This window comes from Ruditapes philippinarum, unplaced genomic scaffold (genome assembly GCF_026571515.1).
Source record: "Ruditapes philippinarum isolate M1 unplaced genomic scaffold, ASM2657151v2 ctg2350_1_1_1_1, whole genome shotgun sequence".
NCBI classification, from domain to species: Eukaryota; Metazoa; Mollusca; class Bivalvia; order Venerida; family Veneridae; genus Ruditapes; species Ruditapes philippinarum.
The window spans coordinates 73,387-145,475 of NW_026853497.1; the positions used below are offsets into that span (position 1 = coordinate 73,387).

The 72,089-nt window shown below is 32.2% G+C and overlaps 5 protein-coding genes and 1 long non-coding RNA gene across 14 annotated transcripts in view; 3 read left to right on the top strand and 3 right to left on the bottom strand.

Moving 5' to 3' along the window:
• Nucleotides 1–618: 618 nt before the first annotated feature.
• On the bottom strand, nt 619–6,184 carry LOC132737060 (uncharacterized). Its single transcript, XR_009626675.1, has 5 exons — nt 6,011–6,184; nt 3,221–3,323; nt 2,872–2,930; nt 2,232–2,373; nt 619–1,098 (listed from the first exon to the last, which is right to left on the bottom strand). It is a non-coding gene; the product is annotated as an uncharacterized LOC132737060 (long non-coding RNA).
• A 25-nt stretch (nt 6,185–6,209) lies between these two features.
• LOC132737059 (E3 ubiquitin-protein ligase MSL2-like) lies at nt 6,210–7,855 on the top strand. Its single transcript, XM_060724291.1, has one exon. It carries the CDS (start codon nt 6,311–6,313, stop codon nt 7,508–7,510), a length of 1,200 nt encoding a protein of 399 aa, XP_060580274.1. The 5' UTR covers nt 6,210–6,310; the 3' UTR covers nt 7,511–7,855.
• A 4,845-nt stretch (nt 7,856–12,700) lies between these two features.
• On the top strand, nt 12,701–58,547 carry LOC132737061 (ankyrin repeat domain-containing protein 42-like). Of its 2 annotated transcripts, XM_060724292.1 has the most exons (15): nt 12,701–12,818; nt 14,723–14,877; nt 17,200–17,307; nt 19,738–19,857; nt 20,676–20,702; nt 23,173–23,308; nt 23,918–24,118; nt 24,361–24,486; nt 25,164–25,343; nt 51,279–51,404; nt 52,058–52,207; nt 54,581–54,691; nt 55,356–55,482; nt 56,663–56,801; nt 57,581–58,547. In XM_060724292.1, exons 1-15 carry the CDS (start codon nt 12,812–12,814, stop codon nt 57,749–57,751), a joined length of 1,884 nt encoding a protein of 627 aa, XP_060580275.1. In that variant the 5' UTR covers nt 12,701–12,811; the 3' UTR covers nt 57,752–58,547. The 2 variants fall into 2 exon arrangements, with proteins under 2 accessions (XP_060580275.1, XP_060580276.1); XM_060724293.1 differs by lacking the exon at nt 20,676–20,702.
• Nucleotides 25,551–49,904, bottom strand: LOC132737062 (caspase-3-like). 8 transcript variants are annotated; one of them, XM_060724299.1, is made up of 4 exons: nt 49,302–49,655; nt 29,743–30,290; nt 29,056–29,115; nt 25,551–26,474 (listed from the first exon to the last, which is right to left on the bottom strand). In XM_060724299.1, the coding sequence occupies exons 2-4, from the start codon at nt 30,275–30,277 to the stop codon at nt 25,885–25,887; spliced, it is 1,185 nt and encodes a 394-aa protein (XP_060580282.1). In that variant the 5' UTR covers nt 30,278–30,290; nt 49,302–49,655; the 3' UTR covers nt 25,551–25,884. The 8 variants fall into 8 exon arrangements, with proteins under 8 accessions (XP_060580282.1, XP_060580281.1, XP_060580280.1 ...); XM_060724298.1 differs by lacking the exon at nt 49,302–49,655 and adding an exon at nt 38,312–38,349; XM_060724297.1 differs by lacking the exon at nt 49,302–49,655 and adding an exon at nt 38,212–38,348.
• On the bottom strand, nt 35,407–38,194 carry LOC132737064 (caspase-6-like). Its single transcript, XM_060724302.1, has 3 exons — nt 37,584–38,194; nt 36,685–36,762; nt 35,407–36,206 (listed from the first exon to the last, which is right to left on the bottom strand). Exons 1-3 carry the CDS (start codon nt 38,131–38,133, stop codon nt 35,662–35,664), a joined length of 1,173 nt encoding a protein of 390 aa, XP_060580285.1. The 5' UTR covers nt 38,134–38,194; the 3' UTR covers nt 35,407–35,661.
• Nucleotides 58,548–61,939: 3,392 nt separating the features above from the next.
• LOC132737066 (adhesion G protein-coupled receptor E4-like) overlaps nt 61,940–72,089 on the top strand; it is a 12,685-nt gene continuing 2,535 nt past the window's right edge. The window contains exons 1-15 of the mRNA XM_060724305.1: nt 61,940–62,123; nt 62,580–62,807; nt 63,148–63,746; nt 64,480–64,599; nt 65,148–65,216; nt 65,709–65,805; nt 66,090–66,218; nt 67,125–67,232; nt 67,796–67,869; nt 68,027–68,076; nt 69,056–69,170; nt 69,649–69,752; nt 70,485–70,587; nt 71,174–71,400; nt 71,650–71,716. Coding sequence (XP_060580288.1) covers nt 61,940–62,123; nt 62,580–62,807; nt 63,148–63,746; nt 64,480–64,599; nt 65,148–65,216; nt 65,709–65,805; nt 66,090–66,218; nt 67,125–67,232; nt 67,796–67,869; nt 68,027–68,076; nt 69,056–69,170; nt 69,649–69,752; nt 70,485–70,587; nt 71,174–71,400; nt 71,650–71,716 — 2,274 coding nt within the window. The remainder of the gene's footprint in view (nt 62,124–62,579; nt 62,808–63,147; nt 63,747–64,479; nt 64,600–65,147; nt 65,217–65,708; nt 65,806–66,089; nt 66,219–67,124; nt 67,233–67,795; nt 67,870–68,026; nt 68,077–69,055; nt 69,171–69,648; nt 69,753–70,484; nt 70,588–71,173; nt 71,401–71,649; nt 71,717–72,089) is intronic.

Sequence of the window (72,089 nt, forward strand, 5' to 3'; positions counted from 1 at the left end):
GCGATTTCACGTTCGCCAGAAACCCTAAAATTTCGCAAAAATTCTCGGGTTTCCAACCCAAACATGCGAATGAATTGTTCCTTTATTATTTAATCAACATTAAATCTTTAAATATCGATCTTCAATTTGCCCCCTTTTGAAGATATTTGCTAAAATAATTGTCGGGTCGGACGAATCTCTTACACACTGTGTGAAGCTGTACACGATTTTCCTATTCATTCCGCTAAACGCTGCCTATATACATTTACGTTTTTTTTTTTACAAATATAATTTTTTTTGTCTTTAGAGTGGACTTATTTAACCAGAATATAATTTGATTTGGTATAAAAGTGAAAAAAAAAAAAAAACGATTTCCATGTGTTGATGCATTATAATGAAATAATTTCATAATAAATACTAACAACAAAACAATAATTATACTATGTAGTTCAGAGTTTCTTTTGAATAACTATAAACTTTGGAAGTCTCTTAAAGATTCAAAATATCAGCAATGCTATTGTGAGCATTAAATGACTAATCTGTAAACATATTAATTGCGACGCGCTTTTGGACTCCAACTTTTTCAGGGTTGGGAGTCCATGGACTCCATGTTTTAAAGTCCTAGTGAGAACCCTACAGCAAAATGTTCTAAAAGTTAATTAGGATTTTACTTGAAAACCTGACTTGCAATATGTTTTCAGATTATCAATTTATTGATGCTATAAACATTAAATAAAAACATATAATTCTATGAAAGTATTGGATTTAATTTGCAACCAGCACAGACTGATATCAACTGACACACAACTGTGCCAGCTAGTTTATAAGGGTATACACTCTTTGCAGCTCGGACAATAAGACCCTTCCAACCATGTTGGCAATTAAGTGTGTGGTTCGATCAACTGGCAACTTATATGATAAATTCAATATGAAAATACAATTATGTCATATTCTCCGTGTAAATGCATAACTACTTGAATGTTATTTATGTGTCTGATAATTTTGTGCCGTGGCACAAACGACTAGATTCTCTTTATCTTAATAGGACGCTTCAGGGTAAAAATGTCACTCCATTCAATCGACCCTTTCTTGTTTGTAGTTTGGTTTTCTTTGAATCACCTGTAAAAAATGACAAAAGTTTACTTTACTCTGCATTGAAAGCAACATTTATAACATTGTTTCTACCAAAATTGTGATCACCTAAATAAATACACAAATTTTAAACTTAAATTCGGGCACGAAGTGTTCAATTTTGGTTAAGGCTTTCTTCCAAAGCATGTAGTGCTTTGATATTTTTAGATTTTATGTACAGTTAAACCTGTAAGTAAAGACCACTCATGGGAATGGCAAAATGTGGTATTTATTTACTTGTCAGTTTTTATCACTTAAGGACGTTTTTGGAAGTTTTCATGTAGACATATAGGCAAAATTAAAACTGCTCAATAGAATTTCTTTAAACTTGGCAAGTAAGATGTTGTTAGAATATGATAACAGAAACATTTTTAGCGAAAAAAAAAATTTTGGTCACCGTTCTCGTTTTTGAGTCATCTGCCTTTGAATTGGACTTTTTTGTTAAATTCAAGGGCAGATAATTTACAATGAAGGGAATTTATACATTTTTTTTTCTTATTTTCATCAAGCTTACCTTCATTTTAGTTGATATGCAAAATTTCAAGAACAAATTTAGAGTAGATAGTTTTTTTTCCACTTCTTCTTTTAACCTGTGCATTTTTTCTTTAAAAAAATGACCTGTTTTTTAAGGATTTAAAGTACCTTTATTTTCATTGAAAAAAAGTTAATGGAAATGATGTAAAGAATTGCATATTATTATGTATTGTACTCAACAATAAAAAGAAAAGCATAATCCAGAAGTAAAAACAAGAATTCATTTGAGTATGTATAAAGTATCTGCCCTTGAAATGACCTCAAATAAGTAGAAAAGTCTGACAATTCCCTTGAGACGTTTTAGGAAAGCATTTTCAGGGAAGGTTCTGTTGAAATAATAAATTTGTGAAATGCTATTTAGTTTGGTCTTTTAAGTAAAATATGTCTCAAAATTTATTGTCACTGAATAGGGACATCACTGAGGTGGCAGGATGACTGACTAAATTGACTACACATGACATCTAATAATGTTTCTAAGTTCTGACATTCTGAATTTGGTCGGTAAGATATAATTCAACCTTTAAAATAAGTTTTCAGAAACGTGCAGAGTTTGTGCTATATGTACGAAGTTAATGAAAAATACATACTTAGTTGAATGTTACACGGCTTTGTTTTTGGATTTGTTAAGAAATTGTGTACAGTAGTCTTCAAGCCTCGCTGTAATCACTGTCTGGAAAAACTTGTAAAATTGCACATTGGAGTACCTCTGTGTTGCACTGCTCTACTACGCTTGAATGGAAGAGAAAAATATTGTTTAAACAATTTATTATGGGTAAAGGGTTTGATGCTGCTTCCAACAATAATTCAGTCATATCACGACGGCAGTAAATACTTGCCCTGCTACAAAGTTTACCAGGTATACTAGTAAATGTAAACAGGATTTTAATATAAGTTAATGTCACATATAATAATGCAATACATGGCACCAAAGTAAATATTAAAGGCCAGGAGGTCTTCTGCACAAAAAAGCATTTAGCCATCCCAACAGTAGAGACTTGTGAAGAATTCCATTGTTCAAATTGAATATTATATTAAAGTCATGAAAATGTGGACTTCTTCATGTTTCCAATGATTTTTTAAAAATATTTCTGACTGTATTGTTATTTAAAAACAATTATGGAATCCTATCAAGTAATATTCATTGATAGACATGACAATATGTATAATATTAATTTAGTATCAAATCTGAAGAATCCATTACATATATAAACATGTGTATACATGTACCTTGTTAGAACCTGAGCTCCTTAATTTCACTGAAGCATTCATACTATCCCTCTGTCCACCTGCAACACATGGGAGATAAATGCTATAATACTTCAATAGTAAGTAAATAATAAATATTTACATTAAAATAAGCAACTTTTTATTTCATATATGAATGAAACAGAGACACTGTTCCCTGGCTTTTAAATCAAGCTAAAAATGATTATGTCACTTAAAATATGGAATTTAAAATTGCATACACAACCCTAACCAAGTCCAGCACTGCTGCAAACATAGACTTGCAAAGGATAAAATTCCTCCAGTTATTCAAATAATCTTAAGTTCGAATACATTTAATATGAATACAAACTTTCAGATTTGTCCTCAGCTGTAGAGGTGTGAGAGGTTCTAGAGGTATGACCTTGTAGACATGGTGTTGGCTTACTTGATGGGTTTGATCTACATACATCTCTCTGAAAGCAGTACAAATTTATTTACAGATAATTTAAATTTGCATTCTGTAGGCCTACATATGATTGATAAATACAATTATTCACAAAAAGTAATAAAAATATGTGTGAAATGTAATCTATTATAGCTCATATGATCTATTAACTATATTGCCTTATGTGGCATCAGAAGGTAACAATCTGTAATGTCCCAAGCAAACATCTTATATGGCACCAGACAGTATTGAACAAGATATAACAATGGTCGTAGGACAGGGGGGACCGTGAGACAGGGCAAACCATACCAGGACGGACCATATGTTTGGAAATGGCGGACCATGACTCGAGATGAGGCGGACCGTGATTAATTTCAAATTTAATACTGCTATTTCATTTATTTATTTTTTTATCTTTTGATATCAATATTATCAAAAACAAAAAAAAATTTAAAAAAATAAATTAATATAATTTTATACTAGTACATGTATACAATGTATACTTAGAGTATTAACATTTACAGTACCCTTGCAATTATAAGTATAAAATAGGTAGCGTAAGATAGTGGGAATGGATTGAAAAAATCTTATAAGTAAAACATATTTTCCTTCTGCACTGAAGTTAATAAACTTGACAAAATTACTTTAATTGTAATATTTTTTTATATAATCCATTCATAACATTTAAGTTGTATAAAGGAAAAATGATTATTTATATTAGTTAATTCCTTACTAACTAAAGGACAACCAAAATAGTTTATGTACAATGTATATCAATTTGCTAAACAGACAGCATCTAAAGTTTATGATGTAAACTAACTTGTCAAAGGAATTAAAATTGAAGGAAGTCAACGTCAAAAAAGATAAAATATTCCATCAAGACACTTTCCACCAAAAAAAAATAAATTCTGGATAGGTGCGCAATTTTGTAATGTCACTCATCATCATTTTATGCTATTGTGTTGTATGTCAGATGTGAATAACAGCCCTTTTCTTTATGTGTTGTTAAATGAAGTTTTACCCTCTTATTATTTATATCTGCTGTCTGTCATATTTAAGAAACAATGACTTGTAATTATATCTCTGTAATTGGTCAATTATCACCTGCATAATGTCCAACTCGATGCGTTATTAATAATTTCATTAAACAAATTTATTATAAATTAATAAACTGCATTAATGTATGTACAGTGCACTCCAGATACAACGAGATCGTTGGGACTTCGGATGATTCCTTGTTATAACCGAGTCTCGTTATAACCGGGACAGAACAAATTGGGGAAATCCGACACTGTCCAGCATCATTAATTTCTACTTTCGTGTGCATCCTTTTAGAAAAGTATATAATGGGAGGTAACTCTTTGCAATCAGAAGTTTTTGTTTTATTTAAATATGCATGTATATAAATATATCTAGCTATCATCGAATTTCAACAAAACATGAAAACACAACCTACGTCTAACCGCGTGTGTTTTTTCATTAATATGTACATTTTAAAATTTGTTTCCAAAACGTTGCATTTCTCACGAACAGCGAATAACACTGCAAGACATTAACCGCTTCCTTTCTTGTGACAATTTAGCCCGGAGCGCAGACAAAACAAGGCTGACACATTTGATCGCTAATTGCTCGACCCATTATCTCGTCCCACATCAATAATTTCTTCCTTAATTGACCTTTATTATTGGTCATCATGGTTTTTCTCAAGGTGACAAACTGATGCAGACGAAGTGCAAATGAAGTGCAAATGAAGTGACCTCCTTAAAATTCTGAAAAATATGCATTGGACAGCGAAATTATGTACGTTGTAACCGATATCTCACTAAAACCGAAACGATCTCATTATAAACGAAAAAAAATGAAAGGAAAATAGATGGAAAAAGGCCGGGACACAGTAGAACGTACGTTGTAAGGGGTACCTTGTCCTTGTTAAAACTGTTCTCATTGTTAAGTGGAGTAGACTGTATATGTTTATAATGATATTAAAAGAAAAAAAAGAAAATGAATTGACACTATTTAGATATTTTTATAACATTTAATTCCGAACCGCCTCGTCTTGAGTCAGGGTCCGCCCTGTCCCAAAATATGGTCCACCCCATCCAAACATACGGTCTGCCCTGTCTCACGGTCCGCCCTGTCCATAATTCATAACATTAAAACAATATAACACAAATCCATTTTTTTCCATTTTCATCTTTTCTATATTTTGATATTAAATGAATAACAAGATTAAACAAATGTTTATGTCAAATCAATCATTCAATGCGACTAACACTTTTGTTTCACTCATACGCAAAAATCATTAGAGAGGGTATCATGTTGCCCTAAGCCGCTTTTTTTAGTAATATCGGAAAAATGGCGAATTTAGAATAGAGACATCTACGTTAAAAAATCGTTACATTCAATCAAATTTGAGTTCTACAAACCGTTCAAAAGGCTTTTTCTCCCGAAACCAAGTGCCTATGGTTTTAACTGCAAATTGCATATAAGGAACTAAGGCCGTAAGGGAAGTAACTCATACTATCTGAACCCCATCTGCGAATTATGATGAACGTTGATTGTCATAATTATGACAAGTAAGAGATTCAACAATATTATTTTATCACAAAAGACTGTCTATCATCTATGCGCAATTGGCGCAAAGATATAAACTGATAAAGATGTTAGCTTTAATCTTGTAAAAATAAACCTTTTAACATAACAAAATAACCATACCAAGACTTCTGAAACCCTTTGGTCACATATCCTCGATGATATCTAACACTGTATTCCCTTTCATACTCGTCTAGTTGAAAACATCGGCTGGCGGCCATTTTCCTGATGTTTTGCTGAAAATCGTTCTGTCAGACGGTTTACGGCAGATAAATTTGTATAGACAAGGGGCATGAAATCTGTATAGACTTTCGCTTTAACGTCAAACTATTTACGCATCTCTTAAAATACCAAAATTAATTTTGCAGTATTCTATATCAAATCATCGTTCTACTGCAAGGATCGGAGCATATATCATCAGATATGTATGCAGTGGACATGTATACAGCGACTTGCCGGTATGTCATGCAAGCTGATCCTGACAATCCCGCAACTTTAGGCGAATTGAGGCGTCTTCTGCCTTGTTTACGTCAAGCTTTAGGCTGCTATGTATGTTTCAACTTGTTAAGAGATCCAATGGGACCAAATCATAATGTTTGCAGACACTTGGTATGTTTGAACTGTCTCGGTGGTAAAATGAAACTGAAGCCAGCTTGCAGTTGGTGTAAGGACCACTGCCAATTTGTTCCAAATCCTCTACTGAAGATCCTGATAACTTGCTTCAAGAAGTTATGCGCTTACATGTACTCTTCACTACTCGGAGATGCGATCAAAATGAGTTGTGTGAATGGTGAAACTAATCATCTTCTTAAACTAGTGCAGGAAGGAATGGACTTTCAAGATGATTATGTGCCACCTCCACCTAGACTGTCTCCACACAGTAACCCTGCACAAGCTAATGGAGATGAAGTTAATGAAAACGTACCTACCTGTGTTAATTCTTCACCACCAGCAACTACAGCACAAGCGTCCTCAGAAGAAAACTTTAAAGATGAGTCTGTGGCTATTGAAAATAATGTTTCTGATGAAAGAAATATTGAGTTGAGTAACTTGCCAACCGTTCAGCTAAATGACATTAAATTTAATAACAATAGGAAAAGAAAAATTGCGAAAGATACTGATCACAACTATGATAATAAAGTGCATTCAGTGATTAGAAATAAAAACTCAAAGAAACCAGTTATATTCTTAAAAAGAGCAGCATTAAATAAAAACAAATGTAAAAGTAAAAAAGCTGTTCTGAAGACTGCATTGAATAAAGCTAGAAAAAGAAAACAAGCAGTTGTAAAACGTTTTAATACAAGATCAAAACATGAAGCACCATCAGATTTAGAGAGGATTGACAATTCTAGCACAACTTTTAAAAAAATGAAGGTTGAATTACAACCCCCAGAATTAAAGCCATTAAGTTCATGTAACTGCGGAAAGGCAGGAAATTATAATCAATTAACTTGTATCGGTCAGAGGTGCCCTTGCTACAGCATGAAACTACCTTGTGTTGGCTGTAAATGCCGCGGTTGTAGAAATCCCAAGAAAGGGCCCGACTACCAGGTTATGAACACAATTGGCAGTTCTGCAGTTCTACGATCTGGAACAAGAAACGCAACTGAATCTTACACGTGACATTCAGGTGTTAGTGACAGACATAATTTTAACTGCTATATGACATTTTTAATGTATACTTACCCTTGTGATTGTAATTATGAAGGTTTTTGTAAATTTAGGTATTTGTTTTTATGTTAAATGATAAAAGAAAAAAAATTATATTTTTAAAAGTGTTAATATTTTCTATTTTTAGCTTCGGATTCTTAAGATACAATTTCCTCTCTATAACGAAAGTTATGTGTGAAGTTTACAGTCATATTTAGAGAGTAGGTAAAAAAAAATTATTGCTATGAAATAATGTAAAATTATTGCAATGCACATCTTTATAAAAGGTTCTTCAAAGAAATCACTATTTTTGGTTTTAATAATATTATTAAAGGTCCTGTAACACAAATTTTTTATGTTTTTATATCATAAATATGATGCTCAAATTAAGATTTATCAGTTTTGTAACTTTCAAAAAGCATTATATAAAAAGATGTTACAGAATTTAACATTTCATGTAAATAAAGGGAGGTAATAAAAAGTTTAATTTCTATAAAGTCTAAGTCAAATTTTTCAATAAGCAATGAATGCATATATTTAAACGATTACATAATATTATAATAAGTACAAATATTTGCAGAACATATTTTACATATTCTTCGATGTTTGAAAATTGTTTTATAAGCATAATTATATACATATATATAATTTCATTTAATTGTGGTATACAACCTCAGTTACAACATACAGGATCTTTAAAGAATGTAGTTTTATTCTTTAATCCAATGACTTGCACTACCTACTTACATTATGTCACAGGAGCTCCTAGGAATCACTGTTTCCATTAATTGTCTCATTAAATGTAACCAATTATGGCAATATATAATACCATCAAATAGGATGGCTTTAAGCCAGTACTAAATGCAGCACATTCATTGTTTTTGTACTTTTAGCTCAACTCAATGAGGTAAAATATGGAGAGCTGTCCAACTCGCATTCATTTTATATTTTTAATGTTTTATTTACATGTATTTGTCTTGGCTGATGTACATGTAAGCTAGTTACCTTTCAGTATTGTTACTTTATAGCCTCATATGATATCTTAATATCACACTAAGGAACAGTAATTGTAATTATATTATAAAACAGTAATTGTAATGACATTTAGAATCAGTAATTGTAATAAATGACATAAAGAAATAGAAATAGTTTTATGTCTAATTAAGAAACAATAATTGTAATGTCACCTTTTACAAACAGTAATTGTAATGACTTTTTCCCCTGTTTTTAATATAATTGTAATATCACATTTAGGAACAGTAATTGTATAATGTAATGACATTAAGGAAGGTAATTTTGATGACATTAGACATTTAAAAACATTTATTCATTTATGTCATTTAGAAACAGTCATTGTAAAACTATTGTTTTTCTTTATTTGTATTGGACTTTTTAGAAAAAAAACTTAAATATCTTTCTGTAAACTTTTATTCTGTAGGATAGGTAAGTGTGCTGATTAAAGAGAATAGGTAAAAAGAAAACAAACAAAACCAATAATGGTAAAAAAAATAATAAATCAAAGTTAGTGCGAAACTAAGGCTTCATACAATGTAGATTTTTTTTCTTTTTTTGCAAAGAAAGCAGGAAGCAGAATTTGATTCTTAATCGAGCTTAAATAAATATGTTTAAACCTACTTTGAATTGAGTCTGTATCAAGCACAATAAACATTAATGTCTGAAAATTAGACCTGCTTGTTTTAATGGTCCATGTCTTAATTCATTAAAAAAAAGTTTTGCGCAAAGTATACAGTTCCTGTATGGAACTTTGCAGAAATGGATAATTTTGTAAAGATTATTCAGTAAAATTTCATTAAGAAAAATTTATAGTGGAATGAAACATGAGAAAATAAGATATTTGATGTTTGGATAAAATTGCTAATACAAATTTTCAGAATTTAATAAAATCTTGATTGAATAAACTGTTATGCCTGTATCAATCTTGCAGTTAAATACTTGTGTATGTTTTTGCTATTAGTTTAATTATTTTCTATCTAATTGTGTAGTTTAACAAATAGTTAAAAAAGGTACAAATACAATTAAACACGGAGCTACAGTTTTCTATTTACGTTAGTTTTTGTTTTTTTGGGTTTTTTTTAAAGAACCATGTACCTTTATATTTCATTTAAACAATCATATTGTCAGCTAGGTTAATAGTAATAATTTTTTTGTGTAATAAATTTAATGATATAGTCATAGAAAATTTTATTACAATTTAAAGATTTCATCACAGTCAGTATATGTTACATGTATGTGAAGCTATTATTAAGTTACACAGGGTTTCTTAATTAATCATACCGGTACATGTAAAGTATAGATCTCCTGCCATTGATCACCTCTCACTTGACCTGATGTCTGTTTTGTTTTGTTTTTTTAAATGAAAAATTTACAGGTACATTATTCTGTTGACTTTTTAGCTCACCTGTCACAAAGTGACAGGGTGAGCTTTTGTGATCGCTTTTCGTCCGGCGTCCGGCCGTCCGTCATCCGTCCGTAAACTTTTACTTTAAATGACATCTCCTCATAAACCACTGAGCCAATTTCATCCAAACTTCACAGGAATGTCCCTTTGGTGGTCACCTTTACAAATTGTTCAAAGAATTTAATTCCATGCAGAACTCTGGTTGCCATGGCAACCGAAAGAAAAAACTTTAAATATCTTCTTTTAAAAAACCATAAGAGCTAGAGCTTAGATATTTGGCATGAAACATCTTCTAGTGAGTGTCTACCAAGTTTGTTCAAATAAAAGCCCTGGGGTCAAAATTGGCCCTGCCCCGGGGGGTCATTGATTTTCCCTATATGCTTAAAGTAAAAACTTAAAAAAATTTCTTTTAAAGAACTCAAAGAGCTATGGCTAAGATATTTAGCATCAAACATGTTCTAATAGGTGTCTACCAAGTTTGTTCAAATAAAAGCCCTGGGGTCAAAATTGGCACCGCCCCGGGGGTCATTGATTTTCCTTATATGTGTATAGCAAAAACTTAAAAAATCTTCTTTGAAAAAACCCAAATAGCTAGAGTTAAGATATTAAGCATGAAACATCTTTTAGTGAGTGTCTACAAAGTTTGTTCAAATAAAAGACCTGGGGTCAAAATTGGCCATGCCCCGGGGGTCATTGATTTTCCTTATGTGTGTATAGCAAAAACTTAAAAAATCTTCTTTGAAAAAACCCAAATAGCTAGAGTTAAGATATTAAGCATGAAACATCTTCTAGTAAGTGTCTACAAAGTTTGTTCAAATAAAAGCCCTGGGGTCAAAACTGGCCCCGCCCCAGGGGTGTCATTGTTTTTAACTATATGTGTAAAACTTTAAAAAAATCTTCTTTTAAAAAGCCCAATGAGCTAGAGCTTTGATGTTTAGCATGAAACATTTTCTTATGGGTGTCTACCAAGTTTGTTCAAATAAAAGCCCCTGGGTTAAATTGGCCCTGCAACGTTGGGGGGGGGACGGGGGTTGGGGGGGGCCTATATACAGGTGAGCGACCTCAGGGCCATCATGGCCCTCTTGTTTGTGCTTATGTTTTCACTCATTTGAAGCTGTTGTAAATAAAGACATGAGAAAAGAAATGAAAAATTTGTTTTACCTATTTTCCTTCTTAACATCTACCCGCCAATGACCAGAATAGAGGAAAATTTATATAATCAACAAACCCTGCTAGGATCAAGATTGCTATGGCTATGAATAGTGTTGCTATGATACTCTTCTAATCTAGAGTAACTTTGAAGTATTTTTATTTTATCATGGTTTGCAGCAGTTGACCACTAACTATGTCACTTGAACTGGAAGAGAACTTAGTAAATGAAGTATAGATAATAAATTTATAGAGTAAGCCTATTTGGCTGGGTTAATGTTTTCCTCGATAATCAAAAGATGTCTTTTATGTTCACACTATTCTTGCATTTCAAAGTTATAATCAGCATGTCAGTATAACTGAGAAGGAAATTTTGGATTATGAAATGTCAAGCTTGAAAACAAGGCTGTATTTACAGATGTCATTGAGTTCAAAACCTCACAGTATACAGGCTATCAATATATACAGCACAGCTTAGTTTCTTCTAATAGCAGATTTCCAAAAAGGTATTTACAGATATAATACAAAAAGTCGGCATGCTGCAGCTGGCACTGAGACCCACGGGTCTTTGGAATATTGGTCCAGTATGCTAACCACTACACCACAGTGACTACCTTATATATTATATTAAGTTATTTTTAACTTTATTTTGACATCATCACTTTTATTACCATAGTTGCGAGCTATTATATGTATTAAATGTTACAACTTACTGTACATCGTATATAATTGCTATCAATATACATTTATTGCAGTGATACAAGGCCACTTTCAATAACCTTGCTGTTAGTTCAATAGTAAGTGACATGGTTAATTATTTAGTAATGTAACTTAGTTTGAATATAGAAATCAACTCCAGTTTCAATTTAAAAATGTAATTATTTTATTTATGGTTATTTAGTGTCCATCTGTTAACCAGGAGGTCTGAGGCTGACAAGCCCTGGTCTGGGAAGTTTTAAATTGAGTAAAAAAATGTTTTAGAGGTTAAAAAAATTAATGACAATGCTTCTATATAATTGTCACTTGTGAGCAGGAAGAATATTTACTAGCAGTGAACCACAGGAAAGAAATAGAAAGTGAAGGACAAAAAAGTCTTAAAGGGAAAGGTAAAGTACATGAGCATGCAGTATTTTTAGAAATTAAGTAACAAGTGGCAAGCTGAGAATAGTTGTTTATAAGTTTTTATTAGTTTGTAAATTGGTATTAAAGGTTAATATTATACTGTAGACATTGAAATATGATTTTTTTTCAAAACAGCTTATATTAAGTTTTGATGATACATGTATATGATAAATATCTGTGCTTGGATTGACAAATACACATTCTATTTGGATTTTAAGGCATTTTGAGCTCCACACCCCAAGTGTCTGGGTGGTTGTAGAAATAGGCCCTTTCCAACAGTTGACTGTTATAAATCTTCAGTAACCTGGTTAAATAGTGTCCGCCTAGTAATCAGGAGGTTTCAAAACTTTGTGAGTGTCTGAGTAATTTTTTTATATAATTTGTCACAAGATATATCAGAAAATACTCTGAACAGCTTGTCTTTTTCGTATTTAAATGTCCTTTTCGTATATCTTTCCGTTTTCTTTGTTAAAGCTAAATGTCCTTTTCGGTATTTATGCACATATCGATATTTTGGATCGGCCAATCAAATTTGCCGTTGTATACATGATACAGGTGTAAACAAATTGTTGGCAACGAGCACTATGCCAGGTATTTTTTCTATATTTTGCACAATTTCCATATTTTCCTGGCCGTCAGAATATGTATAAATAAAAGAAAAATAGCAATTGATATGAAAAGTATTATGTATTAGACATTTTTTTCTAAATTCGATCTAGATATCCTATAAAAGGAAAACAGTCAGTGGTTCGTTCCAGATGTTTTTCGACCCAGATAAACCATTTTCCCCAGTATTTTGTAAATGAGCCTGTGGTCTTTAAGTTGTGAAAGTTAGTGATGTAATGCATTGTTTATGAATATATATTCATATTTTATACTGTTAAGATTGAGCTCCCTTTTTGCAAGGTTTTTACTTCTCTTACACCATTTTCTAAGACATCAGCTGATCAGATATTCCTGCCTGTAAATTGGCATCTTTGAGGATGGTTGGCAGTATTTGGGATAGATAGATAAATAGTCATTGCAAATTTTTTAACTTAAAAGGTGGAGGAAGACTTCAGGCCATGCATAATTTCAGGCATCTTATTACCATAAGCAAGCTTGTTAGCTCTCTCACATCAAAGAATCAAAAGTCCCCAGAATTAATTAAACCCAGCTTTAGGGCTGGGCATATTTCTAGTAAAAGTCTGTACTGGTAGTGAGGGAAAATACCTGTACATGGCCGCTCCCATTTGTTTTGTTTTTTGATAAATTAGGCCAATTTTTTTTTATATTTTGGTTTACTGATTTTTTCCAAAAAAAGGTAGGGTCGGCGGCGGGAAAAAAAAAAAAAAAGTTTTCATAACTATAAATGTGGTGCATACATATACATAGTACTTACTAGAGCAATGAAATTAAAAACATCGCCGATTGTCTATTCCAAAGATTGTTTAAATACACAAAAAAAAAACTTTTGCTCATATTGCCATTGTTTAAAAACACACATGAAATCTACACACAATGACTTATGACAAGTGGCGAGCGAGCTCTTCAAAAGAATCTGTCATTCTTTGATGTTTACACACTGCTGTGTAATCTGAATCATCAAAGGTGCCGAAAATCAGCTGACTTGCACTCATTTCTTTAAAGATCAGATGTTAAAAAAACTGTCAAGAAAAGATTACACAAAGTCATGTTCAATTTTGCCCATTGTGAAAATATTTTTATCGGATAATTAGCGGGTCAATTTTTGACATAAAAATCTATTTAAAGTAAGTGCGGGCATTTTTTTTTTATTTTGTTTGTTTGAAACCTGTATTGAATCTGCTTTTAAAGACTAATTTTTTTGTTAAATCTGAAAATACTGATCTTGTCATAACAGCAGATTTCTCTCGCTCTGTCCTTGAATGTAATTGCTTACGAAATTTGGCGTGTTTTTTTTTTGTTTGTTTGGTTGTTTGGTTGTTATACATTTTTACACATTTCGACCTTCAATGCATTGATGAAATATGATCAAGTCCTAATTATAATTCTGTGAGAATGGCTTGACCCCATTTTACAGACATTCTTTCATAATACACCAATAAACACTTTGCCCAACTAGCAGACGACAGGCTATTCTCAAGTAAAGATAACCGGTTGCGTGTATAAATCGTAGGTAAAATAGTCTGGCATGTGGTAGGTTTAACAGTTAATTAAAATACTTACCACGACATTTCTTTGACAAGTCGTATTATTAGCAGCCTATTTCAAGACAACACAGAATTTTTTTGGGGGCAGATTTTTTTTTTTTTTTTTTCATTTTCCCAAAATACAGAGTCGGCGGGTCTGTAAACCGAAATATCAAAAAATAATGGCCTTAAATATTCATTTATTCAGAATGTTTTTAAAGCATCAAAATTGTAGTAAAACAACAAAAGAAAGTTGTTCTTTTAATTTCATCCATATAATACTATAAATAAAGACTTAATTAATTTAATCAGTCACTGTAGTAAATAAAGTGTATATTTATACAGCGCAGAAGAAATATTCGGGTATCCATGAAGCAGTTGCTTCAGGCGATGTCAATGCTTTGGAAACGATGGTTAAAAGTGGAGCCAGTATAAATGAAGTGGATGATCGAGACAAGTTCACACCTCTACACTCTGCCTGTAATGTTGGAGCCCTAGAGGTATTAAATTGTAAATTATCCCATTTTATAACTGTTTGTAAAACTCAATTTGAGCCGCGTCACGACAAAACCAACATAATGGGTTTGCGACCAGCATGGATTCAGACCAGCCTGCGCATCCGCTCAGTCTGATCAGGATCCATGCTGTTCACTATCAGTTTCTCTACTTGCTATAGGGTTTGTAAGCAAACAGCATGGATCCTGATCAGACTTCGCGGATGAGCAGGCTGGTCTGGATCTATGCTGGTCGCAAACGCACTATGTTGGTTTTGTTGTGACGCGGCTGATTTATTTTATAAGGTTAATAATTTAACAGTTCTCTGTATGAAATTGAGATAATCAACTATATAATCTGCAAGATAAATAATATTGTACAAGTCCAAATATATCCCATATTGGATCGGATTGGGTCCAATAATGATTTCTATTTGAACATCACATGGTTCAAAAAGCTGACAGTTTATTGGTTATTATATTATATAAGGTGTGAAATAAGATAGGTTATTAGCCATAAAAAAATCCTGTAATTCGTCATTTAATAAAATGTTTTACATAATTATCTTTTAATATGAAACTTTTATAGAATTATAAAAATAATAATGTGTTCTAGTCAAATATCTCTATGTGATCCAGGGATTATTTCTAGGTACTGCATGCAAATGTATTTGTTTTTGGTTATGAAATAACTAGCACATGTTGACTGTCTGCTTGATGGTGGATATTGGCAATCTTTGACCAAGCATAATAACCTCTGCTCTTTGGTGTATTATACTCTGTTTTCTGGTTGACAATACCCAGTAAGTCATGGGACAGCCATGTGTTATTTATGTAAAACAAATTGCCTTTTTTAGCTCGACTATTCGAAGAATATGAGAGCTATTGTAGTCGCGTCGGCGTCGGCGTCAGCGTCCGCGTCGGCGTCTGCGTTGGTTAAAGTTTTTTGTAAAGTCAAATATCTCATTTATTACTTGAGATATTCAATTGAAACTTACAATACTTATTTATAGTAACAAGGTACATCAGATTGACAAGTTGGATAACTCTGCCTACAATATTGACAGAATTATGCCCCTTTTTAACTTAGAAATTTTGGTTAAAGTTTTTTGTAAAGTCAAATATCTCAATTATTGCTTGAGATATTCAATTGAAACTTACAATACTTATTTATAGTAACAATGTACATCAGATTGACAAGTTGGATAACTCTGCCTACAATATTGACAGAATTATGCCCCTTTTTAACTTAGAAATTTTGGTTAAAGTTTTTTGTAAAGTCAAATATCTCAATTATTTCTTGAGATATTCAATTGAAACTTACAATACTTATTTATAGTAACAAGGTACATCAGATTGACAAGTTGGATAACTCTGCCTACAATATTGACAGAATTATGCCTCTTTGGAACTTAGAAATTTTGGTTAAAGTTTTTTTGTAAAGTCAAATATCTCAATTATTGCTTGAGATATTCAATTGAAATTTAAAATGCTTTTTTATAGTAACAATGTACATCAGTTTGCAAAATTGCATAACTTTGCCTGCAATATTTGCAGAATTATTTGCCCCTTTGAAACTTAGAAATTGTGGTTAAAGGTTAAAGGTATTCAAAGATATTTACTTGAAACTTTACACATGCACTTAGGGTCATAATTGGAGGGTCATAATTGTATGTCACTGACCAAGTTCCATAACTCTATCTTGCATTAAGGCTGATTCATATCCCCTTTTCTACTTAGTCTCTTGGTTAATGTTTACATACACGTTTTACATATCTCAATAACTATTAAAGATATTTATTTAAAACTTCACATATGCATTTAGGGTCATAATTGTAGGTCACTGACAAAGCTCCATAATTCTATCTTGCATTTAGGCTGATTTTTCTCCCCTTTTTCAACTTAGAAATTCATGGTAAAGTTTTGCTTGTAAGCTGTTATCTCAATAACTACTGAAGGGTTTGTGCCTTTTTTGGGACAATTTAATGCATTCATAATAATAAAGCAGTAATTTACTTGATAAAACATCTTAATAACAAGCCTAAATTGTACCTTTTCTGTCAAATTTATGTATTCATAGGTAATTAGTATTATTATACTCAATAAAACACCCTTGTGACATTACCTTCCGAAAATTTAAGCCAATACTGTATAATTAAACTCTCTCTAAGGCCTATAACATGAATTTATAAAAAAAATTTAGCCCTTTTGTGAACTTAAAAAATTTAACATTATCAAAGCTCTTTTACTATCAAGCACTTAGAATAGTCGAGCGTGCTGTCCTACCTACAGCTCTTGTTTGATCTACTGTTACTTGGTTTGTTTCAGTGCCTACATTGGTTGTTGTGGCATGGAGCAGATACCACAGTTACCACACCTAAAGGCTGGACCCCGGCTCATATTGCAGCAATCAGAGGACAAGATGCATGTCTACAGGTAACGCGATAGTACCAGTGTCATATCATACAATGTTAAAGTTTGTCACATGTGTTGACACTTCCAGCTGCAAGCACACTAGATGATTGTAAAAATGAAAACACATCAGGAGATACTAAAAAGATCTAACAGAAGTTTTTAGTTTAAAATTTTCTAGCAAATTTCCTAATGGAGGGAGGGCTATTTCAGAACATAGGGAGCCAGCACATTGTTTGGATAGCATATTAAATACTTATTTGAACATCTGAACACACTAGATTATATAATTACTGGGATCCTACATATTACCGGACAAAATATGATGTTTTTTCGTTGTAACTTTTATTTAAAATAATACAAAAGAATGAAATTTTACCCAAATAATTGTGGGTTCTTAATATACGTAAACATTCCTTTATCAAACATAAAATTTAATTTTTGACCGTAGAAATGTGTCTTTAAAGTAGGGCATTAAAAGAGGGAAAAAATCGTCCAGACAACTCAATTTACCGGACATTGTGTTTCAAAATATTTTGAAGTGTTAAATTGAAATTAAGCAAGGAAACTACGACTATTGAAAGGCAATGTTAAGATACTGGAAAAAACCAGTACCGTATAAGTGGTTTTTTCTGCGGTGACTTTATTTCTGCGTTTTCTGCGGTCAGTTTCGGCACCGCAGAAATAAAAACCGCAGAATATTCCCCTACCTGCTACGATATGTATCCTACATTGTGACCTGCTTCGTCAAATGTAATAACGACAAAAAAATTATAACGGTTAGCGGGTTTTCAAGTTGTAAAAAATTGTTGTCGGCTAAGTATGTAATGTGTGTTTGTAAGGATGTACTTATTGTTAATTATGCTAATTTAAGAATAAAGATATTTCAAACCATTCCAACCCTTATACTGCTAAATAATCGTTGTTTACTTTAATTGTCATCTGATACGATACGGTAAACTTCTATCATTTTCATTCAATTAAAGATCATACTACCGGGGTATATTTTTCACACGTTACTTCACGCTGATCAAAGATGTATACCTTTCTATTGTTGCGCATTATATTTGTTTGCAAGCAAACAATATTATTGTTTGTAATTACTATACAGTTTTGCGGTGGGGTGACGACGATAAACAAATGCGAAGGTGTACATGCAAATATAATAGATAGGGTAATGTGACTTAGACTTTGATAAGACGAGTCGCAGAATTTAAATCATGTTTTGTCCAAAGAATGTGCCGCAGAAATAAAGTCCGCAGAAATAAAAACATGCCAAAATTTGGAAAAACCGCAGAATTTGGAGCCCGCAGAAAAAAACACTTATACGGTATGTCACTAAAATAGACACGGCAGCCATGCTTGTTAGGAAGAGGCCAATATAGGGGTGTAATTGAAATAAACACTATTAACTCAATTAACGTATTGATTCTTCATGGTCCTTAAAAGTATGACACATTTTGATATTCAAATGGAATTCTGTTCTTTCTCATACAGTTTCCTTTTGATCATCATGTAGCATGTTGCAAAAGCCATAAAGTCTATTTTTTGTACATTTCATGTACAGTTTCATCCCATGTGCGTAACCCATCTCCTTATATGTTTTTTAATTTGCATTTCTTCGTAAAAGACAACAACAAGATATTGTTTGAACGAAATTTAAAATTATTTTTTATCCTTAAAATATGTTATGATTGTCTCCTGAGTTAACTTTGAGAAGAACTAAAAGTAAAATCCATCTAAAATAAGTTAAATAACCCATTAAGGGCCTCAATATTTGGGAATGAGCAGAACAGATTATTCCCCCGCATGACCAGGTCATGGAATAACTAGTAAACTAAAGGTTATGTTAGTAAATAGAACTGAATCAACAATATTTGCCTGAGAGTGGTTTTGTTGTTATTTACTTTGCAGTAGAAAGTGTGTGTACGATTCAGACCGGATGATTTTTGAATTGAAGCAAAAAATAAAGCCTTATTTGACAGGAATAGATTTTGTCCGGTAAACTGATTGTCCGGTAAACATGTAGGATCCCAGTATAGTCTATATAATATGTGATAGTGAGAAATTTTTTTCTAATATGTTCAAATAAGCATTTTATATGCTATCCAAACACTGTTCTTGCTCCCTATGTTTCAAATTCAAGAAGTTTATTGTATAATCAGACCACCAGTCCATATATACATATTACATAATACATATAATATTACAGTTATGTTTCAGCATATATATTTTAACTTTTAAAGGGCAATTATCATTAATAGTGTCTTAAACTAGCTTTAACCCTGGACATATCCAATTTTCCCGAATATTTTGACGTAAAAGAAACCACTGAGCCGAACCCATGCTAGAGGTTCTGCCAACACTGTTTAAAATGATATTGTAAATAGGATATTTTAGGGTTTAGCAAAAAACAAAATGATATTATACATAGTAACATTGTTTATATTTTAGGGTTTAGCAAACAATGGCGTGAATCTCAGTGCCAAGGATCATCGAGGGAGTTCACCAGGTCATCTGGCCGCTGCACACGGCAACTCATTTACACTGAATACTATTCTCCGAGCGGGAACAGTAAGTCTTCTTCTGTGTTCATGATTTATTTTAGATTATTTTAAAAAGATAATTGAGCAGTGTCACGACAAAACCAACATAGTGCGTTTGTGACCAGCATGGATCCAGACCAGCCTGCTCATCTGCGCAGTCTGATCAGGATCCATGCTGTTCGCTTACCAACTCTATTACAAGTAGAGAAACTGATAGCGAACAGCATGGATCCTGATCAGACTGCGCCGATGCGCAGGCTGGTCTGGATCCATGCTGGTCGCAAACACACTATGTTTGTTTTGTCGTGACGCGGCTCAATTAATTCATTGATTCGGGGCTTTTATTAAATTCCAAATTTGGAAGTCAGAGACACATTGGAAGTCACATTATATAGATAAAGAAGGTAAAGCATTATAAATGTATTTATGAAGTCACAAGCCAAAATCAAGAGTAAATGACCCCCAAACTTCCACTAATGGAAGCCCTTAATTGATTTCATTAATATGTATAAAGACAAATTTTCTCTTTTAGATTTTTGCTGATCTTTACTGAAATAAACTTTGAATTACTTACCGTGGATGTTGTAATATCCCAGCCTCTAACAGTCTATTTGTCAGCTTACGTTTACAGTATTTTATTATTGATACATTGTACTTATCATTCCTTTAGGCAAGATGTTAAATTTTTTATAATTCTTTCACATGAAAAAGGACAGAAAATATTTTACCTGCAAAATGTGAATAAAATTTTTAAGACACCTGATATCCTACAGTGTAATTTTATATCTGGACTTACTGTAAAAATGTAAAAAGATTTTAACAAATTGAAAATGTTTTATTATGAAGGGATTTTTGAATCAAGATGGAGAAAAGGTAAAACAGTTAATTGGGATTGTTATCCAAGAAGCATGTTGTTTTTTTTCATGAGTTTTTGCTTGTTCAACTTAAAAGAATGGCAACATAATATTTTTTGTGAGCTTTTGTAACACATGGTGTTTATAAAAACTGTTTTAATATCAAAAAGTCTGCTTTGTTGACGTTAGGGTTACAACAAACTTTTAGAATGAATTTTGAAACCCTCATATTTAAAATCCATGATTAAAGTTAACTTTACTATTGGAGTAGTTTTATCATTTGAAAAAGTAAGGGAGAGCTATTATGTACTCAAACCTGCATCGCCATTACATCAAACTAAGTTTTTGCATGCAAGTATCTCCAAAGGTAATTGAAGAGAATTGGTAAAAATTCCACACACTTGCTCTCTGTGACATGATGGGCACAGGACCAATAACTCCTGAGATACCTTTGTACAGAGTTATGCCCCTTTTCCTACTTTCAAGCACTGAGAATAGTCATTAGAGCTGTCTAATACGGACAGCTCTTTGTTTTTTACTGGGTACACATATTTAATGTAAATTAATCCAAAATCTTTTCTGGCTTTCTATTTAAAGAAAAGAATGAATTTTAGATTTGCTGTGTTGGTTCAAGTAGATTTTTGGTCTGGTTATTCAATATTGTTAATTCAACAAAGATTTATTTGTGTATAGACAGGCCGTCATTAAAGTGCCTTTTTCATTTTCTTTTAACAATGATTGTGGCAACAAGTCAGTTGCATGATCATTATATAGCAATATATTACTAAGTGCCAGGTATAATCCATTTTTGAGAATCCAAGATGTCATAGTCTTTGTCATGTATAACCCTTAACACCCTAATTATCATAAATAGACTTGTCTAGCTTCCATTTTTGGAACTGTCCATTATCAATTTTGGGGATATCAGGATGAAAATTTGAAATATGTCAGCCAACAGTTTGGAGCCTGCATGGTCGGACTGTATGGATTGTGCAGGCTAGCCTGGCTTTATACTGTTGGCAAAGGCTTAACAATTACGGTTCCCACAGGGTAAGGATTTAAAAGTGATATTTTCATCAATACATGTGAATGATAATTTTTGATTTTTCACTGACCATTGTATATGTATGTTGTGTATAACACATAATTACGTTTAGCATGATATCTGTGTGAATGTTTATGTTTGTGTCATTTGTTTTAAACCATAGAATAGGTTAGGGGTAGAAACATTACTCTCATTAATCAGTTTTTTTTTTACATGACTACTTAAAGTGGCTTTCAGCTTTTCTTAAGGTAAAACTTGTTATTTTTAGATAAATCTTTTCATATCCGATTGTCAAGTCAAAAGAATTAAGGTGGAAAATGTAAACTGCTGTCAATAAAATATATAAACAATAAGGAAACCCCTTGATTCCTCTTATCTACCGGTCTGCTCTCTATATGTAAATTAGTAAAACAAACTAGGTTCAATTTTCAGAAACGAATGTCACTGGCGTACTATAAATAGCTCTAGGGACGCTGTTTTGAAGAAGGCCTAATAGTGATATGATGCACATTTCCATTTTCAATAAAATATAAAAGCTGAAGGCTGTTTTAAATATAGACAAATTGGAATCCTTTATGATATTAAATTAAAATACCTTTCCTTAAAAAATTGATAATTTTAAGCCATATAGAAAAATAAATTAAGTTTTTAAATTTTCTTCGTTTATACATTGCATCTCACTTCAGATTCCCATCTTAAAATCCACATAAAATATTTGCATTACATGTAAATTAACTTTAAATTTTTAAATTGTAAAAATTATTAAAATTCAATAAAACCTGTGAAATTGCATTCTATGGGTCAAGTTAGGAACACAGGTCTATGCAAACTTAATTACATTGTTTGTGATATTTCATAGTCAATTTGAAACACTTAAAGTACTGGGACTCCACTGCAATCACTCTAAAGGGACTCCACTGAGGTTTTTTAACATGATGGGACTGAAAATATTTTTTCCAGATAAATGTACCATTTGATGTAGAAATTTGTGCAAAATTTCAGATCATTCGCGCACTTAAGCGTTTAAACGCTTTTCACTCAAATGGGGCTAAGAAAAACATGAAAATGTGATTTTCAAATTATTGCAAAGTATTATTTCTAAACTATCTTTGAATATATTTCTGTTTAAATTGCCCCAGCTCACTTATGTAAGAAATTCAAATGTTATGTTTTTAGCCTTTTAATTACCTCAGTGGAGTCCCTTTAATTAGAATGATTGCTGGAATAGTCATTTCCAGTAAAAAAGGTTTTTTGAAATGCAGCTGACACTTTTATATCATTTTTTTTTATTTGTAAAATAAATTTGATTCCGGATAGTGCAGTTTTTCTTTATGGAGAGTGAACATGTACCTGTAAGAGGATTTTTTAATTTCATATAGAACACTCAGGTCAGATTAATCAACATAAGATAATGTCTCACTAAAAATTGTCATTTTTTTTGCAGGATATTAATTCTACAGATAAAAATGGCTGGACCCCAGTTCACGCAGCTTGTTATCATGGGAGGCTCGGATGTTTGCAGTTACTAAATAAATGGGGAGCCAGCATCGATGAAGTGGATAATATTGGGAATACCCCGGGTATGAACATAATAGATCCTTGTATTCAGGAATAAGAAGTCTTATTAAATAAGATCAAAGTTTTCATTCAACAATGGTTTTATATAATAACTTTTGAAAAGACTTCTATTTTCCGAAGATAGAATTTTAATGTACAACTGCTGTCATAAATATAACCCTCATATAGTGCCAAGGGTCTTTATTATCTCATTTAGGCCATAATATTAGTTATAAAGATTTTTGACAAGTTATATGGCCCTATATAAACGGTTGTTTGTAAATATCAAGGGTTATATTGCAAACAACCATTTATATACGGCCATAATAACCTGTCTGGAATATTTATTACGAATTTATTGTACGGCAAACTTCCTGTTTTTAAGAGAAAAAAGTGACATTTCTTCATAAATCTACAGTAGCTGTGTTTATAAAACTATATAAACATTACGGTTATCCAATGAAAAGCGACGTTACAAACTTGCAGTACTATAATATCCGGTATATCCCATCAGAAACTTGTAATACTAATGATAAATAGGTAAGATTACATCTTATTTAGCCAATAAAATGGTCATTTCAAACAAGCAGTATTAATAATGTTATTATATATAACTATATAAACCATTTCAGCTCACTATGCTGCGGCTGAGGGACACCTGCCGTGCCTTAAGTTCCTTGTCAGTATGGGTATAAGTGCTACACATATCCTCGGAGCCCGCAACGATCAGGGTGAAACCCCGAAAGATCTGGCCCATCAATTTTACAAGGATAATGTCATAGAGTATATTAATGGAATAGAATGGGAGAGGGACCATCCTGAAGAGGCAGAAAGTAAGAAAAAAATGTTGTTTTCATGTGGGATAAGATGTTCACATGTTTGAAGAACAGTTTGATGATCACTGACTTTGTTTAATGTCATATTTTCAAGGACTGGGAATCATATTCAAATATTTGAAACTCCATCAAGTATTTTAATTAGGAAAAACAAATTTGAATATTTATTATGAAAACTGATTGCTGTTTATTGTTATTAATGATTATAATAACTATTCAATTTTTTTTATTTCCTCAAGACCTGGCATTCCCTGCCCATGTTGCAGCATTTAGTGGAGATTTAGACCATCTTAGAATGTTGGTGGAGAATGGAGTGGTCAACATCAATGAGAGGGATGATAAAGGTTCAACACCAGCTCATAAAGGTTAGAAAACTTTTCACATTATTCAACATATTTTATCGTTACTGAACTGAACCTAAAGCACTTGTGGTGACCTTTTTGTGATATATTTCTGTGTGTTGTGCATACATGTGAACTCTCCCACTTTTAGTGTGAGTCTTCCTTTTCTGCAGCCATATTTTCAAAGATTTTTCTTAAAATAAGGGGCATTTTCACAAATTAAAGAAATCTCCCTATTTTTGATGTCAGAACTTCCTTCTTTGTTTATTGCAAATTCTAAAATCTCCCTCTTTTTGAAGAAAAATCTCCCACTAGATCATCGAAAGTCCACATGTATGGTTGTGGTTAAATATAATTTCATTTAAACAACCCTGCTTTTAGAGAAATTGGTTATTACTTATTCATTATCCACTGAACTTGATTAGGTGGATTAATCGCAAAGATATGGCTAGAAAAACAAACAATCCACTTTAAAATTGACGAAACTTGCAAGGGATAATACATGTACTTTCATGAAGCCCTACTAAAATGTTTCACGTAATTTGATTCAGAACTCTTGTTTCCATGGCAACCAAAATCTTTTTGTTTAATGCATCAAAGCAGTAGTCTTCCTGGTTAGTTCAAATATGACATTTACTTAATCAGTGATTTCAAAACATCCAGGAATATATTTAAGACCGAGTTTATTCAAATGTTTTCAGCCGCAGGTCAAGGTCATGTTCATGTTTTACAATGGCTGATAGAGATGGGAGCAAATATGTCAATAACCAATCAAGCAGGAGAAACACCAAGGGATGTTGCCCGGCGATTCTCTAAGCTTGCTTGTGTCAAATTGCTGGGCCGGGATCCATACTTGAGAGGAGAGCAGGAGGAAGCTGATGGTGAGTAAAATTACTAAGAAAGACAACTCTGTAATGTTGACTTGTCTATATTCTTGAGTTCTCTCCCTTATACAAGTCCTGTCAGAGTAACAGACTAAGGCATAAGAATATCTGGAAATTGTGAAAGAGCAATCTTGTCCTTACTACATCAGTAACACTGTGGAAATATGGTGCTGAAAATACATGTAATCAAAAAAAACTATCACATAAAGTCATAATTTGAATTTATTAAAAAGGGTACACTGTATTAAAGAAAGAAAAAAATGTTAAATTTATTGCTTCCACTAGAGGGAGGGATATTATTTGATTATTGTCTCTCAGTTAGATTGTCGTCAGAACTGGCCCCCGAGGTTGTAAAGACATTCTCTGAGCTCAAACTTAGAGCTTAGGTATTTGATGGGTCACAAACTGCCCAGAACTTCAGTGACTAATGAAAATCCTGTGGTTTGAGACAGAACTCAGACAAAAATTTTTTATAACTTTGAGGCCTGGGTTGTTATAGTGTTGATAAATATTCAACATTTTATGAAGGTACAATTTATTATACTTTGAAATTTGGTACTACTGGTAAATCTGGTTCATATTCCTTAGGATAGAAAATAATTGGCGTGAGCAATTTGTGGTGGAAACACACTGCATTTTTAAATCCAGAGTTTTCTTCGTCCTTTTCCCAGTCTTTGTTCGATTTTCTCTCTCTTTTCTTGCCATTTCCTGATTCATTTTGAGGTGTAGTACCTGATGTATCATCTTTGCTTTGTTGATTTTGGTCTCCACTACCGTCATTTGACCCAGTATCCTTTGGTTTGTTTTTAAATGATTCCCGCTCTCTGGCAACATGACCGGAAACTGCGGTGATAAATTGAAGAAAATTGACGGGCTTTGCAACAGAGTCGTATCTTTCGAGAAATATTTTTTTCATTCCGTGTAAAAGCCAGGAACCGTCATCTGTGTTCCGTTTGGCCTTTTGTCCGGATACAACGGGGTATATAAGTAAATACTGCTCCGGCATCTTTGACAGTGCTAGTTGCTGCAATGTGTGATCTTCTACAGAAGCCACATTAAATCTTCCTAGCGAAGGGTCATCTTCATCTTCGGCCCGAATGTTGACAGCTAAATTTTCTGAGCTTTGTTCTGAAAAATGGTCAATTTTTTCTCATGATACAATACATAGTAAAAATATGAATCAGAATGTTGCATTGAAAAAAACACTGCTGTGTTTATATATAAGTTATAGATAAGTTCATAACAACATGATTAACATACTGAGAAAATTTTCCTCTTGTCTTAAGTCTCCATAAATTGTTATCGTCAACAGTGATTTAATTGCATATTTACACACACTTTCCATCGTCACCTTGGAGCAAAAAGTAATGTAACTGACATTTTTTGAGAAAATCACTTTTTGTCATTATTTGGTTAGAAATACAATCTTTCACCAGTCTCTGAAGTTAAGAAGCTGAATTTTGATAAAAAATGACTTTTTTGGCATAAAAATAAAAAATGTAAGTGCAGCTTCAGAATTTGTTGGTGCAAAAACTACAGTAAGTACACTTACATGAGTTTTTGCGCCAATGTTTTTACAGATAAGTTGAAAATAATTTGATGCAAAAAGTATTGTAACTGCATTAAAATATTTCACTAATGCATTATTAAATAGCAAAATTATTTCTAAAATACAAATTTTATATATAAATCGACTTAAGGAAACTAACATTTAAAGAAAATGTTTTATTTTAATTTAACAACAAATAATATAGCTAGGAATATTTCAGTATTCAAATTTTGTTGATATTTTTAAATGATTCCAGTAATAAGAGCTGTCATTGATTCGGTGGAAATGCTTCTGCATAATTATGTTTTGGTTGAACTTCATAATTTCTAGACATTCAATTATTAAATCAAAATTATCGATTTTCTAAAATGTGTACTGATCATCAAAAAATTATCAACGATGCACATCAATATCATTTCTATTGATGACAGCTCTAAGTAATTTTTTTTTTTCAATTGTTTACTCAATTATTTATTATAAAAATAAAGATAAAACTTGCTTAAAAGATTTACATTCTTATTGCATTATATAAGGACAACAGTAAACTGTATTATAAAAATGTAACTGCAATTTCACTGTTTATAGCCCTGGAAAGAAACAGTTGCTAACATTGGTTTATCTTTTCTATTCTAATTTCTATAAAAACATGGCAGACAAAGACATGTAATCTGTTTCAATAATATATTGGTCAAAACCATAATTGCTAGTATGTTAAGTCTAATGTGGTGCATCTACAACTCCCATACATTCATACATATAGAATGGGGTCTATTATCAAAAATTAGAATGACTCAGTTCATTCTCTATGTCGTGCATGTAAAACACTTTAATTAACAGAAAATCTCAATTTTCAAAGACCCAAACCACATTATGTCACAGAAATTAATCTGAATTTTTATATAAAATCAAAGCTATTAAACCATGATAGTGATATGGCGTATAATGTTTAAAGTTTGGTGGCAGGAAATAAGACAATTTGAATTCAATATATCAAAATTTTGAAAAGAAGAAGCAATGAAAACAAAATTATTTATAAAAATTAAAGTCTGTTCATGAGATATAATATAAAAGGATCTCACTGGGATATGTTGGACAAGAAAAGTTTAGGATTCTTAGCAGGTTCATCCAAAATCTCGACTACATCCAACCAAAATGTTCAGAAAAGTTCAAGATTCCTAGTGGTTTTATCCAAAATCTCAAAGTCTACGTCCCTGTAATGGTTGGATATTATTGAGACATAGATATTATGATAATATTATATAGATCTCCAAATGCCCCTTTTTATAACAAATACATAAATAAACTGTACCATTAGAAAATGACAACAGTAAAAAACATGGTTAATAAGTTGTCACGTACTTCACTTCAGTGTTGTTATGTTTTTCTGGTTCTCTGTAATCATTGATTCCAGTACTTTTAAGTGTTGAAAATTGAGTACAGCTTAAGTTGGTGCTAGGGGGCGTGAGGGATATTGCACTTTCCATTATTGCTCATGTACAGACTTAATCAACTGAGTCTGAAGTTTTCATGTAATTTTGTTGTGATTAATGCTTACATTTACTTTGAAATTAAAAAAAAATACACTGCTTTGGATTAACTGTTACTGTTTAAAATTAATTTTTAAATATTCAGTTTTTGAACTTCCTGTCATATGTTTAATGTATTAAATGTGGTTCATAATCCACAATGACCTTTTTTAAACAAACCTTTCAATTAATTTGTTTATAATAAACATCTTTCAATGTATATACAATGCAGTAACTTCGATACTTAAAATTAGAGTTAGTGCAAAAACTATGGTAAGTGCACTTACATCACTTTTTGCATTTAAAATCACAGTGCAAAAAGTCATGTAAGTGTAGAAGAATGTCTAATTACTTTTTATCCATAAATGAATAATTGTAATGTTTAAAACCAATTTAATAATACTTATTAATGATATTTTAACATTATTGTCTGGAATTAAAAGGGTTTACTCAAAATTAACAAATCAGTTTTTTGTGTCTCCTGTAAAATTTCAAAAATGTCGGTTACAGTACTTTTTGCGCCAAGGTGACGCCATGTCCTTCTATGATCAATAGGGACATGTTAGAATATACTACTTCTTATGCATATTAACACACTTTTATAGATCTATATTAAAATTCTAAATGCTCTCACCTGATGAAGGATTATCTATTGGCAATAGAGCACCTTTATCTTGCATTGCTTTCACTTTGTCTGAAAGTAAGTGACACTTTTTAAGCTTGATTATAATATAAGTCTTATATTATAAGACTTTTGCAGTATTTTGTTATATGAACAGTTACTGTAGATTTAAATTTAATTAAAGGATTGCAAATATTAATTTTATACATGTGATTATTGGCATGTAAAGATTGTGTCTGCATTATCTGCATTGTCCTCCAGTATATATACAGAGCTCCAGATATTTTTTTTGGCCAAGGGGTTTTTACCCCTCAAAATTTAGAGTGAGGGGTAAAATGTAAAATCTGAAAAACTTAAGGGGTAAAATCTGTCAAAAAAGCATTTTGCATTTTTTATAAACAAATTAAACTTATTGTTTTTGTGTGTTTGTTTATTTTTCTTTTTTTAGAAAAACCTTTAAAAATAAAATACTGATTCAATGTGAAGCAATACAAAACGTGCCCTGTAAAGTCAGACTTCCAGAGTATACTGGAACTCAAGTTTAGAATACACAGTAAAATTATCAGGGCTTCCATTTTAAAAATTTGGTATTGGTCTGAGAGAAAATTGTCCGAAACTGTAGACTGGGTACGAAAATATTGAGTACAAAACTGCAGGTGAAAAACTTGTTATTTATCTAGCAATATCAATTATACCTACCATTATCCTTATACATGGCCCGACACACTTGCAGGATTATGATACGTGGCTTCCCTTTCAATGTTGGGCAGTTTACATCATTCAGAGCTTCAAATATTTCGGAAAGATGAATACTGTTGCCGTCTGAAAATATAATCTCGGTCTCAGTAATCTCCCTGCCATGGGAGCTAATTGCAAGAACAAAATATTTTGAGTCTGTGTGGTCTGTGTATATTATACGACATCGTAAACATTGACAATCTCCTTCAGGACCTGGAGCCGGTTGTTTTCCTTTTCGATGGTCCCATTGTAGCGTGGTAACGTCCTCGTGACAGTCCTGATTCAGCCATTTAAATCCTAATTTTTCAATAAAAACCAGTTGTAGGTTTGCACTGTCTTCATTGGCTCCCTCGCGAATTTTGAATTCAAATTTTCCTGAATCTCCTTTAGGGTTGGTGTTGACGACAAGCATAGCGTAGCCTGGTGGTTTGTGAACTGGTTGAAATGAATCAATATCTTTTTGACCTTGTGGAGAAGTTGCAGATGAAGATGCCATGTTTGGAGTAAATCTGTAATATAGATGACAAAAATGAATTGGCCGCATGAAAATGTTGTTGAAATCATTAAGTTTACAGCTGTCATTGATTCAGTGCATGGAAGCAATTATCAATGATATATATATCAATATCGGATCGCAATAATCAATGGTAGTAACAGTCCATTATAACAATAATTGGTTCATACAGAATTTATTTTAGTTTGTTTGTATAGGAAGCTATAAGCTGATAGACACACTTCCGAATCCGTTCCTGGAACCAACCAGTATTGAGCAATGAGTGTAAAGTTTCTTGCTCAAGGAAACAATGACTTGCCCCTGACAGGGTTTGAACCCATGTGGCTAGCAATCATTAGATTACTAGTCCGACGTGTTAACCACTCGGCCATACCGCCACTTAATAATCAATAATTACTTGTCTATAACTCACTTTCAAACCTGTTTAAATGATTTCAGTTAAATAAATATTCTTTTCTTACAATTATGATATGTATGTATAATAAATCATACATGTGACAACTGAAATGGGCCAAAAGTTTTTAAACTGGGAATCTGCATTTGTAAATAGTTTTGGTGAATATTTATAATTTCTAGACATGAAGTCAAAATTGTCGATTTTTGTGTCGCCTCTACAGAGTAGTGGCGACATATAGGGATCACTTCTCCGTCGTCTGTCTGTCCGTCTGTCCGTCCGTCTGTCTGTCCGTCTGTCCGTCCGTCCGTCACAAAACTTGTCCGGACTACTCCTCATAAACTACTGGTGCAATTTCATCCAAACTTTACAGGAATGATCAGTACCAAGTCTAGTTGTGCATATTGTCAGCATTTTCCGGTTCAATGATTTTTGTTTGAGTTATGGCCCTTTAATAATTTTTATTTTTAAAGTTTGTCCAGACTACTTCTCTTATACCACTTATGCAATTTCAATGAAACTTTACAGGATTGATCTGTAGCTCAAGTCCTTGCGCATATTGCACGGGTTTTCCGGTTGAATGATTTTTGGCCGAGTTATGGCCCTTTGATAAAAAGGTTTCTTTTTCTGTGTGTTGCCAGATACACAAAAGCTTGTCCGGACTACTCCTCATAAACTACTGGTGCAATTTCATCCAAACTTTACAGGAATGATCAGTACCAAGTCTAGTTGTGCATATTGTCAGCATTTTCCGGTTCAATGATTTTTGTTTGAGTTATGGCCCTTTAATAATTTTTATTTTTAAAGTTTGTCCAGACTACTTCTCTTATACCACTTATGCAATTTCAATGAAACTTTACAGGATTGATCTGTAGCTCAAGTCCTTGCGCATATTGCACGGGTTTTCCGGTTGAATGATTTTTGGCCGAGTTATGGCCCTTTGATAAAAAGGTGTTTTTTTCTGTGTGTTGCCAGATACGCAAAAGCTTGTCCGGACTACTCCTCATAAACTACTGGTGCAATTTTATCCAAACTTTACAGGAATGATCAGTACAAAGTGGTTAGTCTAGTTGTGCACTGTCCGTCTGTCTGTCCATCTGTCACAAAATTGTCCCAACATGAAATTGGCCATCATGAGGCGACACATGTGATTACTGATCGCTCTTGTTTTCCAAATCAGTAATTGTTGATCATTTGTCAAAACTGAAGAATACAAAGAAACCACACATCAACACCTAAATAATATGGACAATATTTTAATTAAGATCTTCTGGTTTCAAACCCGTCTGGTTTTTTTAAGTTCAACAGGATAATTTGTACAGAAGTAATCTTAATAAAGTTTAACAATTGTGTGGTAAGTCACGGTTAAAATTAGTAACAAAATTGGAAAAAAGTTTCTTCAACAATAGATTAAATTTTGGAAAATTGCCAGGAAAGTTTTTCTAAAAAGGTGTCTGTTTGTTCCTGAAATAATATGCCAAATCGGCATTGCACACAAGGGGTCTGTACCAGGACTGAAATGTGATTGAAAATGAACTTGTCCATATATACATGTATAATGATGAAAGGTCAGTAATTCTGTAACTTATTTATATTGATAGTATAAAAATAACATGACTGTGTCAGACTCTCAGGGTAATAGTTCATATTAGCAACCAGATAACTGAAATAACACCCAAACCAACATTTTAATGTAATTTTTCACCGCTGTGCACTATTACTCCCAGAGCCATTCATCATTGATTTTTTTTTATCAGGGGAGAGAACTAGAACATTATATAGATTACTTGCCCCTAGAGAATATTGCAACCTTGTGATATTCATTTCCAGGATGACAGGTCGAAATAAAACCATATGACATCACATTAGATTATTATAAGAATCGTACATGATAACAAGTACCGCCTCCGTGGTCGAGGGGTTACTGAGTCGATGCCTTCTAATCCAGTTACCTCTCTGGCGTGGGTTCGATCCCCGGGAGATGCTTTGGTAGTTTAGCATGGAGGAAGGTAGTCTAGTACTGGTGTAACTCTCCAGGAACGATGGTTAGGAAACTACCCGCCTATATGACTGAAATACTGTTGGGAAAAAGCGTAAAATGAAACAAACAAACAAAAAATACATGATAACATTTAGCAAGAAAGAATTATTTATGGTTATTGTTGGTAAGTGTGAGATAAATGATCTGATATTACATATCTACAATATTATAGCAGAAAATGAACTGTTCTAGAACAAAATATTATTATTCATTATGTAAATGTTCATACTTAAGCCCCTTCAGAACCCAAACAACATTTTTTGTTTATTCCCATTTTTTAAAAAAAATAATAAAAAAAGAATATTCAAATGATATACATGTGTATATGTCTATTGTTTTTATCAGGTACGTATATTAACATACGTACCTGTTTTTATCAATATTAATTTTGTAATATTTATGGAAAATGTGCCCGTTTTAGACCAATACACTTTAAGGGGGGTAACCTTAATTTATAGTGGCCCTAAATAGTTCACATTATTAAAATTGACCCAGGAAACAACATGTTACATTATACCTGAACAATTTCTCAAAAGATAAACAACTATTTAATTAGATTAACAATATTTTGAACTAACTATAAATCTTCAAAACTAATTATAATTTTAGATTGAAAGAACCAGCAGGTAAATACCACACCAGATTTTAAGACTTATAACATTTGTTACAAAATTATACATACTGGAAACAACTACAGAAATAAATTTCAACTAATATCTACATATTTACTCACAAAAAATTAAGAAGTTTAGTTCATTAATACTGAAACCAACTATAATTTTTCTTCAGTACCTGTAATCAACCTTAGATTTAGAAGTTAATATTACATTTATCCAAAACAATCATTTAAGGTGAATATAAACATTCCACCATGCCATAAAATGGTCATTGGCATAGACAGGATCTGTGGTTAACCATTACATTTGAAACATTTTAAATGGACAATAACTTGGCATCTTGCCCAGAAAAAAACTAACTTAATGTCTATTTATAGTAACATTATTGGTTATTATTGTTATATAGTAACATTTTTGGCTTGCAGCCACAGCTGCAAGCCATTTCATATGGAAAACCTGTTCCGGTTAGGTGGTTTTCTGCTTACATTTATAAGTGCATGATTGAACGGGAAACCAGCTGAAATCGTGCCAATCGCAACTTTTCGGCCTTTTCCGTCACTCTTCGGATTAATGATAATAGCCGATGTACTTCCAATTGCAATCGTGACAATTCGGGCGATTCCGTCATACTGCGGAATCAGACGAAGTAATATTACGGAAATCTAAGCTATTTTAGTTACTTCGGTAATCCCAGTTTGTTTATATAAATAGGATTCGTATTTTTACTTGATTTATTGATTTAAACCGTAATAAATTATAAACGAAATTGTTCCGTTTCAATTCTTTTTCAAGACGCAAAAGTTAGTTTCTTTTATAATTGTTTTTTGTCTGTATTAGTTTTACACAATAGAGGATGTTGACTGTAGTAGTATTCCGTCTTCAAAGGGTGGTCCAAATCACACAGTGCATGATCGAGTTATATTTAGATCTACTGAACTTGGTGTGGTAATCTAAAAATAGCCCATGCATATCATTAACCTTACCACGTGATGATTTATAGATAGCGCATCGTATCTGGGAACATGCTTATTAATTAAATGAAATGTGCACACTTGTTTCCTTTCAGTATGATAGATCTTCACGTTAGTATTTTTACGATTGATTATTTTCTTTATTAGTTTTATACAATAGAGAATAGATTTCAAATCGTTTTGACAAAAATATTCGTTTTTACAAAAATAAAAACAAATAAATATGTTGGGATGAAGGCACAACTGTGCAAGCCTTTCCTTTTAAAAGGAAACTTTATGTAGCCGTTTTTTTTAGTACTTCAGTAATCATGTATCATTGAAATATTATCCTGATGAAGCAGGTCTTGTAAGACCGAAACCGGTAGATCCTAGAATAAACCAGTTTACAAACCATCCTGATGTTTGACGTATGTTCTCTCCTTCTCTTGATTTACTTGTTGTATTAATTTATAGTGGTACAAACTCAGTTTAATAATAAAATAAATAAAATAAAATAAATAAAAGCATTTCTGGGGTATCTGAGGGGCCTTTTAAATAATACAATATTTGGTAGCTAGAATTGAAATGTCTTTTTATATACAAGATTGAGTGGGGAAAGTAATTTATAGCTGTCATTGATTCATTGCAAGCATGATTGACTATATATAGATATCGGATGACAATATGACCGTTGTTAGCTTCAATATATACTAGCTCGTATTTCTTGTATATAATTCACTTTTATACCTGTTTAAATATTTCAGTAAAGTACATGTTCTGTTCATACAAAGATGTTGTGTCCTGTTTATAAATGTCCTTTGCATGAATATTTCCAAACTATTTTTTGTCATCACTGCTATGAAATGCGTCCATTATGTAACAACAGCTTAGTGTTAGACATGGTCACCTGCTTTTGTATAATGTTTTGGGTAATTTTCATAATTTATACACATTAAAATTATTAATCAAAATTATCAATTTTTTTTTCAAATCTGTATTGATTATTGATAGACAGAAAATATCAATGATACATCAATATCGTCTCTATTGATGACAGCTCTTGAAAAGTTAAATACACAATTCATGCAAATTAGATAACAAAAGATTAGTTATTTTAAACATTTTATTCATAATTATTATTATGTAACAATTGAAGTCTTACTAATAGTTGAAGTAAACAATATTTTCTATCATATGATTAAGTTATTCTGAAAATTTACAATTTTAAAATTTGTATTAAATGGCAGTTGATTCGTGCCATTCCTTCAATCTTAGCTATTTTTTTATCAAAAAATTAATTTAAATATGTTACAAATAAATAAAACATCATGACAACATGTTTCATTGAATATTTATGAATGATTTCATTTATCTTCAGACAGTAATTGACCTAAGGTCTTTTTGCCTTTCTTAGATTTTTTTCCAAAGAAATTTGGTTCATCAATATTTCCAAGTAAATGGGTAGGTTCATCCATTTTAGGAAGTTCTTTTGTCTTCGGATAAAAAATTAATGGTTCACAAAGCCTATGGAAAGAATTCACAGCATTTTTCCTGCCCGATTGTTCCTCATCACGGATTTGTTTTCCATGTTCATCAAGCATAATTTCATTTGTCCCTTCTTTATGTTTGTACACAATTGTCTCCCTTTCCCGTGCAATATATCCAGAGACTAGTGTTAGGAGGTGAAAAAAGTTTACCGGCTTTCCCACATAATATTTGTTATACATTTCTTTTAATCCATAAATAAGCCAGGAGCCATAATTTTCACTCCGCTGCGAGCGTTGTCCTGAAACAACTGGGTAAACTAGCATGAAATTGTCCGGCATATTGCGTAGAGCTGTGTGCTGGAAAGTGTAGTCAACAACAAGGTCACTTTGCTGGTCACTTACATTGCTAGAAGCTGTGGCACCTAACAAATAAACATAAATACATAATATAAAATGTCATTTTTACAAAACATAGTGTGAGAGTAGCAGAGTGGCTGAGTGTTTAATGCGACATACTAGTGATCTAAGGATTGCAGACCGCGCAGGCTTAAACATGTCAGCAGCAAACTGTTGTTGTCATGAGCAAGAAACTTTACACTCATTGCTTTGTACTGGTAAGTTCCAGGAATGGATCCGAGAGTGTTTCAATAAGCTTATAGCTTCCTACACAATCAAACTACAATTAATTCGTATAAACTATAAAAGATTGTGTAATTATAAAAGACGAGTGAAAAAATAATATGTCAGATGATGACCACAGAGTTTAGTTTTGACTGCAGAAACACTATAACAATTTTAACAAGGAGAAACATATATTTTAAAGAAAAGACTCTTTCTGTCTTTCATCAAAGTCATTTAAATAACTGACAATGAAATAATTTAAAGCATTGTTATAATTACCAGATGCTTTAACAGCCTGGTGTTGGTCTAGAACCACATTAACATAAACTCCAGTGTCTTGCATTTTTGTCACTTTCTCTGAAATCATAACAAGAGGTAAATTCATGAATATTGCAAGTTCTTTTTTTTTTTAAATAAACGCATTCATCACAGAAATTAAGCATTCAATTTCTGTTAATTCAGAAGCAATATTAAACCTGCTGGTCCCACTGAGTTAAAGCACATCAGTTACTTTTACTTTAATACTTAAGATACCTGGGGTATGATTAAATGTCAAGTTGTTAAATTTTTGAATAGTTAACAATATTTTGTATGATTTTCAAACTAAACAAACAAATGGTATTGTAAGTTAATAAGTATGCCAATTAGCTAAAGAGACTTCAGCAAACAGGTTTTATTAAGTACTGCTAAGACACTATGGAAGCCGGAACTAATATATTTTGGTTTAAAAACAAAAAAATACTGTATAATAATTTATGCAATGTTGTTTATATTTTATTATACATTAAGCTTATTATCTTAAACCACAGATTCTAATGCGGGTCAGACCCTCACCACCTGGTTCTAGTCTGTGAACTATTCAATAAAAAACTTTTACTATCTTAGCCAATAATGGGGCATCAGAGTGTTTTAAACATTTACTTGTTTTTAAACCAGTTTTCCTCAAGAATTTAAAAAATAAATTCCCTTTAACCATTAATTTATTAGTCTAAAAAAAGCACTTCTTTGAGACCTGAGGATAAATGAGATTTTTTTTATTCTTGAAGAAATGGGTTTTTTTTTAATTGACAATTTACAAGGGGGGAGGGGGCTTAAGCTGGGTGATAGGGACTCTGACACCCAATTAAGTGTCAGTGTCTGTTAAACTTCAGAATATTATTTTATGAAAACGAAATTACCTTTATCTTCAAAGTTTGATCGGCAAGCCTGTAGAATGATGATTCGTGGTTTTCCTCTCAGAGATGGACAATTCTTATCACTTAATGCGTCTAAGATTTCAGTCAGAGGTACACTGTGGCCATCTGAGAAAATAATTTCTGTCTCTTTTCCTGTTAACTCTTGTCCGTGTGAACTTATCACCAACAGGAAACACTTCGATCTGGAGTGGTCTAATGCTTGTATCCAGCAGCGTATACAACATTCCTTCCGATCCGGTACTGGCTCAGTGTGGTTACCTGTAACTCGCTCAGTCCGGTAACCTTTACGATGATCCCACCTTCCGACTGGTAAACTAGTATGCCAGTAACATTTGTTATTTATCCATTCAAATCCAATACTTTCAAAGACAGTCTGTAAATTAGATAAATCTTCACGAGCTCCTTTACGTTCCTCAAATTCAAAACCCCCGCCATCTCCATTCTTGTTAATGTTTACAATAAACACAGCATACCCTTGTTTATGTACTTCTTGATTTATATTGTCACTGTAACCGCAACTAAATGTCGCCATTATTTTATGATCATATACAATATAAAGGTGAGATCAGATACTAAAAATAAGATAAAAAGGGTTTTACCTTACAAATACCTTAAAATAGATATCGCCTCAAAGAATCGTCTAGGAGACAGTCTATTGACGTCATTTAATGTAATACTTTAAACTGTTTAACATGTATAATTTACTTAACTGTTAAGTCAGCAAAACGCTTATTTCCGGTTTTTTTTTTAACCTAATTTGAAAGACTAAATTTCAATGTTACACCACTGTTAAAAAATGAATTTAACATAGATCCCTGGTTTAAAATTTTTAAAAGTGTTTTTAACATTTTTTACACAAAACACGTTTTCTCCCCTTTATTTTTACTTTTTTCAAAATTTAAATTACATGAAATTTACAATGTTTTAATGAATAAATATCAATTTTTAATATAAAATTTTTTCAGCAAGGTGCCCAAACATGTAGTCGGTATACATGTACAATTTACTTCACTTATTATTTGATATATTTTTTAAATCTGAATGAAGAGCATTTAATTCCAGATTAACAGTTTGTATTATACATGAATGCACATGTATATCAATTTATTCAGGGAACTGTGCTAATATTTTACTTCTGTGAAACAGTGAAATTATTTAGGTCAGATGATTTATTAAAAATTCTTCATGACAGAATTTTAACAATGTAGTCATTATGAATAAATAATGATAAAATCAATAACCAGTAAGAAGTAAGATTTATAGCATGTATAGTGGATAATACATTTAGTGTAAATTATTTATTTAGAGATGATTTTAAAAGATTATCATGCTTACTGTACAGTGTTTTAGATAGTGCTTACTGTACAGTGTTTTGGATAGTGCTTACTGTACAGTGTTTTAGATAGTGCTTACTGTACAGTGTTTTAGATAGTGCTTACTGTACAGTGTTTTAGATAGTGCTTACTGTGCAGTGTTTTAGATAGTTGTATATCATCTGCATATTTTAGATTTATTTTTTGTCATCATTTTATAGTTTGTTATATAACTGCAGATTTGAGATCTACTATTTGTCATATTTAGTTGGTTATATAACTGTAGGTTAAGTGTTATTATTTGTCATATGACTAGTAGGTTATATATCTGTAGATTAGTTTTATTATTTGTCATAATAATTATATAGTCAATGGTAATATATAAATTTAGATTTTTAAAGTTTTACTATTTGTTATATATAGTTGGTTATTATAACTAACTGCAGATAAGACTGTTATTTTTTGTCATATAAACATGGTTATATAAATGTAGATTTGAGTTTTACTATTTGTTATATATAGTTGGTTATATAACTGCAGATTTGAGTTTTACTATTTGTTATATATAGTTGGTTAAATAACTGTAAATTTTAGTTTTACTATGTTATATAATAGATTGTTATATAACTGAGATTAATTTTATAATTTGTCATATAAAAATGGTTATATAATTGCAGATTTGAGTTTAAATACTATTTGTTGTATTTGAAGCTGGTTATATAACTGCAGATTTAGTTTTATCATTTGCAGTTAGAACCTCTATTATAACCCTTATCATGCTAAATTCTTAAATGGACATCTTTCAACTTGGACAATTTTTAAGCCTAATTAAATTTCTGACTAAAAAAGCAACAAAAAACTCTGTCACCCCTAAACCATCTGCGGGAATTCGCTCATTTAAACAGGGGCCGTTAAAAATTTACGCCAACATATGCGTTTACGTTTTAAAAGTACGTCACTTCCCTTTGTATTTTTAGTTTTAAGTTAGTATTTTTAAAAAGTCGTATTTAAACCAGACAAAAAGTGTTTTTTAAAATTTTTATCGGTTTGTATAGTACCGTATCCGACACCATCCATGATATGAAAAGCTGTTAATTACATGCTTTTCTGTGGTTTATAGAAATATATCAGTGAAATAAAAACTGATAATTTCACTGTTTTAAATATTTGAGCCCGTTTAACGTTGTTTCAGTGAAATACAAGCATTCACAGTACTGAAAACCTGAACTTATTGACATCACATTGTATAATTATTTGGCGCCTTTTCATTTAGTACTAGGTTAAAATGTCTCATAATTAATAAAAAGAAAATTTGTTACGTTAAATGTTAGATCGAAATATATTTCACCTTGTGAACACCAAAAGTAACTGTTCGTGAACACCAAAAGTTCATATTTCACTCGTGGCTGCGCCACTCGTGAAATATACCTTTTTGTGCTCACTCGGTGAAATATATTCTGGTCTTACACTGAACTAAACAAATATCCTCTATGTCATAAAAAAAAACCCATTAAGCTAGATGTGCATTGAACAACAAACTTCAATATTAAAATTAGTTTTACCTGCCATATTTACTTTAGGTAAAAGGTCGCCCGGGTGTAGATTTTCCGAGGTTTGTGAAAAAAACCATGGAAACTGCTTCAAAAACCTTGGAAATAAACCAGTTTTACAAGGTTTTTTTTTTAATTCCGAGGTTTTTCTTAAAACCTTGGAAACTTTATCCAAGGTTTTTGTATAAAATCCTTGGAAATAAAGAAAACCTTGGAAACTATCTCGGAATTTAAACACTCTGCCAAAAATCAGCTTGGAAAAAGCTTGGAAATGAAGAACTTTGTCATTTTTTTTGCTCGGAAAAGAACTTAGAAAATTTACGTAAATTTGTTGGAAACACTTTGCCAATATTTAGCTTAGAAATGACCTCGGAAATTTGTACTTTACTAAATTTCATCTCGGAAAATGTTAAGCCATAATGGTAATCATGATTTAACTTAATGACAAGGGCATCAAAAGCAATGATCAACAGTTAAAGCTGGCAGATTTACTCAAACCAAGCTACCAACCCGGCTGTAGATTGCCCATGGATATTTATTTAATCCATGGTCAGAGCAAACGGTTGTCCATGGCTAGTCCATGTAAGACAGCATGGTCCAGGGAAATCAATTTTCAGTATGGACATTGTCAATGGCCAACTACCTTCTCAATAAATTTTTTCTTTAAATTTCTGAAGCAATTTATTTGGGAAAAATCAATTAAAAAAATTAAAGTGTGAAAACATGGAATATTTAAATCAATTCCTTGTTGACATAGAATACATTTATTAATGGCTATAAATGTATTGCATCTAATGATAATAAAAGAAATACTATTCAAATAACTGATGATCAGAAAGACTTTAAAAAAAAAAAATTGTCATATTTTTTTTATTATTTATAATTATCGTTACTAGATATCTTCTCCATTTTTAAGAATAGTGTAAGAGCAAAACTATAATACAGAAAGAAACAATCAGTATTTATGTCTATTAGTTTCCAAATGCATCAGTATTTTTCTTAAAGTTTCTTTCTATATATAGACTTAACTTAGGGTTTAAGCAACACTGAAATAAGAATGCTATATAATCTTTAATCTATGTTTTATGCCATATAAAATAGTATATTCTACAAAAAAATCTGTGACATACATTCAGATTACAATTTACTCTGCCATTAATTTATGTGTACAATAAACATACATAGTTATTAATTGTCCTTTAAATATAATTATGTACAATTAAATGTCTGAAATATAATAACCAGTATGCTTGTTAATTTCTTATAATTAGGATAAATAAATACTGCATCCACTAAGATTTCACACACAGAATATAACACACTGATCAGATAAAACTAATGGCAACCCAGGTGGTTTCCTCTATCTAAGCATGATCAATCTTCTCATTGGGCATTCTGGGATAGACCAGATTGTTCCATGTAATTATTCAGGGGGAGTCTGGGTTTTTATACATTCCAAAACAATAAGTCTAAAATGACATTGTTACAGTGATTCTCTTTCAAGAACTTATTAAAATTTTCAACTTTTACATTTATTTATCATTTGATATATTTGTACCTTCAATAAATGTAAAATTAAAATGATGGTGGCTTTGATATTTTGGGATCACCCCTGTTTCACATTATAATAAACCTATCCGACATACTGTTGAAAAATTTGAATCTCAGACATTAATGGGTCAAGTGGTTATAGTTGGAAATAGTGGAAACATGGATTTATTTAAGCAATTTTGGAGATATCTTGTTCTAAATGTTAGGGAGCATATTATGGAATTTTCAAAGAAAACATTTATCTAAGTGTGACAAGATTCAGGAAATGTTTGGTTGTTGTAATTGAACCTAAAGATCAATGACCTGAGACAGGAAGATAAACAAAAGAAACATAATAGTAAAAGGGTTCAGGTAAATGACTTTTAGATACATTTATGCAGAAAAACTGTGTTTTTTTCTTCAAATAAGTATTAAATACAAACTATTTTAGATCTATATTTTTAACCTTTGTAAGCTAGTTTAAATACAATTGTTTAGAGGATATTTTATGAGTATGAATGTTATGTTTGTCTATGATTGTATTAACAAGATGAATGCATGAAACTATGATGACATTATTCATAAACTTTCATCTTTCATCTATTATTTGAATCTACAAATGTTTAATTACAGAGTCAGCTTGAAAGCAAGTTTGCAGGTGTTCCAAACTACAAGAAGATGGCAATCCAGTCTCTTATCATAGTATAAAGCAGAGGAATATACTGGAAAGTCATTGGCATTGGCACAAAGGAAGCCAACTGTAGACCAGGAAAGGCTTCAAGGAATATACTAAAGTATGTTTTTGTTTTAAAACTAGGTTTTGAAAGTTTCAATTTGAAATTTAAATGAATGATGGTTTCTGGAACTGATTTTTTTATTGATACTTGAAATGCTGTAAATGTTATATCAGATAAATCTCAGCTTTATTGCTGCATGAACACATTTCATGCCCCTTTGAGCAGACAGATACAGTCAGTGTAGGCTATCAGAATCACCTTATGAAAAGCGTTATTTTTTTGCAATATTTTTAGAGTGCTTTAGGTTGGAACATCCATATGACATAATCTAAAATAATAGTAAAAGACGTTGCTTATTTTCTAAACATTGCAGAATTGTCACACTGCTAACAAAGTTTTTTCTTGAAATCTTGACACTAAAATTTATTAATACCGATGAATAAAAAATATATCAACATGAAAAAAATTAAATTCATTATTTCAAAACAAATAGAACAAACATTTAAAGTTACTACAGAAAAGTTCATTTGAAAATATTAAAGCCTTCATTTTAAACAATAGCTGTCTAAACAACTTGTCATTAAAGTAGTTTTGGATCACTCAAAAGATATATTTCCTTTAATACACAAGTGCTGATCTTTTAAAACAATATATCAACTTATATTTTTGTCTATGGAAACGTAAGGAACGTATTAGTTTGTTTTTATTGATGAATAAAAAAGAAATTAAATGATGTAATTCTGATTGCCTACATATACTGTACTGTCCCGAGTATAACCACAGGTAATCCCTAATCCTGGGCTTGATAGCTCCCTCAGAGGGAAGAAGCCCATCCCCAGGCTTCAAGAGTCAAAAATACAATGTTGTAAGGCAAGTTTGAAGTTGTTGAGCCTGACCATATGGAGAGGGAAGTGCCCAGTAGTGATTTTATATAATTGTATTTTTTTTAACTTCTTTCAATGGCTGTACTTTATTAACTATTAAATATTAACTTTATTTATTTCAGGAATTGTATCCAAGCATTTTCCACATGTGACCCCTGTGACGGTGAGGGAAAAACTTGGGGACACTTTAAAATCATGAAGAGTGAACAGGACTTCAATAGATTAATATTTGAATACATAAAAATTTGCCGGGTACCAAAAAAATTATAACTGAACATTGAGTGTAATATTTACCATTAAAGACTACTAACTTAAATATTCATTTGTAGTGCATAACTATTTACTTCACTCTGACATTAAATGTTTCAGTGAGTCATGTGATCATTTTTTGCTCTGTAGTATTGTTATATTAAAGAAATTTATTAATTCTTTAAAAGGACAATATAATTGCTCTTTTCAGAATATTTCATTGGTTGTTATATTTTTGATTTTCCATGGATATTCTAGAAATTTCCAAGGTTTTTGCTCAAGTAAACCTTGGAAAATGATCTTGATGCTTTAGTAAGAATCCTCAGGGAAATATTACAGTATTCCCAGTTTTGAGAAACTTTCCGAGGTTTTCATTTAAAAACCTTGGAAAACAAACCACGGAAACTGACTTTAAAAATCCTTGGAAATTGTTCCAATACTCCGAGGTCACTCATTTTACAAGGTTTTCTAAAAAAAATCCTCGGAAATTATTTTACGAGGTTTTTATTCTGAAATCCTTGGAAATCGTTCCAATACTCCGAGGTCTTACTTTTTACGAGGTTTATTTTAAAAAAAACCTCGGAAATTTTTTACAAGGTTTTATACCCTCTCCCTATTTTTCCAAGGTTTTCTTAATAGCAAAGTTTTGCATTTTCTCGTTCCAATACTCCGAGGTTTTTTTCCAAGGATTTTGAGCCAAAAACCTTGGAATATCTACACCCGGGCAGTGTCAAAATGACCTTTATCAAATTTTTGGATTAATGTTAGTTTATGGTCAATAACTTCAATTATGACTTTGCTCTTTTTTGAATCAAAAGGTCAGTGTGGCCCTAATACTTTAAATTTAGAAAATGTACAGTTCACTATCCAGCCGACTGAGAAATGTATTGCAGATATTTTGTAAAGATTTTGTGCTTTTTATACATGGGTAATTAATTACATCATCAAGAAAATGATGTTTAATTGTTTTGCATAATTATATAGAATGCTGGGCTCTTAATTTATATTCATAACTCCTGTTCGAAGTTCCCCTGACTTCTAATTCAGACAAGGTTATCAGAGAATAACAATGTAATATAAATTTATTCTTTGTGTGTATATATTTATATAATTATGAGGTAATTTCTTTAAATAGCATTTTGAAGGCATTACAGAAAAATAACAATTGCTCTCAGGGCCTCTTTTGCATTATATATCAGAGGCTATAAAATGTGTCTTTCATAGTGAAATTTTCTTTAAAATCATGCCAATTAAAGGGGAAAAGCTTGGTTTGATATGTTTTATATGTGGTGAAAACAATTCTTCTTTGTACAAAAACATCATTTATCAAACTGGCAGTAGACTGTGTTAAACTTAGTTTAAAAAAAAGTTGGCTTAGGAATACAACTATCTTGTTTATGATTCAAGTCAAAGTCCAAGGGCTCTGAAAGTCTATGGTGGGAACACACAGCATTTTTAAATCCAGATTTTTCTTCATCTTTGGTGTCAAGTTTTCTTTTACCATTTCTTCCAACCTTTTGTCCATTGTTGTCTGTTTCTAAAACATGCGACTCTATCATAGCAACACGTCCAGCTGCTGCTGTTATTAAATGAAAGAAGTCAAGTGAGGTAGGAGGCGGGACGGTTCCCAGGTATTCGTTTATTGCATCTTTCATAGCATTTACAAGCCAGGATCCATCTGTTTCGTTGCTATGAGTCAGTTGTCCGGATACGGACGGATAAACGAGTAGGAAGTCATTCGGCAATTGGCTCAATGATGCATGATGGAAATAACACTCTTGAGCTGAAGATGCACCTGACGTTAAAGGAGTTTGACTATTTGTTCTTCTTACGCTGCGAGCCGGTTCTTTGTGGTCTTCTTTACCTATATATAGATTATATAAGAGAGAAGGGAATCATATGATAGATTGTCATGGAAATATTTTAATTGATCATTGATTTCAAAATTTAGAAAATAATTTAATATATGTCTGTCATTATATGTAACCAAAGACATGACGATTGTATAATCTTTTTAGGATCTGTCAATTAGTAAATTCATCACAAAATCAGAAAAAAAAGAAAATGTAATCTTTATGAAATATTTTAGATATGTCGAGAAACCAAAGTTTAAAATTTCATGAATTTAAAACCTGATACTATTACAAAAAATACTAAATGTGTTCAAGAGAGGTAAAGTATCACTGAATTATTTAGCAAAAGATCAAAGCAATTATTTGTCCTCAAATGCTCTAAAATAAGTGACACGGTTGTTTTTTGCTTGGTAACATGTCAACCTTAAAGAACAATCTGTATTTAAGATTAATATAAAAATGACAATAGATGTTAGATTGACCTTTTACCATATGACTTCAAAATATTTAAAATTAATCTCTAAGCATGTTAGAACCAAAATTGATCAGCTGAATTGCTGCTACGGTATAATAGACCCAGGCAAGTCTGCATATCCGTGCAGTATGGCCAGGCGCAATACTGTATTAGCTGACTGTAAATTTAAGTTTTCTTCATGATATCCCTAATTTGAGTGATAACGGACCATTCCAAAAATAGAAGCTGGACAAGTCCATTTTAGAAATTCAGCAGGAAACATAATATTGCTTAAAAAATTGTTTTGCTGGTTTTGAATGTTGTTTTGACTCTATTCACTGTATATGCTAAAAATTATAGACATCATGATTGTCCTGTTTATGCTTAAATATTGACTGTATATATGTCACACATTGGAAATTTGGATATTTGTTTAATGTAATATTAAGAAACAAGGAATATTAGAACGTTAAATAATACAGTTTTACCTTTAGGCTTGTTTGATATATTGATAGGAACTCCACGATCCTGCCTAGCTTGATTTCGTTCTGAAAAAAAAAAGAAATGTAATTGTCTGAAAAAAAAAGAATTTAAATTTAATAGTCTTAATATCTGTAATAACTGTATTTCAACAGGTGATGTAACTTTTTTTAAGTCATCACTATTTTTATCCTGTGATCAAGTGCCTTTAAAGCAGTGTGAGTAACTTTAAAGTATGTGTCTGGCTTATTTAAAGGTCAACGTGTACATCCATTCTGAGTCTGAACATACTCTTTTATTTTGACTTTTCAACTTAAGTGTATTGAAAAAAAAAATCTTTTGAAAAACTAATGAACTGTTTCGGACAAACTGAGTGATAATTCGGTTATAGATCACAGAGATTATCAATTGTTCATTCATCAAAAAACTGGTAATATATTAATAATAATTATAACCAGTTTTTGATGATGAAATATAAATGCATTTAACTTTGTAGTAGGCCATCATGATATGTAATGACAACATTTGAATTGATCTATTATCATATTATTATTGTATGCGTTATCTGGGGTAAAAAACTAGTACACCATGTCAAATACCAAAAAAACGGCTTTGTTATAACCCTCTCCAAAGGCCACAATATTTTATCAAGCTTTATCTTAAGTGTATTAGGTTATAAAATTACCATAACAAATCTTTATATTTGAGCCGCGTCACAACAAAACCAACGTAATGCATTTGCAACTAGCATTGGATCCAGACCGGCCTGTGCATCCGCGCAGTCTGATCAGGATCCATGCTGTTCGCTTACAATCCCTATAACATGTATAACAAGTAGAGAAACTGATAGCGAACAGCATGGATCCTGATCAGACTGTGCGGATGTGCAGGCTGGTCTGGATCTATGCCGGTCGCAAACCCATTATGTTGGTTTTGTCTTGACGCGGCTCATTTATTGTCTGCTAAATCACTTCCTGGACAAAGACATCAATAACCAGATGTTGTAATAACTCAGATGATGATTTAAAAGTTACACTGAAAGCCTCGGTATATTTACATATCTTCAGTCTCAGTTATTAATTGGCCATATATTCTCAGGTGAATGTGCCATAAAAGTAAATCTCTGATTTGTACCTTTACATACAATAATTATAGATTTCATATCCAAAATTAATATCTCAAATAGATATAATTATGTTATATAATTGCTTAGGAATCCTGACTTGTAAATCATCATTACCTGGATCTTTGAAGTTTCCTCTGCAAGCCAGTATCAAAATTATACGTGGAATTCCCTTTAATGATGGGCAGTTTTCGTCACTTAAAGCATCGAAGATTTCTGTAAGTTTAACGCTTTCTTCATCAGAAAACATGACCTCAGTTTCTGTAATTTCTCGACCGTGTGAGCTCATAGCAAGGAAGAAACACCTGGATTCGGAATGATCTTTTGATCTGATTTTACATCGTAGACAGGCCCCGCAGTTCTCCACATCACTGTTAGTGTGATTACTGGCTCGATTATGATCCCACTGACCCACTGTTAGATTTGTATGGTCTGATGAACTTTCATTGATACATGTAAGGCCTAGTTTGTTGAATATATGTAATAGATTAGTGATATCCTCACGGGCACTTGGGCGTGGCCTGAAATCATTTAAATCTGATCTCACAGATTCTATATTGACTACAAGAGCTGCATAGCCTGGTTTGTTTCTGCCAACTGGCATGCCTCCTTCAGCCATCTATGTCAGCAAAAAAGAGGAAGATTTTATTCGAGGGCCATTAATTACAGGGTCATTCCCAATAAAACATGCCATTCAATGCTCTAACAGGTAGCAAATATATATGAATATGTTCCTCAGAGATAGTCAAATGGGTTTTTCCACATTACCTTTAGGGACACTTTCAGTTTTTCATATTTTTTCTTAATATAGATGTATCGAAAAATCACCAGTACCACAAAAATTTAAGCACAAATGCTTTCCCTTATAATGTTACATAATTATGTATATGTTACTGTTGCGGTGTTGCTATCTAGAATTTTCAACTTTGAGGATATGTTGCAGAAAACCAGTGTTCCTGGTAACATAAAACTTGTACATTTATAATGATGCATGTTCTCTTTGAATAATCATTTGAGTCGCGTCACGACAAAACCAACATAGTGCGTTTGCGACCATCATGCATCCAGACCAGCCTGTGCATCCGCGCAGTCTGATCAGGATCCATGTTGTTCGCTTACAAAACCTATTACAAGGAGAGAAACTGATAGGGAACAGCATGGATCCTGATCAGCCTGAGCAGATGCACAGGCTGGTCTGGATCCATGCTGATTGCAAACCCATTATGTTGGTTTTGTCAAGGCGCGGCTCATATAACCTTATTGCTAATTACAGTTAATTTATAAAAAAAAACACTAAATAACGTGCCAGTTATAATATATCAAAACATTTTGACATACAAATTGTGTATCCTTTCACATATTATACAGTTCATTATGTTAAATGACTTAAAAATATCATACTATAATATCATTATTTATCTGAAGCCAAACATAGTTAATTAAAAGAAACAATTGTCATGAAAATCATAAAAAGAGTATCAAAAAAAAAGTAATAGGCAGTAAAATAATTTTTATAAATTTCCCTACCTGATAAAGATTTAAACTCTTTGTATGCCTCAATTAATAGCAATTGTTATTGATTTTGTATAAAGTTTCCTTTTAGCATGTTTAACAAATTGGAAAAAAAAACGTCTTTTTTTAAATTATGCCCTGTAAATTGTTATCTATCCATTGTATATTTAGATCTACTTTAACTAAAACTGTCCTAATATTACACACTGACTGAGTTTATAAATTGTTTAAACTTGACATTTTATATCACACTTAAAAAACCTTTAGTAATATTGATCCTGATATATAAACTTTGTATTATAATAGTGTTTGAAAATCCAATTTGCAATATCATTTCAAGGTTTAAGTAAACTATAACCTTGTTATAATTATAATAAACCCAAGTCCTAGTGTTGAGTATGATACATGAACGTACATATATATATATTTAAGGAAGTGATATGTCCTTTAAAATCATGTCTGTGTCATGATTATGCCTCTGAATAAATATCGCATGTTTACCTACCCCCTTTCACTGTATTGACGTCTGCAGTGTTTTAAGTTTTTTTTGTTTGTTTTTCTTTTTCCTTTTCTAACTTAAGGATTACACACCCTTATGAATTATTTAACATTGACTAATGCGAGATAGTATCGTGATAACCCGAAACTACTCTGACTTTCTTTCGGCAGTTTTCGGATAATTATTTTTAGTATATGGTCATGTAATAGGGTGTTTTCCACTGTGACGTCATTATTTGATAAGATTTCAATATGTCGTCATGAATGCATGCTCATTAGGGTCTGTTATCCTTAAAGCATTTGAATGTCAGTAATGTTAAAATAGAAAGTCCCAGATTCTTCATAATGTCCAGTACAACTTAAAAATAGCTGGTCTGTCCCACTCAGGGTGCTGTGAGATTTTTTTGATAATGATTGTTACTATAGATTACTTCAATAAATATTTTTTAACTCATCATCTGGACTTTTAACTTAAGTACTTTCAAGCAAATCTTATTATAGATGAAAGCCCAGCAAGTTTATTATATCTTCTAAAAATTGTTGTCAGAACAGCATTTCACAGTGTCAAAGATCTTATAAAACTAACACAGTGAATCACCTTTAAGTGCAATAACTGGTTAAAAAGTATTCAATTTAGAAGTACTTAACCTCTTACTGCACTATGGTGGCATGATGTAGAATCTGATAGTGATTGTATTGTACTGATGTACTGACCTACACTGTGAGTCATGTAAAAATTCAGGTACTGTACTTGCTTAAATTCAGGTCAGACTGCAGTACTGTACATATGTAAATTCAGGTCAGACTGGTACTGTACATAATTATGTAAACTCAGGTCAGACTGCAGTACTGTACATGTTTATATTCAGGTCAGACTGTGGTACTGTACTGTGGTACTGTACATGTGTAAATTCAGGTCAGACTGCAGTACTGTAAATGTGTAAAATTCAGGTCAGACTACAGTACTGTAAATGTGTAAATTCAGGTCAGCCTGCAGTACTGTACATGTTTATATTCAGGTCAGACTGTGGTACTGTACATGTGTAAATTCAGGTCAGACTGTGGTACTGTACATGTGTAAATTCAGGTCAGACTGCAGTACTGTAAATGTGTAAATTCAGGTCAGACTGCAGTACTGTAAATGTGTAAATTCAGGTCAGCCTGCAGTACTGTACATGTTTATATTCAGGTCAGACTGCAGTACTGTAAATGTGTAAATTCAGGTCAGACTGAAGTACTGTGAATGTGTAAAATTCAGGTCAGACTACAGTACTGTAAATATGTAAAATCAGGTCAGACTGCAGTACAGTACATGTGTAAATTCAGGTCAGAAGTACTGTACAGATGTAAATTCAGGTCTGTGGTACTGTCTGGTTAAACACACTGTAGAGATGAAGAATCTTGGTTGGGCTATTGATTGTCCTCAGCTAGTCAGCATCACAAGACAGCCAGTATTTAGCATATAATTGTATTCTTTACATATTTTTATTTCAGACCTGGGTTATCCTGCTCTTTTGGCAGCATTTTCTGGTGACCTAGAACATTTAAAGAGTCTTATAGAAAAAGGGGTTAGCAATATAAATGAACAGGATGAAAAGGGATCCACAGCTGCTCATAAAGGTATGTTATAATATATACAATGCTAAGATTTGATATTTGAAAATACTGATAATTGCTAGGCAGTCTTTTTATAAATGTAAAATAAGTATTAGATAAAAAGACAAGATAGTATTAGGTTTTAAACTCTACACGCTATAGGTGAATACAGTATGAATACATAGTGTCATTGAAATAAAATGGCAGTCTTTTCTTTTTTGGGGGGGGGGGGGGGGGGGGTTAAGAAAAGACCACATTATGAAATATAAATATAACCAGAAATAGTGAATGCATTTAACTCAAAAATCAATTGGAAGGTTCATTGCAAACTGGCCTCGATCTGTACTTACAGAGTTAACAATTCATTATTGCTATTTGTGTACATAGTTTAGTAGCCCCTTGTGGCTTTACGAGTTGATGCTTCAGAATTGCAGCCACTGTTTAACCCTGCATGATTGTAAGAGGCAGACTAAATAGGTTCGAAATACTGGAGTCTGTGCATCTCTTTGCTCCAGCAGGTGAGATGGTTTTGACCCCTGGTGTTGCTTTAAGTTTGTAACACCCGAGGTTAGCCAAAATCATCTTTCCTGTTTTGGCGGCATTATAATGACCTAAATTGTGTTCATGTGCCATGAAACCAAACAAACATAGTTATTTATTTGTGATTGTGTTTTCAGCTGCAGCACAAGGACATGTTCATATTCTACAATATTTGAGGGAGGCCGGGGCAGATATCAACTTGCGGAACTCCCAGGGTAAAACTCCCCTTAATGTAGCACAAAAATATGGCAATAGAACTTGTGTGAAAGTACTTGGAGGGAACCCAGGTTTGTAGAATTAAATATTTAATTCTTACGTACTCCATTGTTTTACTATGTCCTCCTCATTTACAAATTGATAAAGAGGAGAAGTTGTGAATGATTTAATAGAGTAAGAAATACCAATGCTTATTATACCCCAAAAAACGAAGTTTGGGGGGGTATATGGGAGTCACCCGGTGGTCGGTCGGTCGGGCGGTCGGTCGGGCGGTCGGTCGGTCGGTCCAGACGTCCGTTGCATTTTCCTTGTCCGGAGCATAACTTGAAAACTAATGGTTGGAATTCAATATAACTACATACAATGGTCAAACACATTGAGAGGAAGTGCAGTGCACAAGAACCATAACTCTATCTTCACTAATTACAGAGTTATTGCCCTTTGTTACTTTTCCTTGTCCGGGGCATAACTTGAAAACTACTGGTTGGAATTCAAAACAACTTCATACAATTGTCAAACACAATAAGGGGAAGTGCAGTGCACAAGAACCATAACTCTATCTAAAGTAATTACAGAGTTATTGCCCTTTGTTGCTTTTTCATTGCTTTTTTTTTTGTCCATTGCATTTTCCTTGTCCGGAGCATAACTTGAAGACTAATGGTTGGAATTCAATATTACTACATACAATGGTCAAGCACATTGAGAGGAAGTGCAGTGCGTAAGAAACATAACTCTATCTTGACTAATTGCAGAGTTATTGCCCTTTGTTACTTTTCCTTGTCCGTGGCATAACTTGAAAACTACTGGTTGGAATTCAAAACAACTTCATACAATTGTCAAACACAATAAGGGGAAGTGCAGTGCACAAGAACAATAACTCTATCTAAAGTAATTACAGAGTTATTGCCCTTTGTTGCTTTTCCATTGCCTTCTTTTTTTTTTTCTGGACCATAACTTGGAATTCAATATAACTACATACAATGGTCAAGCACATTGAGAGGAAGTGCAGTGCATAAGAACCATAACTCTATCTAAAGTAATTACAGAGTTATTGCCCTTTATTACTTTTCCATTGCTTTCTTTTGTCCGGATCATAACTTGAAGACTAATTGTTGCAATTCATTATAACTTCATACAATGGTCCAGCACATTGAGAGGAAGTGCAGTGCACAAGAACCATAACTCCATTTTGACTTATTACAGAGTTACTGCCCTTTGTTTCTTTTCCTTGTCCAGAGCATGACTTTAAAACTACTGGTTGGAATTCAAAACAACTTCATACAATGGCCAAGCACAATAAGGGGAAGTGCAGTGCACAAGAACCATAACTCCATCTTGACTAATTACAGAGTTATTGCCCTTTGTTACTTTTCCATTGCTTTCTTTTGTCCGGACCATAACTTGAAGACTTATTGTTGGAATTCATTATAACTTCATACAATGGTCAAGCACATTGAGAGGAAGTGCAGTGCATAAGAACCATAACTCCATCTTGACTAATTACAGAGTTACTGCCCTTTGTTACTTTTCCTTGTCCAGAGCATCACTTGAAAACTACTGGTTGGAATTCAAAACAACTTCATAAAATGGTCAAGCACAATAAGGGGAAGTGCAGTGCACAAGAACCATAACTCCATCTTGACTAATTACAGAGTTACTGCCCTTTGATACTTTTCCTTGTCCGGAGCATAACTTAAAACGTACTGGTTGGAATTCAAAACAACTTCATACAATGGTCAAGCACAATAAGAGGAAGTGCAGTGCACAAGAACTATAACTCTATCTTCAGTATTTATAGAGTTATTGCCCTTTGTTCTTTTTCTTTGTCTTTCTGGACTTATTACAGAGTAATTCAATTAAACTTCATCAATGGCCAACCATTGAAAGGAAATGCAACATACATGAACCACAATTATCTTTAATTGCCCACAACCATAACTCTATGTTTCAATTCTATTACAAGGTATTCTGTTACTAGTAACATCCTCATTTCCGAAGCAGACTTGTGGGGGTATTAATCACATTTAGTGATAGTTCTAGTTTATATACATAAATCATCATGAATATAATCTACTTGGTCAAAGACCTACAAAATTCCATAATTTATTGAAAGGAGCTCTACTGAGTTCAAAAAGTATAAAAACAAAACTATAATTTTATACAGAGCACTTAATATGAAACAGGGTGATGAAATAATCTGAAAATTTGCAAACAGTTATTTATTCAGACCTACATTAGATCTATACACAAATCTCTGAAAAAAATATTTCCAGTCCTGTCATGTCACAAAGCCACAGTTAAATTTCTTTAAATTCCTCTAAATTTCTTTATACCCACAACAAAAGAACTTTTATGAAGTTATGCTATAAGCATTTTCATAGATGTATATTATTTTGTTCATTAGACACTTCCACTAGATGATTTATTTGTTTTATTTGTTACAGATGATCTAGCACATCTAGAGGATTGGTCTGACGATGAAGCCCTCGGGACTGAGGGCAATACTGACGGGGCTTCACTTACTCTCACTGCCAAACAAAAGAAAGAATCTAGAGGTAACATAACTTGATCAGTTTTGTTTTTTTAAGCTCCGTGAAGGGAGAGCATATAATCACCGCTTTTTCCATCTGTCTGTTGTCTGGAATGTAACCCGTAACTCTGAAACAACAAGAAACTACTTTTCTGTGTCCAAAACCTATTTGGGGAACATCACTCAGTTTGACCGGCTCTTGTTTTATTCTTTTAGAAAAAATTCACAGATATTATTTAAATATATAAAGCAGTCAGGTGATTTATTTTCTTTGGATATGTTATTCATTATTTATACAATGTATGTCTGATTTACCCACTGGTTTTCAGACAGTGATGACTATCTACAAATGACATTTCTTTGAATTTCTGGAATGTATTATAGAAGATGTGAGCTTATTTTTCACTTTATTTACCTAGAATAATTGATACTATTTACCTAGAATAATTGATATAGCTCACATTTACGGATGAGAATGAGTGATTCTGTTTCCAACCTCACACCAGAATTATGATTGTAGTGCCAAAAAATATCAATAAAACAGAATTCAAAAAAGAAAGACAGGCACACCCATCTTGTAGGCATACTGTAGACAAATACCAGGTATTTTGAGAGGGATAGGTATACCTGTCTTGCATGTAACAAAGGGGTTAATACATGTCTCTTAATGTTTCTTTATAATGTTAAAGGTCGTGCAAGACGGAAAGTTGAAGATCTAGAGAGACTTCTTGAGATTGCCAAGAGGAACTACACTCAGCTTGGAGGAACATTACCAGAAGATAGGAAAAGATTGCAAACAATCCGTGATAAAGACAAGTAAGTGTTTATATCTAAAGCTGTTTAATTATCAAACATCAGTCAGTTATCACTAGATAACTGTTTAAACGATGCCCTAAAAAACGTGTTAAACATTTAACCGGTAGTATACTAGTAAAATTCTTAGATTTTCAACATTGAATTTGTTTCTTTATGACAAGATATGATGTTTCGGTCATATTTTAAAGAACTTAACCTATTTACGATAGGGCCATACCATTTGCAATCAGATAACAGGTGATCGGAAAAAATACATTGTTAAGTACAGTTAAAACACAAACAAATTGTCAGATCTTGTTCTGAAAAATAAGGTAAGGTTTCAAATCAATTTAAAACTTTCTCGGCTCTTTGTCTAATACTAACCTTGGTTGCCGGTTATTAAATTTTCTAACTGGTTTTTAGTTAAAAACTGATTGTACCCATTTAAACGGATAAACGTGATACCCCTAGTTATCACATTACAACATAATTATAATAGTTATATGTGTAAAAGTAGTATACTATTACCTTTATTGATGATTGAAGCTCAGTCTTAACCCATTACCCGATATACACGCCTTTTAACGCCTTTTTCATCCCCCCCCCCCCTTTATTGTTGTCTAAAATGGTGATAAAAATGCCTTATTTAGGTGCCCAACACTTGTTTTTGTTTGAGAAATGTTGCTTAAAAAAGTGACCACCCTTTTGGCGCGGCCCACAAACCAAAAGATACATCAGAGGGTAGTTCTGTTTGGGGGGTTTGAAGATGGCGGCAGTCCTCATCGCCAAAAAAAGTTTTGACTTGTGAGAGGCTAAAAATGACCTCAGATCAATGATAAGGTAATGTGTAACCAACGCTGAAAGGCATTTGACTATCTCAATCCATTGAGAAGTTGCAGCACTTTGAAATCAATTTTGATTTAAAAAAAAATAAACACAAAATAGTGATTTTTGGCAATTTTGAGATGTTCCCTCATTGCCATGGTAACAGGAAATTCAAGCCTGGGCATGTTGTTACAAAGGCAACATTTGTGCCAAGATTGATTAGTATTGAAGCAGTTGTTATAGTTTTATAGCAATTTGAACTTGTAACGAGGGACTTTTCAATGAAAACAGCCATTTTTCACAAAATGCTCATAAAGTAATGGGTTAAATAATCATGAAAATATAAAGAAATATAATGTAAACAATTCTATTACAGGACAATCAATGAATTAGAGGCCCAGTTAGATTATGAGAGGTTGAGGAGGGAAAAGTTGGAGGCTCAACTTGACCAGTATCGTAGAGACATGGCCGACCTTAGCTACAGGCTACAGAGCCGAATGAACGAAGATTCAGGGGTACGTATTTCTCAGATCTTTCGTAACAAACAGATGTTCAAATTCAAACATAATTGTCGAAACATTATTTTTTGGTATTTTATATGGAATATTTGTCAAAAGTTGAATCCTTCGTGCAAGAACATATTTTAACTCTTTTTTTTAACCTTAAACTGCTGAATTGTACAGCTTTTATTTATGGAACTGTCCATTGTCAATTTTGGGAATATATGAGGAAGAGGATTTCCAACAGTCTGGCTGTAAGGATGTGCTGGCTGACCTGGCTATATACTGGTGGGCCTTACTTCTTTGGGTTTTAGCAGTTAAACGGTTATCAAATTAACACAATACTATAAAAAGCACTGGGATTTTCCCTTATAGCTTGACATTAGAAGTATTGTTACAGTCATGTCGGCGTTGCCATTACTGTCCGTAAACATGTACCTTGATCATAACTTTTTAAGTTCTTGGTGAATAATGTCTTCATACTTGGCCACAGCAAGCCTTGGGACAGGATCAAGACCTTTCAGTAGACCAGACTAACCTTGACCTTCATCCGTAAATGACCTTGACCTTCAAGATCAAATGTCCAAATTTTGCTTGTTTCTTTCAAAATCTGTAATCTTATATTTCACATGAAGATTTATGCCCATTAAATGGTGTGACCAAGTCAGAATTATGTTTACCCTTATTATACTGAGTTTACAGACTTGTAAAGTTGCTATTTTTAGAATTGTCCATTATTAAGTTTTAGTTCCAGCAATTTTAGATTTAAATATCTATAATTGTATATTTTTCAGTCGGATTATGATGCTGACTATGGGAGTCGTCAAAGCCGGAGACAACCCGCTACATCTTTAACGAAGAAACGATCAGGTTCTAAAAAACGCACCCAAGATGATGGAGGTGTCTTCATACGAAGAAACGTTACGAAGGAAAAACGTGGAAGTAGATACCATAAAGTTGTCTGAAGTGAATACTGACCATAGCTACGCATTTCAGATTTATAAACAAAAATTAGTTTGTGTTCACATTCAGGAAATCAACATAATGTAATACAGTAGATACTTTACAGTCAGATGTTATTTTGGTTTATCAGCTCAAATTTTCAAATAAAAATGGTTTTGGGAGTGATAATGGAAATAAAAGTAATGAAAGAGTGGACTATAAATAAACTTCTCGTAGTGACAATAATATAGATGTGTATGTTTTGTGATGAATCAACTCATCTGTACTTAAACGGTATATAAAATGTAATTCTTAACCTTGACCATGCTATTTTGTAGAATGAACTTGGCCTGCAAGTAAATTAGAAAAGTCCAATGGCAGGAAATTTATTGCATGGTCTGACTTTGTATGGGTAGCAAAGGGAAGTCATTTTCACTGCTTTTTTTAGCACTGACCATGCTAAATCTCTAGAATGGACTTTTCCATCTTTTACTCTGGACAAAACCATTTATCATTTTTAAGGGAATTTTTCAAAATACTTAGTGACAGAATAGCAAACAGTGCAGACCATGATCAGATAATTTTCAGATAACATATGTTTATGTCAATTTTTGTTCCTTTAATATGGAATTTGGAATTAATGTCAGCAAATTTATACCATGCAATATGGAGGCATGTTTTGAAGGCCATTAACATTCAATGTTTGTACTATCATATCAATATTTGTGATAAAATATGTATTGTTCCCTAGCTGTTTATTAATTGACTATGCTTTTAAAAACACAGAATCTGTTGCCTTTCACAATTGCATGATTTGATTAAATTTAGTAAAAATTAGGTAAAAGGAAGATAAAAACAAAACTTTTCAAATTTAGATACATTGTATTTTGAAATTTATTTCTTATTGCTTTTTTTTCTGAGGATTTTTTAAAAAGTTTTTATATATAAAAGATTTTAATATATGTAGTTTATGGGTTATGTAGTATTTGTATACACATTTTAAAGCTTTTTTTTAATTTTTCTTTATTTTTTTTATTTCAGGTTTTACATATTTATAGTATTGTATGAATCTACATATATGTCTGTGATAATTTTTTATTTAAAACAGTAATATTTTTAATGTATAAATGCATTTGTTTTACATGAATACATAGTATATATATTATATTTTGGTTGTAGATGACGAGCATTTTGTTGTAAATAAAGTAGGAGAAAGAATATATCTTTTTTCTTCAGATTTCGTTATTTTATATCCCTAATTTAGATAGTTAATGCTGTATTAAATGTGTAATAAATTTAATATAATATATTATAAAATAATATAAATTTATACATTTGTAATAATTATAGTAGTGATGAAAACTTAGATTTTACCAAAGTTGAATTACTTAAAACAAGTTTTGATTTTTTAAAAAAAGTAGTTAGGTATTTTTTTATTTTCAATCAAAACCTATTTTTAAGTAATTCAACTTTAGTAAAACCTACGTTTTCATCAATATTATAATTATTACAAATGAAACAACGTCATAGATAAGTGCATAAAATGTTCCTGGCCATGTTGGACTTTTACTTAAGATTGAAAACCATTGGTGACATTGGAAGCATTAATCACAACAAAATTACATGAAAATTGCAGACTCTGTTTGTTGAGTTTGTACATGAGAAATAATGAAGAAGTGCAACATCCCTCACATCCCTAACACTGGCTTGAGCTGTACTCAATTTTCAACACTTCAAGTGTTGGAATGTACTATCCTGGAGGACCAGAAAAAATAAAGCAACACTGAAGTAAGGTATAGGGCAACTTTTAAGGCATAGATAAACTCAAGCCTAGGAAGCATGAAGTTAAATTAAAAAAGAAACGAGTTTAGGTGTTTTCAGACTTATAACTATAGTAATGACAAAATATTGTTTGCCAATCCCCCATTTGTGTATTCAATGATTTATTGTGGAGAAGTTGGCAGGTACTTGTTGAAATACAGTTAAAGTGACATTATGCATATCTAAGACTATATAAATGGTGAATTATAAATAAATATATTAATAATTTTACTGTTTAGTCAAATTAGTTCTTAATTTATCTCGGCTTGAAAGTGAAGAAATGGGCATAATATCACATTGAGTAGTACTACAGAACTTGGTAACATAAGATAAGTAACTTCCTGCTAATATTTGACTGAAATATTGTAATATGGCTCCTAACCTGTATTATATATCTTTTATTTTCTCAACACCCTTAACATGCTAAATTTCAAAATATTCATGGAAATAAACTTGAATCTGTAGACATGCTGCTTTAAGGCATCTCCATGTTGAGTTCTCGTTTTCAATGAGTCTCCACATATGATACAGGATAAATAAAGAAGCTACTGTCGTCAAAAGGTAACGCTCGCAAAATTTGATTTATTTGCATTTATTTGATTTATTATAAAAATAATTTATTATGATTGACATAATATGAGATTATGTTGAACAGTCAGTTCATATGCAAAGATTTAATCATTTAAAAGGAATGTATCTTTTTTCGTCAACACAATGCAAAATTGTAGTATTGCTACAGGGATGAGAATCTGGTATAACGTGGTATGTAATAAAAATATTATATTCGCGTAGGTTCAATACTAAGTTTATTGAACTCGTTGAATAAAATAATATTTTGCTCACCAGAGACTCGCATAATATAATTTCATTCAACTCGTTCAATAAATTTAGTATTGAACCTGCACTCGATCGTTCAATGTCCTCTATAAGGTATCCATTTATCGTCAAATCGTAATGAAGATAACTTTAAATTTTTCAAATTTTTCGATATCAATTTATATTCATTAAGACTTTGATTAATTATGATCATGTCTTGAGCAAAGAACTAAATTTATACCAATATAGGAAACACCAATGATGCTTAAGCAATGCATGAATCTATAACATGGAACCGTTTTATCGTTATTACGCCACAAATTCAAATGAAGATTTATAATGCTTATAAAATTCAAACGTGTTGCATTCTGTGAAACCGTCTCAGAGATTCATGCCCAAAAAAGAAATCGAGAAGTCTTATTACACCTTTTTCTGTCATATTCTTACATGGGAATATGAGCATCTGTGATCGCCATTAATTAATGAAATATATTTACCCTGTCAACTAAACGTACTGACGATCAAAAGAGATGCTAAGATATGATGTTTGATTTTTGACAGTAATTTCTTAACTTTAACTTGGAATGTGTACATTGAGTGTTCATTTTTAGACCATTCTTGATACAGTCCAAGATAAGCGTGATTTATCCAAAAATAATCCATAAGGCAAGATGAACATTAATATTTGTTTCTTGTTTCCTTCATTTTGATCTGTTTCCCTTTGAAAGTCGGACAGCGCGTTTCAATTAAAGGAATTTCATATGTGCAAACTATTACGTTTAATAAACTGTACAAATATATCAAAAGAATGAAATCTCGTGTATATACGATTAATTGCATTTGGCAGAATCTGCTTCTTTTAATGTTTATTTGATGCCAGGCTTTAAATATTACACTTTATTTTTTATATCAGAAGAGTATAATTTCATTTGGCCTTAAACCAAGTAAGGACCATACCTTCGAGTTATACAGCCTGACAAAAATTAATACAGAAATATCTTCAAGCAAGAAACATGTGTAAAGCGAGAAACCGAACTGTCGCAACGGGATAAAAGAACAAGAGATGGGACAGTTTGGAATTCACATTTACATCTTACTGTTTTATCTACTCGCCGTTTCTAAAAGTAAGTGAATAATTTCAGATGTTATTCTTTTAGATATAATTTTTAAGTAATTATCAATTTAAGAGAAAATATGCACACTCAAAAGAATCCCATCAAATTCTGTTAAAACTTTAAATGTATTTAAGATTAATTTCAAGGTGTTCATCTATATATAACATGCCGCCAGCTTCTCGCGGCCCTTCAAATAAGGACAAAGAACGAAGACATATATGGGGAAGCGGCTAGTCAAACTCGCTACCATTATATCATAGGTTAAACTGTTCGAGTTGTGAGCATACCATTTGGCAACTGTCTATAAATCCCTAATCTTCATCGATGCTGATTAAACACGTTCATTTATAAAATACAGACTAGAATCCCCGGGGAAGTATGTCCAAGACTTAAAAATAATCATCTTATTACTTTGTTATTGCACGTATCTTTTCAATAGTTCTTGTTTTTTTCTACACAATGATAGGTGTCCTTCGGCAAAGTTTACCAATCCGTCCAGTAGATTATAATGGTCGGTGTTTCTGGTCAGCGGATGGTGGTAATTTAACGACGGCGAAGGAATTGTGCAATGACAGTGGTGGAACTATTTTTACATTTAATACTACGTCGGAAGCCTCAGATATCCTTGATGCATTAAACATATGTATGTTAAATAAATTCATTATTGCTTTCAATTACTTACTATATTAGTTGAAATTAATTCTTTATTGCTTTCAAATACTCACTATGTTATAGTAAATATCATCGTTTTAGAAATATTAAATGAATTAAGTTATTATTTAAAAATTTCATGTATGTAACTGAAGGTAAATGTTTCTTTTGCTTTCTTACGTACAAGTATAACGCTGGACACATTATATGCATCGTACTACAAATACATATATAATTTGATGTTCCCCCTAAACATGTTTAAACATTATTTTTGTTCAAATTTAAGGGGAAAATACTTTTGCGAATTGCTGAAACAATTTATGCAATATTTGTTTATTTATTTACAACAGAATGTTTCTAGGATTCTGATAAATTTTTCAGTTTAATTTTATAATTGCCACATTGTATATATTATCGTTCAAACATGATTGTATTCTTTTTTTGAAAGCACGCGATATTCCTGTTTTTATTGGAGCAATACGTGTCTACAGCAATGACAGTTCGTATTTTGATTGGCTGTCGCGACCAGGAACGTGGCCATCTGACGCAGTTGTGGACGTCACATCTGAAAATGAACAGAATAACGGAACAGAGAATATTTGTGTTGAGCTTTTAGGGGACACAATGTCCTTGACACATTGCGCTAGATTCATGAATGTAACCATCTGCGAGCAAGGTGAGAAACGCATTAAATATGGTCTTTCTTAACATTGATATATGCTTGAACTGAAATTTACTAGTATTTGCCACCAGACAAGCTTGTACATCTGTGCAGGCTGACCAAGCTCTACACTGTTGACTGAGTAGCTTTAAATGTTCACCTGGATATTTCCAGTTACTTGACAATGGTCGTCAACAATTAATTTTTGATCATATAGGGCAAAACATATAGTATTTTTCCTACGACATATATTATGCTGTACTTCTAAAACAATAAATATATGATAAAAACAAAACTGCGAATATATTATCTCGTATTCTACATATTGTAATACATTCTTCTCGGCTTTTCGCAGATGATGCTCTGGAATGCTATGTAAACCAAGATTCCCTTGAACCGGTTACTAATTCCGTCAAGACAGGTACGTATTCTGCGTTGATGACACCAGACCTTCCGCCAACTGGTAATCTGTCAGCTTATCTGAACGATGACATGAATAGTTTGGAGCAGACGACAATTTCTGAAGAAATTTGTAACAGTACATCATGTATAACTGCAGGAAGCATGATAAACAGTACCCCTGTACCTAAAAACTTGAACTTGAGCAGTGACCAATGGGGCCTAACAGCAAACAAACAAACCACCGAGCCAACGGAAGTAGATTTAGGAGAGTTGATGGTAATACCCGATGGAAATGGTACACGAATAACCAATTTTTCCACACTTTTATCTGAAATCTTCGAAAAATCCAAACCTAATATCTCTAAAGAGGTACTAGTTACTACAGATTTGCCGAGCACAACAAACATGTCTGGTAACTATGGTAACAATAGTAAAAATCAGCATCACAACATAACACATGGAACTCCAGTTAGAGAAGCTAAATTCCAGACCGCGAACACGGACAAAATATTTCACGGAAGAGTTCAAATTTCAGGAATTAACAGCGGTTCGGTTAGTAGATCTTTATATTTTAATCTGCTTTTTAATACTTCTTCGTTTTAATTTCATAATGATATTGTATAAGACAAAGTTGGTGGGGGAGGGTGGTGGAGAGAGCATTTTCTCTGACATCATTGAATCATGATAATTTTATCATAGCAATTTTGAAATATTGTTTGTTGTGATAATTCATCTTTGGATGTGAAAGTCGACACCATATATTTCCTATCAAAGCCTATATACATGTATGTTGGAGCAATGTGCAATATGGGTTTTGAACACTACATTTTAGAGATGTTGTTTCATGTTCATGCATTTACCATCCATTTTTTTCTCATATACATATATATCTATCACTAAACCAATTAATTAATCGTATGTACCATTGTGGCCTTATAGTTCTGCATATCGCAAAGGGTAAAAGGCTTTTTAAAAAATGAATTAAAGAAACTTGCACCGCTAATAAATTCGAAAATAACTTTAATAAACTTAAACTTGAATATTCTTAAACAATATTATCATATGTCATGGTAGCCATCAGTATTTGAAGCTTACGGGAGATTGGTGGTTTTACTAAGTATGTGGTAGAGCCTGAAATAACGGAGGGGCAACTCACGTCTCTTTTACCTATAGAAGCTTGAAAGCCGCCAACCATGCCACCACTACTGCAAGCGTGACTCAAAACCCAACCAAACATCAGTATGTTTTATATACAGATACATCTCTCCCTATATTCCATATACAGGTACAACCGTATTCTCTCCTAATAGACAAGTATCACCATGAGATAGAAGAACTGGAAAATATAAGCAGAATATTGAACACATTGAAACATGAGCAGCAGGTCGACAATAACACATTAATGGTATACAAAGTTTCTTACATATTAAGAAGAATGTAGTTAGGAACGAACATGTAATTTGAATACATTCGTAGCTTTTCTTGAATGCTCTCGCTTATGAAAGCCTTTTTCATTTTGGAAAAAGATATGGAATATTATATCGTACTGTTTCAATACTTTATTCCTCTAACCTACCCCTTGTGTATTTTTGCAGGAAAAAAAACAGATGTATGGATGTCATTTTTTGAAAATCTAGAAGGAAATATTAAGTTATTCTTCTACTATATATATATGATTAAGTATATCAATGAAAAGAGCACAACGTTTGTAGCTTTTTCTGGTGACATGTAACATTGCTATACTTACATGTTGTTATTTTATAAATGTATAATACAATTCTTCTAAATCAAACCGCAGGGAATGTTTCGTTATAGATTGTATAAAAATGAACTTTATGAGCTACATCATAATAATCAATAGAGCCTGGTCAGACTTCAAGAAGGCTGGTCGGGCTCTTTACTAGTTTCTATATAGGGCTGACTAATTCTGTATTTTATTTCAATGCTTGTAAGGTGTTTGCAGAAACCGTAGGGATAGCTACAGGCGACGTACAGATAACGGCTGAAACAGAACAATTAAAGGTATTCCATAAATATAACTTAAATTGACTTGTCGATCTTTGATCTTGACCCATTGGTCATTTCTAGAGCAGACTTTTAAAATAAGTACTCACTGAATAGTGGAGAACAGTAGAGACCAAGATCTTCACCTGCGCTGGACGAATGGATATATTTCAGAAGGTCGGCAGGTTAAAGCGGCATTCAGCTTTTCTAAAGGCTAAATAAAACCTGAAGGCTGCTTTAAGGGATTTTCGTTTTCAAATCAAAGTCAATCGCCTGCACGGATAGGAATTTAGCAGTACTTTATAATACTTGCAATAATTAATCAAGATACATGGCCTTTGTACTATGAAGAATTCCAACATAATGTTATGATAACATTTCAAAGTGATAAATAATCATTAAAATCATTTAACTGTCTACTTTAAAAAAATCTATTATATCATATAAAACAAAAATACAGGAATTTTTAACAAGTTGCTATTATAATCACGTGCTATTTTTTACTTCTAGAAAGACCTATTCTCGGACATAATGAGTGTTGGTGAAGATCTTGTAACAAGGTTCCCCGCATCAACAGCAGAACTCTCCATTACCACTGATAAGTTAGGTATTTCCTTTTATGTTTCATTATTTTAAAAGTCTGATGACATTGCAGTCATAGCTTATGTTTTACATTCTCATCCATTACAGATAAATTATTTTAATTTACTTGAAAAACTGTTTAAGGTTAGACAAATAAGTATTAAGCATGTTTAGCACAGAAAGATGTCTAATAATGTAAATTTAAACGATATTTTTCTCTAATAAAAATATATAATATTATGGCATGAAAATGACACATTGCTTTAAAAAAAAAGACACACACACACATTTATTTTTTCATCTTTTTAGTATTATATTCACGGATAGTGAAACCTTCAGGACGGAGGGCATCTGATGTGTCCCTTGAGGTTGACCATCCTCATACAGACACCCATATAAAACTCATCAAATCTATCTTTGAAGCAGAAGATAACACAGGTACAAGTGTATAATTGATTAAACCATGTAATACATAATTCAAATTAGTACGAGTAAGTCGAGTATATATTTCTTAGTGTTCTTTATTTATTAAAGGAACTCCACTGAGGTCCAAATGCTTAAAAAACCATTACATTCGAACTTCTTATATACCTCTCCGAAGAGAGATGAACAAATAATAATAAGGAAATATAATCGGAAGTATTTTTACTGAAAATCGTATTTTTGTGTTTTTAGTAGCCCGGTTAGAGTGAAAAGCGTGGCAACGTTTTTGAATTTTGTGTCATTTTTCAAAATAAAAATAATAATGCGGCGTGAACAAATGATCTGAAATTTTGCACACAAGCTATTGGTCAAGACCTTCATCAAATGGTACATTAATATCGAAAAAATATTCCCAGTCCTGTCATGTCAAAAAAGCCTCAGTGTCCCTTTAACATTTGACAGGTATTTGAGATACACATGCTTCAACACCGCATACCAGTTTTATCACCGTATCCCCTCATTTTATTTAGTTCTACTCATTCTTTCCTGATTTAGATCTAAGGAAAAACACATTTATTCTTTGCCTTGTGGACTTAACACAACTAATCATTGAATGGCACGAAATCTTCTGAAGGAACCATGATCATCATCGTAAGAACACATCTGTTGATGTTTCTTACTTTTAAATTTCGCCATTTCTATTTTTGCTCATAACAGTGCAGGGTGTGGGGCAGGCTTTAGCGGTAGCTTGCTATATTCACTGCTACCCAATGAACAGGCTTAATTGAATTCAACCTGGAAACAATCTTAATTTAGCCATGTTGGATGACCTCCAAGGTTTGCTGTTTTGACTATTACGATTTTTAAATTGTGAATTTCTTGAAATATTCTCATTGACTAGTGTATTTTTGTCTGTTTCAGGATTTCGCGTATCAACTATTGCGTACAAGAAAATGGGTAGTTTTGTGAAAGCCAGTAACAAATATTTGACGAGCACTGTAGTCTCCGTAACTGTCCAAACTATCCAAGGTAAATTAATGAAAAATGAAAATGAATATGAAAAAAAAATAGTTTTTAATTTCAGGCTAAAATCCCTTTTTAAGCGAGGTGATTGTGTTATTGTTAAATTATCTTAATAACGTGGCAGAAAACAGTGAAATGTCCCTATGCTCAAATGTACATTTGACATTAATTCTATATTGACTTAAAGCAGCATGCCTCCAGATTCATGCTTATTTTTGTGAAATACATGTATTGAAAATGCATTTAAAGGGGAAATATTGTGAAGTAAACAAAGAAAGTTATTTACACTTTGCAAACGACACTTAATTACAATCCGCGTAAATTATCAAAAGGAGGTCAAAATATGCAAAAATAGCCCTTACTGCGTTAATCACGCAGAAGAAACACGGTGTTAAATTCTACAAAATCAATCATAAATCGCACAAAGCATGTAAATAATTACTTGAATGTTGAATTTTTTTTCCCTTAAAGTTTCCTTCTTACATTTTTCTCAACTTGGAATTTCGTGAAATATTTTGGTTCATCTGGAGGCACGTAGCTTTAATATAATGTCCGACTTATAATTGCAGGTAATGAAACAAAACATGCGACAATAAGGAAAAAAGATGCAATAACGTTTGACATGAAAACACATGTACAAATGGTGAGTGCAATTATAATATAATTACGTATAAAAATCTTATTTAAGATTTTATTATATTTCATATCACAAGTGTACTTTAAATGAATTTAGTTTTATTATGCACACTATTACAAGTACATGCTATTACTTTTAAATTATTTATTTTCTTTCTATTAAGAACAAGAAGGAGCAAAAGCGAATGTGTACATTCTGGGATTTTTCTAGAAGGTAAATATAGAAAAATATGCTAAAAATATTTAAAGAAAAAAGTATGTTTTATTTTATATTTTAGTTGTGAATTTTTGAGGCACATTAATAAAAGCCTCTGAAATGGATTTTTCCTTTCATTAGAAAGGTCAAATATAGATATAGAACATATTAGATGCTTATAACATTAAATAAGTATTGCTGATATTGCTAAAATTTGTGATTACGGTAGCAAAATGTAAACAAAGAAGTATTTGACTTCTATTATAAATCGTCTTAGGCTTTACCGTAATAACTGCCAAAAATGCAAAACACAGGACACCAAAAAATAAAAGACTTGAATAATAAGGAGAACGTTTTTCCTAGGCTAAATGGATCTTTAAGGACTTGATAGTACGATGAATATCACGTGTATTTAATGTGTACAGGTGTACAATACTTATTTAGGTATGTCACCCTAATTATAAATACTTTTAAATACATGTATAACAGTAGTAAAATATAACTTAGAAGAGAACGCTGTTCGTCTTGAAAAAAAATTTTACTCATGAAATATGGTGTTATATCAAACAAATATTATCATATTTGTGAAAAACAAATATGAAAAATAAATATTAAAGTGGGCGGAGTGAAAACTCATATTCATATTTGGGACTACTTTCTCAGATATTTCTCTCTTTCATGGATTCATTTCATAATCGGAAACTGTTCAAGATTGCTGTGATAAATTGAATTCAAACCGCATCACGCAACTATAAATAATCAATTGCCCATGCAAAGGTAAAATTAAATTAAAAGGTTATTATTTTAGAGATATGGAATATATTTTCACTTAACATGATAAAATTCTTAATATTTCACTCGCCTTTATATGGCATTTTATCATAATCATTTCGTGAAAAATATATTTCATATTTCACACAAAAGAAAAAAAATATCCTCTTAGTATCAATGTTTATATTTGAGATTTGTGTCGTCTGTTGCCGCGTATTTATTGCAGGAAGTGGTCCTCGTCAGGGTGCAGTGTTGTCTCCAAAAATACCACCCATACAAAATGTACATGTGATCATCTGACCAACTTTGCCATACTCGTCATGTATGTAGAAACTGAAAACGTGAGTTAGAATTTATTATTCTTTTCTTCTTTTTTTCAAAATCAGTATAATACACAAGTGCGATGTATTCATTTTTTGTTTGTTTCTTTGATTTATTCATTTATATTTCATATTATGTGATTAAGTACAGAGATCGGTTAAACAGGTATGTATATTGAGTATTTCTTTTTTATCTCAGTAGCTTTTTTTCTCTTTTTTTTCCAATAAATTCTAAACCTTTCAGTAATTTTACTGCAATCAATTTTATTTTTAGTAATGTACGGATAGCAACACAACAACAGTAGCAGCAACAACAACAGCAACAACAAATATCGGTTTCTCTGTTGTAGTCCTGGATTTCTCTATAACTGTATACAATTATACATATGTCGTGTTTCATTTGTCAAATTTGTTAAAGTGTGGATAAAAAATCACATTTCTTATATGTTTGGTAGAGTTTATATCAAAAGTATATTTTTTCCAAACGATATATTTTCAGATTTCACTACAAAGCCAGCAAGCGTTGTTTACACTAACGACTGTTGGATGTAGTTTATCTATAGCATGTCTAGCTATGACGTTAATTTGCTATATATATCTCAAGTAGGTGGCCATTTTACTATTCCCATCCTATTTCCTTAGTATGTTTTTGTAGTTTTTATATGTTCAATCAATCATTTATCTCAAGTATGTAACCATTTTACTATTCCATCATTATCATTTGTCACTATTTTCTTAGTGATTTTTATTTATTTATTTATTTATTTATTTATTTATTTATTTATTTATTAGTCAATCAATCATTTTTATTAACATGTCTGTCAGTGTATTTTAACCGTAATTTTACTGTTCCTTATTGTATAGAAAGAAATTATAGGCATTTTAATACACAGGTAACTCTCTAAAGGTGTCCGAGATAAAAACTTCTTTATGAAAATATTAAGTTAGTTAATAATTATTTGGTTGGAAATTTGGAAATGGTTTCATACTGTTACCTTCATTTAATTAAATCTAATACATAATGTCTTTGGATTGTTACATTTTTTCCTCGTTCACCAGTCATTTATAACACCAACAGTATCCCTTGGCGATGCGATGAATAGCTGGGAAATGAGCCGTTTTTACCTTCCGTCAGTTATATTAAGTTTGCGCCTTTTATGAGGGGTTTGAAAACCCAAGTCATGCTCCACATTATTTTTCGAGATTGCGCATGCTGCAGTTATAATTAACTGATGAATAACTTATATACTATTTTTTTTTCAAAATTATCCGATTTATACCAATAGCAGAGTAATGTATATTTAAATAAGGAATATTAATTATGTATCATTATAGAATGTTGACAAACGAGAAGATAATGATCCATGCTAACCTATCTCTGGCGTTGTTGCTAGGTCAAATTGTGTTTGTTGCTTCAGGGGATGCCCACAGATACGCTGTATGTAATGATAATCTCTTACAATTAAAAAAAAAATGTATGTTTCAATTCGCTACTACCATTTTGTAAGGAGGATTATTTGGTTGATACTCCGGCATTACAAGAGCCATTATCACTTGTATTTCATAAGAATTAAAAATTCTATCAATCAATCAATCAATCAATCAATCAATCAATCAATCAATCAATCAATCAATCAATCTTAATTCAACAATCGGTAAAAATATGCCTTTGGCCATTTACAATTATATACTAATAGAATATGACCAAGAAAAAATAACATAAGACTATGTACAATAATAATTCAAACAAATAATCCATAATTCATATGGTAAACGAAAACTGGAAATATTTTGTTTGGCTCCGAGCTTTGTTTCAAAGTCTTATTTACAACATGAAAATAGACAATGGTTTTATGACGGAAATGGTACAAGTAAGAATAGTAACGTAAGCATGTTTTGGAATAATTGCGCTTTTTAAGTAAAATGGTAAATATAAAAATATGGATGAAGTATAAGAGTTGCTGGCGTCATTATTTTAGCCAATAAATTTTATAAATCACTTGTTTTATTTCACCATGGTGTAGATGGCGTGTAAAGTTGTGGCTATTCTGTTACATTTCCTGTTCATGGCATCATTTACGTGGATGATGGTTGAAGGTATAGCACTCTATCTCTGCTGTACGAAGGGTATATTCCATCATCGTGACATGCGCGTCAAGTACTTCCTGTTTGGCTGGGGACTCCCGCTGATCATTGTCGTAATATCCCTGGCAGCGCGCTTTCCGGATTACGGCAGTGGACCCCAATACAGGTTTATAACAATAGCATTGTAAAGTTGTAGTAAAAACAAAATTAATAGAAATATATGAAATATTGTTATATCAATACTTAAAATACATGACATACACTGATCAATGAAATTATGCTGACGAAACTCCATGAACGAAAGGAATTTGCATTCAGTACGAGCATTTTGTTAAGCTTTTATACTATTTATTTCGTTATTGCTAAGCAACAGTATAACTGCATTTTTGAATTGAAATATGTTCTCTATATTCAGTTGCTGGTTGTCAATAGATGATGGATTAATCTGGGCGTTCCTCGGACCAATGCTGGTCATTGTAGTGGTATGGTCACCTTTTCAGTATTCACCCAGATATATATAAGCATTTTTTGACAGATCGTCATTTTTAATGTACATTGGTGTCTTTCTAGCTTTATATGTGAAGGAAGACTCTGTGAATTATTTACAGCACGAGCGAACACCAGAGCAAAACCGCCGAATTCCATTATGAAGCTAGCTGGATAATTTCCTTCATATAGATCCTAGCGGGATTCGAACCTGTGGCAGTAAAGATGCAAGTGACTCCAAATCAGAGGCTTTAACCATTTTACAGACCTCATAAACATGCACTTTCAAACCATGTTTCGTTGTGTTGTTTTTTTTAATAATTAAAAATAACGCTGTGTAGTATAAGTGTATTAGTCTAAGACAGACAA

Bases quoted from the DNA above. Each gene is read 5' to 3' on its own strand.
- LOC132737061 (XM_060724292.1), top strand. The intron at 14,878-17,199 runs GTATTAAATTGT...GGTTTGTTTCAG, and splicing joins GTAATGTTGGAGCCCTAGAG to TGCCTACATTGGTTGTTGTG. The intron at 52,208-54,580 runs GTTTGTAGAATT...TATTTGTTACAG, and splicing joins AGTACTTGGAGGGAACCCAG to ATGATCTAGCACATCTAGAG.
- LOC132737062 (XM_060724294.1), bottom strand. From the start codon at position 32,690: ATGCTAAACTACCAAAGCATCTCCCGGGGATCGAACCCACGCCAGAGA. The intron at 30,291-32,577 runs GTACGATTCTTA...TCTATATTACAG, and splicing joins GAGGCGGTACTTGTTATCAT to ATTTACTCCAAACATGGCAT. The intron at 29,116-29,742 runs GTAGGTATAATT...ACTTACTTTCAG, and splicing joins GGCCATGTATAAGGATAATG to ACAAAGTGAAAGCAATGCAA.
- LOC132737064 (XM_060724302.1), bottom strand. From the start codon at position 38,133: ATGGCGACATTTAGTTGCGGTTACAGTGACAATATAAATCAAGAAGTA. The intron at 36,763-37,583 runs GTAATTTCGTTT...TTATGATTTCAG, and splicing joins ATCAAACTTTGAAGATAAAG to AGAAAGTGACAAAAATGCAA. The intron at 36,207-36,684 runs GTAATTATAACA...TTTATTTGTTAG, and splicing joins CCAGGCTGTTAAAGCATCTG to GTGCCACAGCTTCTAGCAAT.
- LOC132737059 (XM_060724291.1), top strand. From the start codon at position 6,311: ATGTATGCAGTGGACATGTATACAGCGACTTGCCGGTATGTCATGCAA.